General features: G+C 36.1%; 5 protein-coding genes and 1 pseudogene across 5 annotated transcripts; 4 read left to right on the top strand and 2 right to left on the bottom strand.

Moving 5' to 3' along the window:
• The first annotated feature begins 12,479 nt into the window (after positions 1-12,479).
• Positions 12,480-14,822, top strand: LOC122309170 (receptor like protein 21-like). Its single transcript, XM_043122546.1, has 6 exons — positions 12,480-12,981; positions 13,482-13,640; positions 13,759-13,833; positions 13,987-14,160; positions 14,313-14,470; positions 14,679-14,822. The coding sequence occupies exons 1-5, from the start codon at positions 12,561-12,563 to the stop codon at positions 14,417-14,419; spliced, it is 936 nt and encodes a 311-aa protein (XP_042978480.1). The 5' UTR covers positions 12,480-12,560; the 3' UTR covers positions 14,420-14,470; positions 14,679-14,822.
• On the top strand, positions 14,624-17,332 carry LOC122302875 (receptor-like protein 14). The gene is made up of 2 exons (XM_043114362.1): positions 14,624-14,825; positions 15,027-17,332. Exons 1-2 carry the CDS (start codon positions 14,624-14,626, stop codon positions 17,252-17,254), a joined length of 2,430 nt encoding a protein of 809 aa, XP_042970296.1. The 3' UTR covers positions 17,255-17,332.
• A 36,426-nt stretch (positions 17,333-53,758) lies between these two features.
• Positions 53,759-57,139, top strand: LOC122309162 (UDP-galactose/UDP-glucose transporter 2-like). The gene is made up of 7 exons (XM_043122539.1): positions 53,759-54,239; positions 54,684-54,712; positions 54,830-55,031; positions 55,485-55,727; positions 55,843-55,944; positions 56,028-56,135; positions 56,676-57,139. The coding sequence occupies exons 1-7, from the start codon at positions 54,114-54,116 to the stop codon at positions 56,943-56,945; spliced, it is 1,080 nt and encodes a 359-aa protein (XP_042978473.1). The 5' UTR covers positions 53,759-54,113; the 3' UTR covers positions 56,946-57,139.
• Positions 57,140-59,635: 2,496 nt separating this feature from the next.
• Positions 59,636-62,508, top strand: LOC122302793 (annotated as a pseudogene).
• On the bottom strand, positions 60,856-62,251 carry LOC122309154 (GATA transcription factor 5-like). Its single transcript, XM_043122525.1, has 2 exons — positions 61,387-62,251; positions 60,856-61,281 (listed from the first exon to the last, which is right to left on the bottom strand). Exons 1-2 carry the CDS (start codon positions 61,732-61,734, stop codon positions 61,192-61,194), a joined length of 438 nt encoding a protein of 145 aa, XP_042978459.1. The 5' UTR covers positions 61,735-62,251; the 3' UTR covers positions 60,856-61,191.
• A 538-nt stretch (positions 62,509-63,046) lies between the features above and the next one.
• On the bottom strand, positions 63,047-71,262 carry LOC122309144. The gene is made up of 16 exons (XM_043122517.1): positions 71,056-71,262; positions 70,826-70,916; positions 69,933-70,107; positions 69,742-69,847; positions 69,159-69,241; positions 67,888-67,914; positions 67,603-67,763; positions 67,337-67,450; positions 66,912-66,992; positions 66,643-66,707; positions 65,894-65,950; positions 65,601-65,672; positions 64,980-65,225; positions 63,914-64,029; positions 63,529-63,642; positions 63,047-63,325 (listed from the first exon to the last, which is right to left on the bottom strand). Exons 1-16 carry the CDS (start codon positions 71,107-71,109, stop codon positions 63,178-63,180), a joined length of 1,710 nt encoding a protein of 569 aa, XP_042978451.1. The 5' UTR covers positions 71,110-71,262; the 3' UTR covers positions 63,047-63,177.
• Between the last annotated feature and the right edge of the window lie 827 nt (positions 71,263-72,089).

Below are 72,089 nucleotides of genomic sequence, written 5' to 3'. Positions count from 1 at the left end.
TCCATCCCACCAGTAATTTTTCTTCAAGTCCCGATACATCTTTGTACTGCCGGGATGAACTGAATAAGGGGCCGCATGAGCTTCCGCCATGATCCGCTCTTTGAATTCTGAGTCCTTGGGAACCACTCTGCGATCTCGAAACCGAAGTATCCCATCGTTATCCATGCTATAATGCAACGACCCTCGAGATTTTCTGACTCTTTTTCTGATGTTCAGCAGCTTCGGATCCTTTCTTTGGAGAGTCTTCAATTCTTCAAAATCAGTTATCCGAATGTCAAGAACTGAAGATAAGATCTCTACTTGCTGCGAACTCTCTATAAGGAGCCTTCTCATCCCACAAAGCAACGAATCCAATTCTGACGGCTCAGCTTCATCTTCCAAGTGTGACTTCCGGCTCAAAGCATCAGCAACTATATTAGCCTTCCCCAGATGGTACTTGATCTCACACTGATAGTCACTGATTAGCTCCAGCCATCGCCTCTGCCTCATATTCAGATTTTTCTGGGAAAACAAATGCTTCAAGCTCTTGTGATCAGTAAATATCTCGCAAGCTTCCCCATACAAGAAGTGCCGCCAGATCTTGAGAGCAAAAACAATCGCAGCCAATTCTAGATCGTGCATCGGATAATTCTTCTCATGGTCCTTTAGCTGACGAGATGCATAGGCTACAACCCGTCCTTCCTGCATAAGGACACAACCCAAACCAAACTTAGACGCATTACTGAAGACTACGAATGGCTTATGCGGTTCTGGGAGCGCTAACACTGGTGCCGTCGTCAACCTGTTCTTTAATTCCTGGAAGCTTCTCTCACATTTATCTGACCAAACAAATTCTGTATTCTTCCGAGTCAAAGCTGTGAGAGGTCCGGATATGTGAGCAAAACCCTCTACAAATCTTTGGTAGTATCCGGCGAGCCCCAAGAAACTCCGGATCTCGCGCACTGTAGTCGGGCGCTGCCATGACAAAATGGCTTCTACCTTACTAGGATCAACAGCCACTCCGTCTCGGGAAATTACATGCCCAAGAAATTTAACTTCTTCCAACCAGAATTCACACTTGCTGAGCTGGCGTATAGCTGGTGTTCTCTCAATCTCTCAAGTACCAGACTAAGATGATACACATGCTCTTCAACATCTCAGGAATAAATTAGTATATCATCAATAAATACTACCACAAAGGAATCCAGATAAGGTCGAAACACTCGATTCATTAAATCCATGAAAGCAGCAGGGGCATTAGCTAACCCAAACGGCATCACCTTAAATTCATAATGCCCATACCTCGACCTGAAAGCAGTTTTGGGCACATCCTGGTCTCTGATTCTCAGCTGGTAGTATCCCGACCTCAGATCAATTTTAGAGAACACAGCTGCTCCTTGAAGCTGATCAAATAAATCATCTATCCGCGGGAGAGGATATTTATTTTTGATGGTCATCTTGTTCAATTCCCGATAATCAATGCACATACGGAGGGTTCCATCTTTCTTTTTAACAAATAAAACTGGTGCACCCCACGGCGACGTACTAGGCTGAATAAATCTCTTCTCTACCAGTTCTTGCAACTGAGTCTTCAACTCTTTTAATTCAGCCGGTGCCATGCGGTAAGGAGCTTTATGCACAAGAGCCGCTCCAGGTTCCAAGTCTATAACAAATTCCATCTCCCGCAGAGGGGGTAGTCCGGGCAAGTCATCCACAAACACATCGGGGAATTCTTCCACAACTGGAATGTCTGCCAAAGACTTCTTCTCAAACGGCGTGGACACCATCTGCACCAAGAATGCATCCGCTCCCCATGCAATCTCTCTTCTTGCTTGAATCGCCGATATAATCATCGGCTTTTCTTTTAATTTACTCCCCGCAAATTCCAGACAATCACCATCTGGAAGCTGAAAGCTAATTATCCGACTTCTGCAATTAATACTCGCAGAATATCGGTATAGCCAATCCATCCCGAGGATAACATCAAAACCCAACAGCTTGAACACCACCAAATCAGCATCCAAGAACCTTCCCTCAAAATTTAACGGGCATCCCAAAGCAACCTTGGAACACCACACCATCTCACCATAGGGTAGGGCCACTACCATAGACTTCGGCAACGGTTCCGTGACCAAATTACACACCCGAGCAAACGTGGAAGATACAAACGACTGTGAAGCACCGGAATCAAACAAAGTACAAGCATAAAACTCATACAAACGGACTCTTCCTGTGATTACTCCAGCATCATGGGTCGCTGGCGCCTCATCATCCACCTCTCCGGGTGTGACAGCATAAACCCGGGCTTGCACTGCTTGTCTCGGGTTGGTTCTTCCACCGTGTCTACCTCCACGGCTTCCTTGAACTCTGACGGGGCAATCCCGAGCAATATGTCCCACTTGGCCGCACCGGTAACACTGGGGTCCACTACTCATCCGACACTCGCCCTCATGAGCTCTATTACAAGCTCCACAAATAGGCACCCATCCTCCCATACGAACACTTGAGGACGTTTGAGGTCGAGTTCCGGTCCGCTGAACAAATTTCTGGGGCGAACCCGAGCTGCTTCCTTCACTAGAAAAACTCCACCTCTTATGCCCTGGAGGGGAGCCCACACTCAGATTATTTTCCCGCTCCACAAGGGTGGCCACATCCACTAACTCCTGAAAAGTGGATATCCGATGGCTGACCACCATACGGCGTATGTCATGGTGTAGCCCCTCCTGAAAACGATCTGCTCGCATCTCCTCAGTGGCGATAAGGTGAGGAGCAAATCGCCCAAGTTCTATGAATCTCCGGGCGTATTGTTCCACTGTCGCGCCCCCTTGGACCAGATTGGAGAACTCTCTTGCCTTTTGCTTCCTTACCGATGCGGGAAAGAAGCGGTCATTGAACTCCTTCTTGAAACGCTACCAGGTCACCGCAGCGAAAGATCCCAATTCAGATTCCAGCATCACCCTCTTGGTATCCCACCAATCAGAAGCGGTACCTTGCAAAAGATAGCTGGCGTAGAGTACTTGTTGTGCCTCAGTGCATCCACACACCTCAAAGGTTCTCTCCAGATCTTTGATCCATTTTCCAGCCTGAAGTGGATCCTCATCTCCAGTGAAGTGTGGAGTCCGATGTGCCAGGAAGCGCTCATAGGTGCATCCGGCTTGCACCATGCTACTGGACCCTCCTGGATACATCCAAGGCCCTCCCTGATATGGCCAAGGACCTCCTGGTTGTGGCCAAAACCCTCCTGGTGGTGGACAAGGCCCTCCTTGTGGTGGCCAGGGACCCCCTTGTTATGGCCAAGGTCCTTGTGGTGGCCAAGGCCCTGTCTGTTGAGGCCTCGCACTCTGCTGCATAAACTCCGTCATCTGCCGTATTGCTTCGGCTATGGAGTCATCCCTGGAGGTATTGTCCCGTGGCTCCTGAGTAGATTTCCTTGGTCTCCCCATTTCCTGCCACAACACCACTCTTGACCCTCCTTTAAGAAAACAAATAAAACCAACAAAAACAAAACCAACACCACACAGCAAGAAACAAAAGAAACCAGCATGCAAAAACATAACCAAATAAATAAAAACAAGCAAACAAGCTCAAACAAATAAAACAAATAAAACAACTGTACTTAACATAATTTTTAAAACACAACTTTAAAAAAAATATTCTGGTACTACCTACGGGACATGTGGTTTTACCCAGAGCCAAACCGCTCTGATACCACATGTGACGCCCCCAAATCCCCACGCCCGAACACGGGGAAATCGAGACGTCCGGATGGTGACAATCCGGGGTCACCATCCTATCGACGGGTGCCAAGTGTGTGCAAAGGCAACATATGTGCACAAAGAAACACGCAGCGGATAACGAAAGTCATTAACTAAGTACCAGAATTTTTCTTAACGAAATACAAGCTGTTTAAAACATACATAAATAAAATATTACAAAAACACAAATACAGTCTTAAACCAAATATAAAGCATAGCATCAGCAACCCGGCGGAGCCGCATCCTCGGGCTCAGCCTCCTCCTCTTCGTCCTCAAATTCTGCACCAAAAGCTACGGAACCAAAAATGGTACCGCAAGTAAGTAAAACCCAAACACTACCAGATAAAAACACATAGGACTCAAACAATATACATGAAACATGCCCAATGCACAAAGCCCATAAAACACGATTTTTCCACACACGCCAAAAATCCCATTTGGCCCAAAAACACATCCTTTCCGAAAAGCACGCCAAAAGTCACATTTGGCCTTTATCCGACTCAAACCAGAATCCATTTTATCCGTATGCACCATAACCTCCCCTAGGGGTCATCCGCACACCCTGGCTCTAGTGCCACACCGCAGAGTACCACTACGCATGTGACACCTAACGAGCGATGCCCAGTTCCACGCCCCGCGTGTTCGTAGCCAAGCATCCTCTAGCCCTCACCAGCAAAGGGCCACGGAGTCGGTGCGTAGAGCGATGCCCGGTTCCGCGCCCGACGCGTTCGTAGCCAAGCAACCCCTAGCCCCCGCTCCCGTCGTCTAGCGATGACCCAGGGGACATCACTCAGTTTATTCCGCTCCCGAGTGACCAGAGGAGCTCCACCGGGATAATACCTCATCCCGGCTTGGGGTCGTGATACACACGCACCCGTAAGACCACTTACACCAATACACAGGCCTTTCACACTTAAACACAACACACGTGCATGCACCATGCAATGCCATAACAATGCACAAAAATAATCCAACAACATAAATCAAATAAACAGGCAACTCCGTCCTCCATCCATCCGACCCCCGAACTCCTCGGACTCAGTCCGGAATCAACCAACCAGCAGTAATAAATTATTGAATGAGCAAAATATATTTAAATCTGAAAACAGGGTTTGGAAAATACTTACAGCGCTATATGGCAATTTTAGAAAACACGCGGCGTTGCAAACGGTGGAAGTGGAGATGGTTGTGAAAATTCACTATGGCCGTGGGTTGTGAAATACCCACTTTTGAATGGGGACAAACTAGGGCTTGGGATTGATTGGGAATGGTCTAGGGATGGTTGTGAAGCTATTGGAAGTGGTGGTTGGCCGTGGGTGGCGGCGAAATCGCCGGAAAGAGGCCGGATTTCCCAAAAAGGAAAGCTAGCTCGTAGGAGCTGTTCCGGTGGTCGTTGGAGGCCGAAAATAGGTGGGTTAGGACGGCAAGGGACCGGTGATGAAGTGGTGAAGAAATGGTGGCCGGAGGTGGAGCGACGGCGGCGGATCGGAGCAAAAGCCGTGCGGGCTTTAAAAAGGTTTTCCGGTCAAACGGCCGGCCGGATGGGGGTGGGTTTTGGTGGGAAGGTGCGCCGGAGGGAGGGGGGCCGAACGGTGCCGGCGGTGAGCCGCACGGTGGCCGGACGGCGGCAGATCAGGGAGTTGAAGGCTCCGGCGTGAGAGAGGGAGGAGAGAGAGAGGGACGGAGGTCGAGCGGGAAGGGAGAGGAAAAGAAAAAGAAGAGAAAAAAAGAAAAAGAAAGAAAAGGAAAGAAGAAAAAAAAAGAAAAGGAAAGAAGAAAAAAAAGAGAAAAAGGAAAAAGAAAAAGGAAAAAGGAAAAGAGGTGTAGGGAAAAAAGATGAGGTCTAATCCTCATTCCGGGAAAACAACACTAAACCGCCGCAACGAGATTAAAAACTGTAAACAACTAAAAGAAATAAAACACAACATCAAATAAATAAAAAAAAAACAATTTTAAAATGCAAATAAATTAAAATAATAAACTAATATATTAATTAAAATAAAAACAACCATTTCAGCGAAAATACACTCAAAAACGGGTCATCACATCAATATTAGTACACAGATTAGTATTCGATTATGTAACAAAACTCTTTATTGAAAGGATTAGCGTGTCCATCCCTCTATGCTCTTATTAAAAAAAATTGTAAAAAAAAAGTTAGCATACACCCACTAATAAATGTGGCATCAATTAAAGAATGTTTATGAAATTTTAATAATTAGTAAATTGTTGCCATTTCAAAATTTTAATGTTTTTACTCGAAAGTTCTCTCAATAATTAACGTGTAAAATTGATCATAATTTTCACAAAATCATGATCCCATTCGCTTAATTCAGATGGTCATTTTTTTGTTTTGAAATATTAAATTAGAGTGGACTCTTTCAAACAAAATATATACTCAAATAGAGTTGGTACATATATTATATTATATCATTTTTTTACTTTATTATTATATTTAAACTTTACACCTGTTGAATTAAGAAATATTAGGACTCCATGTACTATTGCATGAAAAACTTTTTAAAAATTGGTTACTAGAGTTGAGGCTAGCTAAAGTTAAGATATGTATTTTTCACATTAACTTAAACTAATTTAATCCATTACTTACGCATTATAGAGACCGACCAGTAACTTAATTTTTCCATTTATAAATTTGAATTGGTGTTATCAATTTCTACACTTTATTGACTTGAGATGCCTTCATTTTTAATTTTGTTAAAATTTAAAATTTTAAGTACTATTGACTTGAAACTTAACTTCAAAAAAGTAGAGTTTTAAGTGCTTTACTGGAAAATATATAGAGAAAAAATCTAATTGTAAATACAACTGCATACTAATATGTGTACTAATCTAATGTGATTGATCGTAAATTTTATTAAAAATAATGCTAATTTAAATTTTAAATATGAAAAAATCAATATTGATATACAAATTAATACGCGACTTTATTTATACATGACAAAACTCTATATATATAACTCATATAAGAAAAATTTAGTTACAATAGTTATAAATATATATCTATACTTATATATAAAGTGCAAATCGCTTATCTACAGTATTTTCGTCTAACTTTTTTTTTCCTATTTTACCCTTAATTTTATTTGGCAATTACGGTCGTCTGTATTTTACTTTCCTTTTACCGACAGTCATTTAGGAACACAGATTGCAAAAAAAACAAATTATTCTACAGATCTTAAAAATGCTAAGATAATATACATCAAATGCCGAATACCAAGAAAAAAAAATAGAAGAAATGAAGCATAAGGAAAAAAAAAAATTTCTACAGTCTGCAAGAACAAACGCAAGATTTAAAAAAAAAAATTGTGCGATAAAGAAAATAAATAGAAGAGACAAGAAGAACAAGATGAGAGAAGAGACACGGTGCAGACAGAAAATAATAAGAACAAAAACAAAAAAACCACAAAGAAAATAAAACAAAAACAAATCTATTTGATTTGTTCAGATCTGAAAGCAAAAATAAAAAAAAAATAAAAATTATCATTAATATTATCATTAATATAGAAATATAATAAAATTATCATTAATATTATGAAAAATTCTATTTGCAGTCCCCACTTAGAGAATGTATGTGTAGGCCCTCTATTAAATGAGAACAAACATCATTTTATGAGAGATATTTTTGTAATTTTAAAAAATTTTAAAGATAAAATTACCTAAGCCTGCATTGCAGTCCCCATTTAAAGACTGTATGTAGCATTGCTTTAATATTATTTCTAACTGGCACATGTGCACTGCACGTGTACAATTTTTATTGATGTTTCTTTTTTTTTTTTTTATTTATTTTCACACCTTCTTATTTACTATTTTATATTATTTTTATTTTTATTTTTTTATATTTATAATCTAGGTATATGTGCAGCACACGTTTTCCTTACTAATATATATATATATATATATATATATATAGCATCTCATTAACTGCCGTTGTTTTGATTGTAGGTAATCAATTGGAACGAGGTCGAATGGGGCATCGGCACTGATTGTAGGTAAGTTGGGACTGAATGTGCAGTAGGGGAAAATAGAAAAAAAAAATCATAAATAGGTTAAATTGAAATATAAAAGAAAATAAAAAATTTTATATAATAAATATTTTTATTATATTTTGTTTTTTTTATAATAAAAGTAGAAATAAGAAAATATGATAAAATTAAACTTTCGACCACATAATTGATTTACAATAAGTTGAATTGGAACATTGTTATCAAAACTATTTTTTTATTTTGAATGTCTTTGATTGATATGTATGTTGTATTTTTTTTATGTTATTATTATTTGCCTTTTTTTGGTTATTGATGTTACAGTTATTATTATTTCTAAAGAAAATATAAGGTTTATACAAGTTAATTACAAAATAAAAATAATGACCATTTTTGTAAGAACAAAATAATCATAAACTTTATATTTACACTTGTTTGACTAAATATCTTCAAGTATAACAGTTAAAATTTGTTGTGCAACAGTGGATTAACAATAAATTAAAGTTTTTTTCCACTATAAAATTTTCCCATGTTAATTCAATGTTATAAGTTTCTTGCGTATTATCGATCACTTTTTTATTGAGATTAAATAAAAATAATAGATCATGTTCACTGAGATTAAAAAAAACTAATTAATAAGGTGGCTGTTAACATGTTGGAACAAGAGAATCATATAAACAAATAAATTTGATAAAACTAATTATGACTTGAAATTTTATGATTTGTAAATTTGTGTATATAAGTCGAATATTTAGTCTTATTCTTTTCAAAACTTCTTCCAAAATTTTGAAAAATTTTATAAACAATTCTTGATTAATATAAACATTATAATGGAAAGTAAAAAACTAAAGTCATATTTTTTATATTCTTTATTTTTGACAATTTTTTTACAATCTTTTATTTACAAAAATGATAAGAAAGTTGTCTGAATTCTTATAATTAACTGTTTGTTTGGAATTAAATAGTAAAACATCATTTTACTTACTAATCACTTCAAATTTATGGTTATTGACTTTTTATACATAAATATAGTACTCAGTCTCTTTATCTTTTTTATTTATATTATTTGGCTATACATGCTATGCATATTGCCCTTAACATATATAGATAGATGAATAGAAAATAAATTATAACTAGGTGAAAAAAAATTTAAATTTTTAATTTTATTAAATTAATAATATAAATATTATCATCTTAGCTAGTGTTAGTTGTTGATAATATCTAGACAATTCTAGGTGTGGTTAGCCACTTTTAGTTATTGTTGATCAACTTTTAAATAAGTTTGGATTTTATTTTATCTATATTAATTTTTGCATCAACATTCAAAGAAGAGATTTTTGGACATATTATTTGATTGGAGCTTAATTGCTTGTACAAATAACCATATTATGATTAATTTGCTTGAGGTAATTTGGGTACATTTTGATCGTTTTGGAGATTGCTGGTCTATTATTTGTATGGATTAGTATAATTCATAAAGTTATTTCTGTGAAGATTTTATTTATGCTTTTATTTCTTTTATCGAAAATATCAGATTTGACATTTATGTTTTTTTGGTCCAACAAAAATTCTTAGATTTCTTTTTATTAATATTTATTTTATCAACATAGTGTCAAAGGTTATACAATTTTTTATTTTGATCATTTTCTTTGATTAACAACCAAACTTATACTCCAGTACTAGACAAACGTTCTAATTTTATTTTGTCAAAGCTTATAACAACATAAAGATTTATTTTACAGTCTGAATTATGCCCCGCACTATACAAACGTCCAAAGGACGTTGCCTTTACTAATATATATATATATATATATATATATATATATATCTTATATCTTATCTTCTATATATAAAAAGTGTGTATGTAACGAAAAATCTTATTTTAACGGTTTTTCTTGTTTTTCCGTTAAAGTTAACACCGTTTGTTTTAACGGTTTGGCACATAAAATGAAGACATAAATGTTGAGAGAGATAGCATTCAATGTTGTTTTATGATTTATTAATCTCAATAATTATAATACTTAATAGTTTATATAATAATAAGTAATTAAAAATTAGTTATTATATTTTTCTCTTTCTCCTTAACATATACACGTGTATTAGGTGCATAAGACGTGAATCCCTAAGTATAATATACGTGTATTATACGTTTCATTAACTCAGATTATTGAGTATTCCAAATTTAAAAATCTCATATAATATATAATACAAGTGTGTTTAATCAAAGTGTTTTTTTTTCCCCATGGTAGTAGCACGTAGCTTCCGCTAAATCATATTCCATACATGGGCTTGCTATGATAGGCACGTGACAAAGGCCGTGATCCTTGAGCTAATAAAGAAAGAGTAAATTCGGCCAACAATTTCAAAATATATTTTATGATTTATATATATGCTATATATAGAAAATATTATACCACAAATTTTATAAAAAGATTATATTTTAACTTTATGTTGTCCTTGATCGACTCAACCAACAGCAAAATAAGAATTTCAATGTTGTCTCTATTGATTGTCTACAGGATGACATAAAATTGATGAATTATAATACAAACATCAAACGACACATATTTTGAACTACCGTTTGTGTTAGACTTTTATTAAATTTTTCGTATACATCTTTGTTAAAATTATAGATGTTATAAACATGTATTGGATTATATGATACTTTGAACTAATTTTTTTATTTTCTCCAATATGCCTTAAATTATTAAGTGACATCAATAATTTTTATAAAATATATATTATTTTTTACAAATAATCATTTCATAAAATTAGACAAATATGCTTTGCACGTTACTCCCACCTAGTATATATAAAAAGTGTGTATGAAACGGAAAATCTTGTTTTAACGGTTTTTCTTGTTTTTCCGTTAAAGTTAACACCGTTTGTTTAAATACGTGTGAATGTAATCGGCATATAGAATGAAGACATAAATGTTGAGAGAGATAACATTCAATGTTGTTATATAATTTATTAATCACAATAATTACAATACTTAATAGTTTATATAATAATAAGTAATTAAATATTAGTTATTATATTTTTCTTTTTCTCCTTAACATATACATGTGTATTAGGTGCATAAGACATGAATTTCTAAGTACAATACATGTGTATTATACGTTTCATTAAATCAGATTATTGAGTATTCTAAATTTAAAAATCTCATATAATATATAATACAAGTGTGTTTAATCAAAGTGTTTTTTTTTTCCCATGGTAATAGGATGTAGCTTCCACTAACTTATATTCCACACGTGGGCTTGCTATGATGGGCACGTGACAAAGGTCGTGATCCTTGAGCTAATCAAGAAAAAGTAAATTCGGCCAACAATTTCAAAATATATTTTAGGATTTATATATATGCTATATATAAAAAATATTATACCACAATTTTATAAAAATATTATGTTTTAACTTTATGTTGATCCTGATCGATTCAACTAACAGCAAAATAAGAATTTTAATGTTGTCTCTATTGATCGTCTACAGGATTACATAAATTGATGAATTATAATACAAACATCAAACGACACATATTTTAAACTACCGTTTGTGTTAGACTTTTATTAAATTTTTCGTATACATCTTTGTTAAAATTATGGATGTTATAAATATGTATTAGATTATATGATATTTTGAACTAATTTTTTTATCTTCTTCAATATGCCTTAAATTATTAAGTGACGTCAATAATTTTTATAAAATATATATTATTTTTTACAAATAATCATTTCATAAAATTAGACAAATATACTTTACACGTTGTTCCCACTTAATCTATATACATGTACATAACTATTGTAACATCCAAGACCCACAAGTTTATTTTTTTTCTTTCTTTTGTTTCCCTTTTCTTTTGCCGCGAGTCACGTTTGTTTGAAATTTGTTTTCAGCGGGCCCCCCTTTTACTGTGCCAACCCAAATGTTTTCCTCTCTTTGACCCTTTAGCTCCCTTATCTTCGCCGTGTTTCCCGCATTTATTGTCTTCTGCCTTTTTGAAGCCATCTAGAATGGACCATCATCTTAGTCTCTGTCAATCAGCGCCAATTATTCAAAGCATTCTCGTTAGGGTTATGCTACACAATATCCCAACATCTTACTTTTTTTTTTAATTTTTATTATTTTATTTTTTATCAAATATTTAATATATAAATAATAAATAAAATAATTAAATTAATTTAAAAAAAATAAATTCAAAAAAAAATATTAAAAAAATATTAAAAAATAAAAAAATGTGGAATGTTGAGATGTTTGAAAGATTTATTCTTCTCATTAACTCCCCCCACCAATCACGCCATCCCCAACTTTCCAGTTTTCACACCAGAAATTAAGACCCACCCTATCCCCAACTTTCCAGTTTCCACACCAGAAATTAAAACCCACCTTGTACTTTAATGGTTTCTGCCACTTTGAAGCAATTATATATATATATATATATATATATATTTATATATTTTTATTTAAAACTTATATCTAATATTAACTCTTGAATATATTTAAATCTAACACCTATATTTTGTACCACCAATTCAATAATAAAAATTCAATAATTATTGAAGACTACGAATAATTGATCAAAACGGCCTTAGACTTTTAAATATAATTTTTTAATATTATTTTTATTTTAAAATTTTAAAAAATTAAATTATTTATTATATTTTATATAAAAATTTAAAAAAAATTATAATAATTATATAAGATGAGATGTGATAGTTTTTCAAAATTCAATATTCCCATTTCCCTTTTAAAATCTTTATATACATTGTGAAACCCACAATACTCCCATCACAGCCAAGCAAGCAAGTTTTAGATAGAAACAAAGATGGGAGTCTTACAATATTATTTCTCAATGAAAGTTTTGATGTGGGTTTTAGTAGTTTTTGTTCAAATTCGTGAGCATAACGGTTGCTTGGAGGAAGAGAGAATTGGTCTTCTTCAATTGAAGTCATTTCTTATGTCCAACCCTTACACTTCTTCAGAGCATCTTCTTCCTTCTTGGGTTGAAGATGACTCAAAGAGTGAGTGCTGCGGTTGGGAGCGGGTCACGTGCAACTCCACCACAAGACATGTGATAGAACTGTCCCTCGATAATTTAAAATCGTCCCTTGGCAATCCATATTACTACACACCAGAAACTGTTGCCGAGGTATGGTCACTAAATGTGTCTCTGTTGGAGCCTTTCAAGGAGTTAAGAAGTCTTGATTTATCCCTTAATGCGATTAATGGATGGATAGTAGATGAAGGTATGTTGTGAGGAATTAGCAGTTTCTATTGTTAAACTCTTACCCTTTGACCCTATTCTGATGTGTTGTTAATTGGTATCTCTCATCATAAATTTGGGGTTCAAGTAAAAGTTCTAAACCCCAAGTATATTTCTGTTTTGAATTCAAGTTTTATAAAAACTTCTTTAACAATTTTGTATTGATGGACTTGTGGTTTCAACCTACAAGATATTTAGCCAATTACTATTGTTAAAGCACGTTTTTAACTTCCCAAAAGCGATAAATGACAATTTATTGACTGCTATAGCCTTGCTGATAGAATTAGATAGAACAAGTTTGGGTTACCAATGTCACCGAATCCCAAGTAATGATAGAGACTTTTATTATTTCACAACCCTCATAAATGAGGGCATTCATAAATTATAAAAGGGGCATTCATTTAAAACAGAGTCGTGAAGTAATTCAAAGAGTCTAAAGCCACTCAGATATATAAAGTAATTTCTTGTTAAAATGCTTTGCAGGATTGGAAAACTTCTCAAGCTTGAGAAATCTGGAAAGTTTAAACCTTGGTTATAACTTCTTTAACAACCATAGTATACTACAATCTTTGGGTGCTATCACTTCGCTCAAGACCTTAAATCTTACTTGGAATGGGTTGGTTGGTTACTTTCCAGCCCAAGGTAAGTCTCTTATATCTTATTATCAAATGAGGGCATTTGCAATTTCATACTTTTCTAGTATATATTATTGGACATATATTTCCAACTTATTTTTCTATATCTTTAATTTGGAATTCAGCATTAGTTGGGTTGAGAAACTTGAACACGCTGGATATAAGCAACAATTGCTTCAATGGTACCCTGCCAAATCAAGGTAAGTGTTATTTTAGTTGGAAAAGGAAGATCAGGAGCCCTTTAGTCGTGGCTTAGAAACATAGATGCTAGAAGTGATAACTTTGAAGAGCAAATTCGAATAATTTTCTTGATAAAGTTGTATTTTGTGTGCTCTTCCTATATATTTCTTCAGGTTTCGAAAGGCTGGCGGTACTGAAAAACTTGCAGACATTAATCCTCGATGAAAATTGCTTTGAAAATTGCTTCGATGACAGCATCTTACCATCTCTGAGTAGGCTTACATCCCTTACGACACTGAGTCTTGCAAAGAATGTGGATTTGGGATTACGAGGAAATGGGGAAGGAGGTATGAATTGTTAAGTATTGGTGCATGTCCAAAGGTCTGAATCTTTCATGTGTTTCCTAAGCTCTAAAACATTAATAGTCTTCAATGCACATCATCGTACATATAATTGTTTTTCCTTCCTGTTACATAAAATAAAATAAAAATAAGCACAGGTTGGGAAAGCTTGTCAAGATTGGAGAATTTGGAGATATTAGATTTAGTTTCTGTTACCTCAACAAGAGCAGTATTTTACAGTCACTTGCTGCAATCAAATCCCTAAAGAATTTGAATCTTGCTGGGAATAAGTTCACAGGATCATTGCCAATAAATGGTACGTATGTCGATCTTTCATACAGGTTCATGATTTGGTTCATCCTATATATTATTCTTTGGGCTTTTAATTATGACGTTTTGGCACATGTCATTGCCAATCAAAACAGTGATAATTGGAAGGTGGAAAATAGAATCAACCCATCTTTATAATATGATCAGTCAGTATGCTGTGTCTAATGATATTCTTGACACAATATCTCTTGTAGATTTGGCAAATTTTAGCAAGTTGGAGATTTTGGATATCAGCGAAAATTTGTTCACAGGAAGTGTTTCTCCTTCTATTCGGGAACTATTTTCTCTCAAGGCCCTGTCACTATCTTCCAATGAACTCAACGGCACTCTACCTACTCGAGGTAATGATCAACTATATATAAAATCAAGCATTTTCACTTGTTAGCATTTCCCTAACCATCTATTGTTAGTAAGGAATATTAACACAAGTGAAGCAGAATGGTTAATTTTGAATATTTATTTATGACCTTGTTTTCAATCTCAAAGCACAACAATAGACCATTCATGTTTAGTAATGTTGATGATGCTCTTCCATTTGACAGAATTCTGCACATGGAAGAAGCTTGAGGAGTTAGATTTATCTCTTAATGGCTTTGAGGGGATCCTTCCTCCATGCATAAACAATATGACATCTCTTAGATTTTTAGATGTTTCTGAGAACCACTTCAAAGGAGATATTTCCTCTTATGTGGGAGCGAGCCAAACATCTCTCGAGTACATTGATTTTAGTTATAATCAATTTGAGGGGCTTTTCTCACTCAGCTTATTTGCCAATCACTCTAAGCTTGAGGTGATTAGATTCTTTAACGAAAACAACAAGCTTGAGATAGAAACTGAAAATCCCGCAGGTTGGGTTCCTTTGTTTCAGCTAAAGGTTCTTCAAATGACTAATTGTAGCTTGAACAAGCTTGCTAGCAATATTCCTACATTTCTCCTCGACCAGCATGAGTTGGAAGTAATTGATCTCTCTTATAATAAGTTGAAAGGAAGCTTCCCAAATTGGTTGGTTGAAAACAATACGAGATTAAAAGGCCTGGAACTTCGGGATAATTTCTTCATGGGTCATTTGCATTTCCAACTACAGCAGCACACTTATATGTCTCGGATGGATGTCTCAAATAATCAAATGGTGGGAAAACTTCAAGAAAACATTGGGAAGATGTATCCAAATTTAAACTATCTAAATCTTTCCCATAATCATTTTGAAGGTAATCTTCCTTCCTCAATTGGTGACATGACTATTTTGGAAGCCTTGCATTTGTCCTTCAATGAATTCTCGGGTGAAATCCCAAGAGAACTGGCTAGCAATGCGTCCCGGGATATGGATTTGAACCTTGCTTTTAACAACTTTCATGGCCAAATATTATTAGAGCAATTGAAGTTTGCATCGACTTTGCAAATGAGTGGAAATCAATTCACCAGTATTCTACCGATGGTTAATTCAACATATTCTTCCTTGAGCTATTTAGATATTAGCCAAAACGACATCTCAGGTGTGATCCCCAAAGGACTGGTCGGAAACATTACAAACTTGGGGACTCTTCTCATGGCTAACAATAGTTTTTATGGTCAAATCCCATGTGATCTAAGTGCGACAGGTACTTTAGACCTTTCTCATAACTTATTTATAGGATCTTTACCTGTTTGCTTGAATCTACCAAAGCTTGAACACCTATATTTGCAAGGGAACAAATTCACAGGATCAATACCAAAAGGTCTATTCAATTTCTCATCTCTTTTGACGTTGGACATGAGAGATAACAGCTTTTCAGGTAGCATCTCTATTGAAATCAAACAACTTCAAGACTTAAAAGTACTTTTGTTGAGTGGAAATCATTTCACTGGTATAATCCCGAATCAGTTGTGTTTGTTAAAGATGATAAGCATAATGGACCTTTCCAATAATGCTTTTTATGGGACCATACCGCAATGCTTTCACAATATATATTTTGGGAAGATAGGGGCTACTAATTTTGACTACTTTATTAGAGAAAGTAGTTTTATGAATCTACATAGGGTACCTTACACATATAAAGGTCTCCTAAAGAAGAGTGTCGAAATTTACCGTAGTTTTGAATATTATGATGCAGAAGTATCGATTGAGTTCGTAACCAAATATATGTCCCTCTCTTATAAGGGTTCTGTACTTGTGCATATGTCTGGATTGGATTTGTCATGCAATAACCTAACAGGGGGCATCCCATTGGAATTAGGGCAAATATCTTCAATCATTGCATTGAACTTATCTCATAATCAATTGGATGGTACTATTCCAAAGACATTCTCAAACTTGGCTCTCTTGGAAAGCTTAGATCTCTCCCATAATAGTTTGAGTGGAGAAATTCCTTCAGTATTGATTGATCTAAACTTTCTTGCGGTATTCAACGTGGCTCACAACAACTTATCAGGCAAACTTCCGGATATGAAAGCACAATTTGGAACATTTGAGAAAAGCAGCTATGAAGGAAACCTATTTCTTTGTGGACCACCACTAGATAAAAGTTGCACCAAAGTAAACGAGTCATTTCCAACACCAACCCAATCTTCAAATGCAGGTGACAAAAAATGGTATAAAGTAGATCCCCTGGTCTTCCGTACAAGTTTCTTGGTATCTTTCATCATTTTCTTTTTTACTGTTATGAGTCTTCTTTATATTAATCATTATTGGCTACAAAGATGCTACAACTTCATGGAAGATCTTATATACTCTTGTTATTATTTTGTTTTTGATACCTCAAAAAGGTTGTCAAATTGTCTATGTAATATTTAAGATACATTGATTTTCCTTTGAACTCGTTAATGATAGTAATAATGGTAAGTTATCTATGAAATGGATTTTGGATAGTTAGTTATTGGGCTCAAATATGAGAGAGGTGCTCACTAAAACTTTTATTCTATTTGATTATGGATATTGCATGTTTTTTGTGATTCGGAATGGTTTCTTCTTGCTACTGTATTAGATTGGATTAAATAAATTAAGTATAGATTAAAAAACAAAGAAGTTGTGCTCGAGTTGACGAGTCATATCCAACAACAACATAGTCTTTGGATGAAAGTAACACAAAATGGTATAAAATAAATCGAGGATTTTCCTTACAAGCATCTTGGTATCTAACATCATTTTCTTTTTAAGCGTTAATAGTCTACTTTATATTAGTCTTTATTGGAAAGTGCTCCAATTTAATTGAGAAACTTATATATATACTCTATTCTTATATTTTTCATTCTCTAAAAGAGTAGTCAAATTAACCATCTAAGTCATTAGATATATTGACTTTCCATTGAAATCTTGATGATTCTGATAACAGCTTGTTGTGTCTGAAATTGATTATGAATAATTAATTAGTTATTGTGATCAAATATGAAACTAGGTGTTCAGTTACATGACTTTTCTTTATAGCTAATCAAATATGAAACTAGGTGATCAAATATCGATGATGGATGGAGTTTTTTGTAAATCAAAATACTTTTCTTTATAGCTAATCATTTGAACCAACCTAATTAGTTTAGTATTGACTGATAAAATGGTGACTAAGCCTCTCACGATCGAGGTTAATCAAGGTTGACCTAACTAAGCCAAAATTTATAATATGCCAACCAGTTGATAGTGAGCCTAACCCTCAATCTCTTGGTTGAGATTGGCTCATTTTGCCAGTATTGTACATTATATTTAAAAGAGGAAGAAGAAATTGAAAGAAATCCCAAGTCAAAAGCTCCAAAGGTTTTTGGCATACAACAAAATTAGAAGACAATTTCTTAATTGTATAGCACTGTATGACACCTTATTCCCGTATTCATAACAAGCAATTAACAGCTAGTTTTGTTTATAAATATAACTAGCTTGTGGTAACATTTAGTAGGCCGGCTACTGGGCATAGCGGGCGGGTAGCAAGTCCACCTAGCCTTGGCCCTGACCTCGTCTTGCTTGGGAGGGTGCCCTATCCCGGATATTGGGAGGGAGTGGCCCATGGGCCGTCTTCTAACCATTGGTTCCAAAACTTGTTTTTGCATTTTTTGGCCCACAATATGTTTTTGGAGTGTTTTGGGCTAAATTTTGGACCTAGAACCTATTTATCACTTCAAATATTCTCAAAATAAATATAGAATATGAAAACCTACGATATATAAAATTAAATCTTATGCCCAAGTATAAATAAACCTTATAAAGTTGCTAACTATTAATTCTAAAATATTACAAAGTAGTCCAAGATTGTTACACATTAATCTAAAACTATTATCAATTAATTTAAAAATATTACAAATAGTTTGAATAACTTAAGAATAACAATGTTACATATTATAATACATAAAAAAATGGAAATAAATAAAAAAATAAGAAATTATTTGCTAAAGGCCCAAACTTAGTCCCTTCCAATTCCAAGTGACATCATAAAATCTAAAAATAAATAAATAAATAAATAAAACAAACAAGGATGAAAATGAGATGAATCACATGATGTCTAAGAAAGAAAAGAACATCAATTAGAAAAAATAATAACATAAGTATGAACCAAAAAAAAAAAAAATTAAATAACATACCAACGGTGTATCAGACTATCAATATGTGGCCAAAGATTGAGATGGCGCATCTTTTTTTGAAGTTGATCCTACAACAATTGATATTAAAATTAAGTTTATCAAATAAATATAATCTAATCTATATAATCTATATACCACATCTCGAACCTAAATTGGCTTTCCTTTGATTCGATTTTGATGCAAATCAAAGCTTCTATAGTGCTAGAAGACAATAAACTCCGAAATGGATCTAATATGCACCCTCATCAGTGCTAAATGCAGACTCTGAAGCTATGGTAGAAAGAGGGATGACCAGAAATACTATGTGCTATCTCTCCAATAATATGATACTTGACAGCATTTACCTTCCATAAACCTAAAACAACAAATTCCTCCACATATAGATGTAACTCCATTGACAAGTATCTTTCTAAGTCTGATTGGCAATTTAAACTCTTTCAAAGCTTATGGGTATTGCCAAACCTCATACCCCACTTTGGGAGGAGGCGACGCGGTCGATGGTGGAACCACTATATTAACCCCCCCTGAATGCATTCTATTGAGGGTGTCTTTAACCCTTAACACAACTTGCCAATCCCTTCCCGCTAGTGTTTTCCACCCATATGCCATTCCATCAAGTTTTTACTGTAGGTAAAAAACAATAGCAACGCATAGCAAAACATTGATCTTACTCAAATCTCCCGATTTTTCTCGTACTTGAGCCTCACGTTCAATACTATAATGCTTAAATTAGCAACACTTTCATACATTTCATCCAATTGCTCGTTCACTTGACAAACTTATTGACAATATTCATTGACTAATACATATAAAAACCCAAAAATGGTGCGTGACATCATAAAAACTACAAAAATTCTACAAAAACCTGGATATTTTCCCAATCCATACCGTTGGGCTACCTTGATCTCCATTCGTTATTGTCAAAGTAGTGAATATATTGCATGTCCTTATCTCCCAAGGCATCAAAGGCTATTCTATATTGTTCAGTCATTTCTAATATCAAAAAGGTTGAATTACATCTTGTAGGAACATCAAGACAGAGCATCTTCTTATATTCAAGAGCTGTATTATTAACAAGGGTCTTGAATTTCTTAAATCTAGTCGATGAAGATTTCATCAACCACATTGTATTTCTTAATCTTGCAACTGACTCATGAATATCTTTCAAACTGCCAGTCAAAATAAGATTGAAGACATGGGCACAACATCGAATGTGCAAAAACTCACCACCCAATATGGGCATATTTTCCTCTCTGACCATATTCTTCAAATACCCAAGTGTGGTACCATTAGACGAAACATTATCCACTACTATTGGCAATTAATAATTTCAACTTTGTGATTGGCAATTAAAAAAACTTAAGAATCTTTTGTGTAACCTCCAATCACTATCTACAAAATGAGCAAGCAAACACATGTAGTTTAAATCTAAGACCGATGTCCATGTATCAGTGGTAAGGCAAACTCGTTGACCCTTCAATAAATGTTTTAATAAATCCTTCTCAAGTCCATATATTTTAAGAACATTCTTCACCACCGTTTGGCATAAATGAATGTTAAACCTATGTTCCTAATCCTTAGAATAGGTTTGGAACCATTCACCCTCTATAAATCGAAATGGTAGCTCGTAAATTATGATCATAAGAGCTAAACTCTTTCAGCACCTCTCCAGGTCAAACCTTTCAACACCTTTCCAAGTTAAACAATTCACAAACCCTTTCAATATATCACCCCCACTACTCCAATCCCCAACTTCTTATGTCTTGTCTCTAATTTAGACTAATTCTTTTCAATTACTTTAAATCATACAAGATTCTTCTTGCATTGTTATTCTAAATGATTTTTGAGGTAGGAATTGTCATATCGTTTATAATGACAACTATAATAAACACCACAATATTATATTTTTCTAGTGATTCATTGGGGTCACCATCCTCTAATTTGGTAAAACGTTCCAGCACGATGGAAATGTTGGTGGACCCATGGGTGTAGGGTTAAGGGTAGGTGTAGGGAAGGTATAACTAGTGCTAGTATTTGGAGTTGGAATGGTATTATGATCACCCACACTAGCACAATCACCACTATCCATGGAACTTATCAAACAAGCAAACACCAAACATGATGCAAAGTATCAAAGATTTTAATTTTTTAAAACCACACAATCTTGTTAACGGTTTCAAATTCAATCTGAAACCTCAAACTAGATTGAAGCCTCATATTGAGAAACTAATCTAGTTTTAGGTTTCAACTGGAAACTCCAATCAAGTTTCAGGATTCAATTTCAAACCCCAAACTAGATTAGGGTCTCAGATAAATAGATTAAATTTAGTGTCTAAAATTAAGACTCTAAACTTATTTAGGTGTTCGATCCAAAAACCTAAATTAGTTTAGGGGTTCGAACTAAACCCTTAGATCATTTAGGGTCTCGAATTGAAGCCTTAAATCATCTTTCAAAATCAATCCAAAATCAAAAGGATAGAAAATTCACAATCAACAATCGAAATGGCAGCTCACAATCCAACTCCACATCAACCAAAACATAACTCATCCTCCATGGAACAAAATCCTAACCTATGTTCAACATATAAAACAATTTGGAATGTCCATGCATTTTATGTTTATGAGTTACTTACAAGATGAAATGGAGTGGACAATAGATGCAGTGAGGGCAACAAGAGATTATGACAGAGAGGAGAATTGAGATCGAGAGAGAGAGAGAGAGAGAGAGAGAGAGAGAGAGAGAGAGAGAGAGAGAGAGAGAGAGAGAGAGAGAGAGGGATGTGTGGAGGGGGGGGTTTACTCTAAAATGAAATGATGTCATTTCATTAAAATCTATTTTTTTAATATATGTAATACATGATATAAATATATATATATATATATATATATATATAAACCCATACCATTCCTAGCAGCACATTGCCACGTGTTTCACTCGAGTAAAGGGATTTCACATGTTGAGCAGGGTGGGATGTTTACACACCATTCCCCATGATAATGCAAGTGGAGAAAGTCTCATTGTTGATCAAGGGAAGCATTTCTAGTTTTGTTTGGGTGGAAATTTTTTCACATATTGATCAGATAAAGAGATTCCTATGTCAAATGGATGGTCCCCTTTTTGGTTTTGGTGAATGTGTTTCAAGTATTGGTAGGGTATTGAGATTCCCCATGCTAAATGGGTGGAGTTATTCTCTGTACATGGTGATAAGTGTGATGATTCCTATTTATCTTGTTTTGCTCAAAGGGTGATCCGTCGCCATACTTATAATATATGTTGTTTTATTTAGAGGGTGATTCCTCATCGTGCTTATGATATATGTGTTCTCAACCTTATTTACATGAAACTTGTTCATTTGTATTCATCGTCATTGTCTCTCTTTGTTACTGTTGTTAACTTAATAAGGTTTCGTTGAAATATCACTGTGGTAGTCCCCCTAAGGTTCCTTCCATTGAAACAATAGACCTTATTTTAGATGTAACTCAGGAGGGTTACCCCAAGAAAGAATGATCAATCTAGCCCGAGGAATAGTCATGGGGGCCTATCCCCATTTAGTTTAATATATTTGTGAATTATAAGATGTTTATTGTATTTAGGTGACGAGCAATTTATATTGTTTTATGTGTTAATGTAGGCGATGAACTAATGTTGGTATGTAACTATACTTGCGATGAAGAAACAATGACTTATGGATATTTTTATTCATACAATTCCTCTAGTACTACTAGCATTAGGTTTTGGGTAATATCATTTACTTATTCTACTGCGATTTCGATACATATGTGTGCCTAGAATACAAGCACACAAGACTCCCCATGATCGTGTGGGATGTGGCCATCCAACTCACATTCTAGGTACCACGGTTCCTCGACAAAACACAAATGGGGGCAAGTGGCGCCACACGCACTCCTCACTTCTTTCCCTAGAAGGGCACCTATCGTCTACTCGCCTAATGCAAACAAACTGCCTGACCAACCCCAGGTTGGCCAAGTGCGAGTACGCAACCCCCAGCCCAAACATTTTGACACTTGCTCTTTTAGCTAATATCAAGCACTTGTGTTTATGATTTCATGATGTAGAGCTCCGTCATATTCCTCGAGAAAGTACGTTTTATAGCCCATACTTTGGCTAGATTTTGTAAAAAAGGTGGAGGATACTAGGATTTGTTGGCATTCCATTCTAGAATTTGTCGAACAATCTGTTATCCTTGAAATGTCTATGTAATTGTAGTCTTTTAATACTTGTTTATTGAATGAATTTGTTTGAGTTAAAAAAAAAAAAGTTATTAAAATGTGTAACAACCCACCTGAAATTCAACTGATGAATTTCTTCAGGTTTTATGAATCTCGTGAAAACCCTGAAAAGTTATTGCATAACAATCAATCGTTTCGGTTTTAGTCTACCAGCATAGTCAAATTTACTACTCACTATGGTGCTAGAAACATGGTTATATATATATATATATATATATAAATTTGGGGTACTTAGGAGTGTGAGAATGAAAAATGGTCTATGTCATTAGTCTCAAATGAATATTTAGGATTTTATAGCACAATAAAACGATTTTCATTTTTTGGACAACAATTATTCAAAAACGCATTTTAAATTGTTTAAGGTATTTAGGAGTTGAGTTTCATGAAACGAAGTACGCTCTCAGTTTCTTATGAATATTTAGGATTTTATGGTACAAAGTTATTTTCACAATTTTTCGCAATGAATAGTGACCTAGTGTAAGCGCCAAGTAGCACTCAGCTTAGTGTTTTCAAAACCATAACATGGAATGTCCAAATAAGGTTAGAAAAGTTTTATTTGGGCACTTGATAAGATTTTAGCTATACTTGGTCACTTGGCACCAAGAGGAACCATGAGATGGAAATGTGAAGGTGATCAAACTTTGTGATCATGCCACCTAAGCAAAATACTATTCCATCAAATCATTCCATCAAATCATACATTTTTTGCCAAAGAAAATAGAGTTTCAACCTTAGAAAAACCTTAAAATCCAAATGAAATCCCAGAATCTTTGTGAAAACTGAAACCCTAAATGGTTTTCCTAAACTCCAAAAGTTGACTCCAAACCTTACTTTAACCCAGTTTTAACTTAGTGTTTAATCCCTTGATTAAATCACTTTCACATGCTATTAATCACTCATTTTCATGACATTATATCCTTATTTATTATTTTATATCTTGGTATATTATATTTATTATTGGATTTGGACTTCTTAGAAACCCAAACCTCATTGAAACCCCAAATTGAAGCCCATTCAGTTAAGACCATTAAGGCTCATGAATTTGCACCACCATGACAATGCTTGTGGAGGAAGTCTCCCCCTGCCATGATAGTCCTTTCATTGCCCAATTCATCCTTAAATATTGGTTGATGAGAAGGCCAAAAACCACCTCACCACCACCCTTCACAAGTAAGCTTCCTTGGCTAAAAACAATGTGCTATAGCACATCATATTACCCACAGTTTTGGCTGACACCACATCACCTAAAGTGTCTTACACACATATCTTTTCACCCATCCAGATGTATAAGCTTCATCCTTGTCCATTTCATGGTCATTTGATGGAGTTTAATCATGAAGAGGTTATTCTAGTCGATAAATTGGAGTGTGTGATTCTTTGATTTTTTTTTTCTTTTTATGGTGCTCTAGACAAGATCTTGGTTTGACCTTTTTATGGATTATACTTAACATACTAATATACAATTTTGATGAGATTCCTTGCATGTTATAAGTCTTTTATAGGAGTTTTGCAGAGATCTAAAAAGTTGAAAAATAGGTGGTTGAAAACAACTTATGGTTTGGATAAGATAAGGTCTTTTGTTGTGAAGCATGCTTCAATTGCTTTGATATTCACATATGATGTTCCTATGGATTTGATATGCATGTTAGGATTTTATTTTGAGAACTTGTGGTGTTGATTCTAAATATATGAATTTTTATACATGGAAGGGTCAGATAGGTCTTGTATTTGATGTTCTCGGATAGATCTATGTTTTTATGAAAACTTTTGCCATGCGATCTTAGGTTTGAAGCTTAGATCTATTCTAGCAATTGATTATTAAGCATATAAAGTTGTTCATTTATGATTTATTTCATAAAAGGTTTCGGATCTAATGGATTGATCAAAACCAAATCACATGACTTTCGGTTTTAGTGAAAGGATGAAAACCGAATCTGTTAAGTTAGACTATGTGGCTTTTTGTGGTTTTGGCATAATGATTCAAAGAATGATAGTTCTTAAAAATTTGTTATGAATGTATTGAGAGTATGTTATTAGACTTTTGGAATTCTTGGAGCTGTTTTAAAAAGAGATAAAACCTTAAACATCAATAATTGTGCTTAAGGTTATATACTTGAAGTTTTGTATTAAAGAAATTTGTGATTTTTATTATGAAATTTTTGTTGGTTGTTTTAGTATGTTATTTGAGCATAGGATATGCTTTTTGTATGTTGCATATTTCAATTTAAAAATGAGAAATGATGTTTGATAGAATTGCAACAAAAATCAAGAGATTTGGCCTATACATGTTTTGACCTATGCATGTTTTACTTAGTTGTAATGTGTTTTAAATTTTTATAATTAGATATTTGGATTTAGGAAAATGTAAATTTTGGTGAGTTTTGAAGTTATAAAAGCAAAATGGTCATTTTTCCACACGGAGAGAGGTAAAATGGTCATTTTATTCCAAGTCAATATTTTTATGTTTCTAAATTTATTAGTAAGGAGTTTCTAACATTTGGAAATATCTTCTTATAGTTTTCCATTAATTTGCACATTTTAATTCATCACACTATGCTCACTATAAATTAACTTATAACTTACTGTTAGAATATAGTGTAGGTGTGTTAGTAAGAATATAGTTGCTCATGTTCTTATGTTCTTATATACGTCATGGTTTGTCGTGTCACTACATGTATGTCTATTGCATATTTTATCAGGTCATAAAACGTATCTCTATTACACACTTTACTATGTCACGAAAGGTATATTTGTTATACATTATACATTATATTATGTCACAAAATGTATATCTATTACATATTATTATGCATGTTCATCCAGACCAAGTATGCCATGTTATGCCATGTCACTACATGTATGTTTGTCACATATTTTATCATGTCATGAAACATATCTCTGTTACACACTTTACTATGTCACAAAATGTATATCCATTATACATTATATTATGTCAAAAAATGTATATATGTTACACATTTTCTCGGCACGATCTAGAACCCAGATAACAGAGTTCAAGCTCGAAACAAATCTGGGCCAGTACTTACATAGAAAAACCCTAGTTTTTTTAAAAGTAGGCTCCTAGTGTCAAAATGTAACCAAAATGGCGTCTTTTTGACACTTAGGGTTAAGTCCCTATCCCCCGCATATGTCTCTTCTCTCTCTCTCTCTCTCTCTCTCTCTCTCTCTCTCTCTCTCTCTCTCTCTCTCTCTCATGCCAAAACCTTAGCCTCCAGTCACTCTTCCTACCAATCGAAGCTATGTTTTCTCGTGGCCATCATCTTCAACTCTTCATCACTTTTTCGCTTGATCATAGATGTCAAGAACCTAAGGTTTATTCTCTACATTTTATTTTGATTTGGGTCTGTTATTCTCAAATTTCTTGACTGAGTGAGCCGAATTGAAATGGGTTGTGTATAAGTGCTTCATGCAGAGTATAACACTTTTCCTAGCAATGACTAGCATTGTGTATGTATGATTGGCGTTTAGGCATTTTTCAAGCAATGACTGAGTTAGAAAACATTGCACGTGTTTGAGGAGATTAAGTCAAACTATGAATTTTTATTTTTTTATTATTTTTTTTTTATGGTTTTGTTAGGGTTCTTATCATAAAATAAGAAAACATTTTGTTTGTTCACATAGAATATGGTGTTATTCATTAACAAATCAGTAAAGAATTTTGGGTCATCATTGTTTATTTGTCACATTATCATCACGCACATTAACATATCCAACCTAGCTAGTCGAATAATGCACATATACTAGAAAGAGATCCTTGTCAGTAATTATTAATTAGTATATAGTTCTATACAAAAATGTCCATATGCTCTAAACAATCCATTTCAACCTTTACATGCTATGATTTGGAATGTATGACCTTTAAACAAGCATGCATGTCTTGTGTCCCTGCTATTGATTTTGTAACTCATTTATTGTAATTTTGTGTTTTGTAATTTAATGTAATGTATAAATACCAAATAATGTAATATGTTGTGGATTTTCTACATGTTATGTGATGAATATTGCATTTAGTTAAAAAGCTTATTAGTTGTTTCTAGCTTTAGTTATTTTCTACATAAAATTTAGTTTTTTATTTTTATATATTTTTATTATTATAAAGAATGTTCAATGCATTAGGAATATGCTTTTCAACATGACTTCTTAAAGTTCTTTTAATAAAATATAGGCTTTTATTAAAATAATATATATAATAAAATTTAGCTTTCTATTGGGACAACATTCCAAATAATAAAAATGGATTTAAAACTTAACCTATAGTTTTCTATTTATGTTTTTCATTGAAAAAAGATTATGATATAATAGGCTTTTCACATCGAAAAAGCCAAAAAAAAAAAAAAAAGGGGCCCGAGTCATAACCAGGATATATCTAGGCCAATACCATACCCGAGTTTTAAACCTGGTTCAGGGCCCAAGTACACTTGGGTACCCAACTTGGAAACTGATTGAACAGTCCTACACATTATACTACTTCACGAAATGTTTATTTGTTACATAGTATACTATATAACAGAATGCTTATCTGTTACACATTATACTATGTCACGAAATGTTCATCTGTTACATGTTATGTCATGTCATGAAATATTATCTATTACATGTTACTGCATGTCAGGAAATGTTCATCTGCTTGACGTTATGTCATTCATTTCACATACATGTTACGTTATGTAGATCGTATATATCTTATTTATATTAAAGAATATATTATATAATTTTTATTATATAATTGATTTACATATTATGTTCCCTAAGCAGATTATCTTGATCCGCGCATATATTGCGTAAGTCTTAAACTAAAAAAAAAGCCTATTTTGAAAACTAGTCAATGATGACCCTCCATGGATTCTATAGATTATTGATTGAAGTTATTTAGTACCCCAATATCAAAAACATATCCCTGTTTATAATTTTAAAAATTTAAAATCAGACTGCTTAGAATGCAGCATTTAAAATTCCAATGGATATCGTAACTAAGGCTTTTTTTTTTATGACTAACTAACTTCAATATGAGAGGGATAGGCATACAATGAAATTTAATCCAAATTAATGATTCGTTGAAACTAATTTTTTAAGTTTAAAACTTGTTTTGCAATTTTCAGAACACTCATTTTAAAAAATTATTATCAATATATATAATCCTTGTCCTTATATATACCTTATATCCCTCGTATAAAATATCCACCTAAATGCGACAAGAAGCTTTTATCAATGGATATTTTATACGAGAAATGTATAAATTTTGGTCATAAAAAAGATAATAAAAAGAAAAAAAGAATATTGAATTGCGGTAAAAACTATGTAGTTACATCAGGTCATCTATCCTTTCGTTTCATGTCACGTCATGTCTCAAATATAGAGTATCTCAAAAATAGTTTTTATATCATGTCATGTCTCGAGTATCTCCTTTGATAATTCATGCAAGATTTTTCTGGCGTAATCATTCTGATTTTTTGAATACCTCTACTCAAATGTTCATGACATAATCATTCTGATTGTTAGAGTATTATTAGGTACTCTTGGCGTAAGGTATCTCACTTAAAATACTTTTGGTTTAATCATTCTGATTGTATGGGTATCTCATTTAAAATACTCCTGGACTAATCGTTCTGATTGTCAGAGTTTCATGTTCAGTTTCAATTCAGTTCACATTCAATTTTAGTTTAGTTCATGTTCAGTTTCATTTCATATTTAGTTCAAGTTCAATTCATGTTCAGTTCAAGTTCAGCTTTATGTCATGTTTATCCCACGTCAGTTTAGTTCATTTCATGTCAGTTAAGTCATGTCAGTACATGTTATGCTATTTGTAAAGCCATGTCAAGGTTACTCATGTTCATATTTTGCATTCATACTTTTACCGTCATGCATGCATCTTTAAACTGTCAGTTTAAAGATGCATGCATGACGGTAAAAGTATGAATGCTCAGTTTAAGTTGTTTGTTAACTTGTTGAGATTTATAATCAAATTTTATTATGGTAGTCCCAACTATCATTTCGAGGGCAATGGTAGACCATGCCACTGGATCAGGAGGTGCAGAGGTTGATCAACTAGAGAAAGTTGATTAGATAGCGACATCATGATGCGGAGTTCATAACCTCAATGCTCTGATCTATCGTTAGTATTATGGCATCCTTAACTGTGTTGCACAAGCTACTCAATGGATTCGTCTAGTAGCTAGTTTAGTTCCTGCTTTTCAGACTCCAATACTCTTATGCAGTAATTTTGAACGTCTATCACATTCAATTTATGAATCTGTTTCAATGTTTTGGGGTTTATCTTTTTTGGTGCATAACATTTTTCAAAGAAAAAAATTATCCGTTGTGAATATTATATATTGCTAGGTGCATTGCATCTTTATTTATCATAAATGGGGGTAGATAACCTTGTGTTGCATATTCCAATGCTTAAGAGTTTATCCGATCCCAAACGGAATCTGGGGGCGTCACAAAATTTGTAAGGATCATGTATAACAAAAATAATGTAACCATATTTTATCTATTTTAGCTAGCTTTTAATCTCCTTTGGCATAATATAAGCCTAGTGGAAGGTCTATTCTATACATGTATCCTTTTGTCCCATGTTGGATCGAGGGTACTAAGCTATTCTTGTTCATTCTATGATTTGCTCTCAATATTCTTTTATTGCATAAAGATTTTAGGAAATAATCTATTAATCTTTCACATTGACATTCCAACATTTGATTGAGAGCTTAGAGTATTAATCAAACTACTAGCTAGGGTTCATGAGTTAAAGTAGGGTTTACCTAAAAATGTAAATGTGATTGGAATTCATAAGTGTTAGACGAGTAATGTGAGAACCATGACAAAGCAAGAAAAGAGACTCCTTCTTACCGTCAAGGTACAGTAGAAGATGAGGCAATGGGTCAAGAAAAGTGCAGCTAGTCCAAAGAAGGGTGAGTGGCACTATGTAGAAAGACCTAGCTAACACGATCCTACACTGGGTGATAAAAAACTTTTTACTCTGTGACCGACAAGCAAGAACTATGCTGATTGTTCTAGGGTGAGAACGTAGACCTGAAAAGGTTGGTAGTTCTAGAAAATGATTGTCCGAAGCAAAGAGATAAACTACAAGCAAGGGCGAGTAATGGTTAAGGGTAAGACTGATACGAGCATAAGGTCTATCCGAGATAATGAGGAGATTCTCGTAGGCGGCAGGTATCATACGCAAAGGCCCATACTCCATCTAAGATGTCATGTCTAGAGTAAGTATGCGGACAAAAATATTACAGACCTGCAAGCTATATCGTCTAATCTTAAAGTTATGATCCAACGCCATATGGGAGACCCTTATTTGGGGAAGGATTACGGAATTAGATCCAAGGCAAGCCGCAAGAACGTGCATACCTTGTCTCATTAGTCACTCGGCCTTTACAATTCTTCAAGTCCAGAGGACGAATGAACAAAGGTCTTATATTCAAGCATATCAAAAGTCAGAAAGATACTTAATTGTCCCACCCTATAAAAGGCATTGGATAATGAACAAAATCTCACTTTTGAATCGTAATGTGTTTTCCCTTTTTGGGAGTCGGAGTCTTCAAAGAAAGTAAATGGCTTTAAAGGGAGAGATGGGAGGAGCAACGCTAGCGCCACCATAGTATCATAGTTTTTTAAATACTGTTAAGGTAGGTTAGCTCCTAAGACTGTATTAGGAATACTAGATAAATGTTTGTAAGTATGTTGTAAGATTAGACTTTGAATATTCTGTAACTCTCTCCCTTTTCTACATGAAAATAATAAATCTTGTTCATTAAGTTTATGAACTATTTCATGCTATGATTTGAATATGATGAGATTGTGAGTATGTTTGTGATTTTCAAGCATGTGTGTGAGTCTTACTGTGATGATCATCATGGATGGGTTGAGGAGTCCCCATGCCATTCCTATGACACTTTGCCATGAGTTTCATACTGGTTGAGTTGTCGTGATGGTTAGGGTGGAATGTCTTTATATTAGCCACGATTGATGGGTAAGTGCGAGAAAGATCATCCCGTGACGAGGGAGATAGTGAAGTAGAAAGGGTGATTAGTCATATGAAGGATGTGTTACAATAGCAACACAAATTCTACCAACATCACATCATATGCAAATACAACGAGTGACTCGCCCTAAGGATGAACAACAAGAGTGCACGTATGAATGATTTTTGGCCTACCATTACCAAGGATTCTTTGGTGATAAATGACCAATGAAGGTGGAAAGATGGGTCATGTATATTGAGAGGACCTTTGAAGTATGTGGTTGCACAGAGGGTTAGAAGGATTTGTATGTGAGTTATTTGCTCCAAGGGGAAGCCGTGATATGGTGGAATGCCAAGAGGCACTTGCTTGTCATGGAATTGGGATCCATGGAGACAATTTCTTGGGAAAGGTATAAGAAATAGAAGGAATTCGCTAACTTGGTTCAGGGCAGCATGATGGTCGAACAATATTCCGCTAAGTTAATGGATTTGGGAAGGTTTTCCCCTCACATTATCTCTATAGAAGAAATGCGTACGAAGAATTTTCAGGATGGACTACGGCTATGTATATGGACGCAAGTAATTTGTCTCGAGATACGAGATTTTCAAAGGTTACTCAATGTGGCACTGTCGTGAAATGCAAGCATCATAGTTTAACCACCACTAGGACTGGCCAAAAGTAGAAGACATTTACGGGAGAGGGAAGAAATTTAGGTTCCCTCAGAAGTTTCTAATAAGGAGAGGGGCATGTCCACAAAACTACTCTCGAAGTACGTATAGGAGGCAGAGCACCGATCTGCAGTCATTGTCTTAGGTCTCACGAAAGAGAGTGCCTTAGGCCTCACACTTATGCTATAGGTGTGGATGGGCAATCACTACACCAAGATTGCCTCCAGGCAATTCCAAAGATAGGGAGGCCAAAGATAGGTTGTACTAGTGAGACTGTACAACTTAATGCTAGAAAAAGTTGACGAAGATGCCCCGATGACTCAAGAGGCAGGCATTATCACATGTAAGCTGGTCCTACGGAACCCCGACCTTAGTTCACTAGCTAGCAATTTTAGGAGCATAGTCTTAAGAATCATGTTTATTCGGTCGTTTCGGGGTGAGTTAGGATGTTCAAATACTACGCAAGTACTTTGTTTGAATCGGGTGCGTCCCAGTCATTCGTGTCTACTTGTTTGCTAAAATAAAAGGCCCTTGGGTAGAGAGAATGCAATAGAAAATCTCCGTAGTGCTACCAAACGGAGAAGTAGTATTATGCACTAAGATAGTTGCGAATTGTCCCTTAAAAATAGGAGAAGTCATCATAGAGGCAAACTTGATAGTGTTTAACCTATTTGGGTTTGATATTATCCTAGGTTTGGGTTGTTTTGACATTTTGTAAGTATTAATTGTTGACAACAAACATTAACATTCCAAGTCCCTGGGATGGAATGTAGACTATTCCAGGGCAGTAAATTACAGTCAATGCTAGGAATGATTACCTTGCTATAAGCTAAGAAAGATTTGGCAAGTGGAGCGGAAGCTTATTTAGTGCATTTAGTGGTTAAGAAGAATGTGTATAAGGAAGTATGAGGAATACCCATAGTGGACTAGTTCCCAAAAGTATTCAATGAATTAACATGATTACTGCCCACTAAAGAAGTTGAATTTTCGATCAAACTGGAACTTGGAATAGCTCTCGTACATAAGGCACCTTATAGGATGGCCCCATCAAAGCTGAAAGAACTAAAGGGTTGATTACAAGAACTGATGATGAAAGGATTTATTAGGCGAAGTACATTGCCTTGGAGAGCATCGTTACTGTTTGATAGGAAGAAAGTCGGGACCCTTAGAATGTGCATTGATTATTAGGAATTGAATAATGTAACCGTAAAGAATACATATCTCTTACCCATAATAGATTATTTGTTTGATTAGTTGCAAGGAGCTGCAACAGTTTTTAAGATTGATCTTAGGTCTTGTTATTATCAATTAAGAATCAAGGAAGGCGACATTCTGAAAACCGCATTTCTAACAAAGTATAGTGATTTCGAATTTACGTTGATGTCGTTTGGATTAACTAACACTCCAATGGCATTCATGGACATCATGAATAGGGTGTTTAGACCATTCTTGAATTTGTTTATAGTAGTATTCCTAGATGACATCCTAGTGTAATTCAAGAATTTCGGACCATAAAAACCATCTAAGGTTGGTACTAGGAAAACTTAGGGGACACAGATTGTTCGCCAAACACAACAAATGTGAGTTTCAGTCAAAATAAGTTAAGTTACTTGGTCTTGTGATATCCAGGGAAAGCATCATAGTAGACCCAGGTAAGATTGAAGTAGTCGTGGATTGGCAGTGTCCTACCACAATGCACAAAGCTAGGAGTTTATTGGAATTAGCTTATTACTACATGAGATTCTAGAAGGATTCTCTAGATTATCAAGCCCTCTCACATCGTTGACTAGGAAGAATACCAAGTTTATTTGTACCAAGATGTGTGAGCAAGCTTAGAAGAACTAAAAGAAGGTTGACCACAAGTATCCCTTTGTTGTCATTACTATAATCCCATAAACCATTCGAGGTATATATACACCAATGCATCAAGATTCAAAATATGGACTACGTTGCATTCTAATGCAAGAAGGAATGGCAGTGGCTTATGCGTTCTAATGCTGCATGCAGTTTGTAACGTCTGACAGAGGAAGATGTACGTGCATATATAGCAGCAGATGGCTGCTGGTGATCATGTAGGTGCAGTACTTAGCTGGCTAGCTACGCCAAAGCATACAAATTTTGGGTGGTGTTTAATAATTTGTTGGTCTGCACGTACACATATATTCTATAGGCCAGCCAGCTGATAACGGCTGTTTGTTTGGTGCTTGGATTTGACATGTACAGAGTCATTCTTCCAAAATATATATATTTATATAATTAAGAAGGACCACTGGCTACATATAGTATGAGAATACGTACGCCATTAGAAGCCATTTGTTTTTGGTTTTTTTATTCGAGTTCAGATCGAGATTATTACAAAGAGGTTTTCGTGCTAGCTGTACGTCCACTACTAAACAACAAAATAAGCTATCCTATTTGTTGTTTCATAAGTTCTCTTTTAATTGGTCTCTTTACGTAATCTAATATGGATTCGTTCTCTTTCTCGTTTTCTTCTTGATCTCTATGGAGTTTTCTCTTATAATCATTTCTCTTAATTTCCCTATTATTTGAGGTGCACACTTTTTTTATTGCAAAAGGTTCAAAAGATTTATCGCAAAATAAATAAATAAAAATTATTTTAAATAATTGTATTGGCCAGCCTTCGAAAAATAATTATTTTTAAAATTTTTTTTAAAGATTTATCATTTATCGCAAAATAAAAATAAAAAAAAAATATTCTCGAGGGTTACTTATTATATTCACTGTCATTTTCCTGCATTTTGATTTTTTTCAGAGATATAACTTATTGAAATTTTCTCAAAATTTTTGCTGTAGTTTACTACGATTTCTGATTCTGATGCAGCTATAAGAAAAGAGATTGATTACGAGCAAGAGGATCTGGTGCAATCGGAGGATTGGTAGGGGGCTGTCCCCGTTTTGGGCTTTTATCTTTATGTAATAAATATGCAAACTATTGTAGAAATGTGACATGGATAATTTGATATACGTGTTAAATTAGTTTCTCTGATACTAATATTTTTGGTATAGACATATATATCGACTCATTCTATTGCGACTACTTTTACCCACGTGTGCAAAGCATACAAGTACACAATATTTCACAGAATGAAAGGGGTGCCTTTTGCCAAATCACAAGCGGGGGCAAGAACATCATACAGTGGCGGAGCTAGGAATTTACTTCAGTGGGGCTAAACAAAATTAGAACAATATACATAACATAATTTTTGTTCTACTTTTATACAATTCTTTTTTACGATATAATAAAATTCTTCATAATCTCATATGAAGAGTTATAATAAAATTAAAATAAGTTTAATACAACTTATGTATTAAAAAAGTATTTGATATGTCAAAAACAATATATCATTGAAATAATATAAAGACATTCATACAACTATATTAAACAAAAATTGAAACATATAAAATAAAGTTAGAAACTTAGATAAACTTTATAGATATTTTAATAAGTAATAATAAGGTCTCAAATTAAAATCAAACAATCTAAAATTGAAAATCAAACAATTTATTAATACACATAATGCTATAAAAAAAACAATTTAAATCGGTACATACAACCATACACAATTAATATATGTAATATATATATATATATAATATGATTAATACCAATATAAAATTTTTATAAAGAAAAAAAACATACCCACATACAGATAAAAGAGTAAGGCGTAAGGAAATGGTGCTCCGTGGGATCGTGAGATGAGAACTGGCAGGGGCTATCAAATACGTCTATTAATCTACTAAAAAATAAAATGTTAGTTATATAGAAAAAAATTATTAATCTACTAAATAAATAAAATTATTAATCTACTAAAAATATTAATCTATTAAATAAATAAATAATATTATGAAATTTGTTACTTTGTGAGACGTGAGGATCTACTGCCGAGGATTAGAAAAGAAAAAAAAAAATAGATTAGAAAAAAGCATGTCGAGACAAAAGGGGCCAAGTTCCATATTTGACTATTTGACTATCTCATGATCTCATCAATCTGAAAGCTTCAAAAATAAAAAGGCCGAACCTTTTCGCGGGGAAATGCGATAGAGCGAGTCTATGAGAGCGAGAGCAATTGAGGGAGGTTGCCAACTTGCGAGAGAGAGAGAGAGAGATGCGATTATGCGTCGATGCAAGGAGATGAGATAATTTTTGGTCCTGGAAACTGGAAATGGTTAGTCAGCAATTGCCGCGTCGAGCCTCATAGTCGAGCAGCAGTGCAGGTAAAATCTTCTGCTTCCTTTCTTCTTCATTTTGATGTTGAAAAATGGAAAAAATAAAATGTGAAGGACGAAATGTGTTTTGATGTTAGAAAAAAGAAAAAACAAAATGTGAAGGATGAGATGTGAAAGTATAGTGTTGTGCCATGTGAAAAGAAAATGTAGTCTGTAAAAGGCAGTCTGGCATATTGCCGTAAGCCATAACTTGGAGATTGAAATGCTTTAGAAAATGGAAAGAGGCTAGAAATACTACTAGTTATTGTTAGATTTTTTTTTATTTATAATAAAAATATGTATTTTATTTTATATGAAATGTGTTTTATTTATTTCATTTTTATATTAGATTAAATTTTATGAAGTGGCCAAAATAATATTTAGAGGAGGGGCTAACACATGATAAATTAATATTATTTTATTAAATTAAAAAAATTAACATATATATTTATTTATTTATTTATTTTCAAATTTATGGGGCAGGGCCACATTGGGGCCAAACACTCGCACGTAATCACTTGATACAGTTTTAGTTAACTATTTTTTGAGTATTTTTTAGAAGAAGATCGAGGATATAAGAACTCGATGTCAACCATATCAAATGACATCAGAACTACTATAGGATCGAGCACCATTATTGCCATTTGAATCAACTATACAAGCATACCTCTTCATGTCAATTCTTTCCTTATATAAAATTTTGCAACTTCACATGACAACAAGGATATTGCGCATTTATGACGAATTATACATGACAAAAATTATTATTTGTAATAAGGATAGACTCATTTTGATAAGAAATAATCATTTTAAAATGAAATAACTGACAGTAAATAAACAGTTTTCTTATAACAACGATATTAGTTATAGAAGTATCAAATGCACACTTGAATTAAAATAATGATTTTCTATAATATTCTAATTACAACCGCTCTGGATAATTAAAAAGAGATCATATAGGTAAGATAAATGATAAACTAACCACTGATTTACAATTAGTACTTGACAACCATCTAATAAAATATTAGTTTTTATAAATGTTCTTTTTACTTTTGTCTTAATTTGTTGGATTTGAAATTCAAAATAATATTATTTTATGATGAAGTTGTAAATAAATTACGTAGTGGTTGGTGTATCAATCCTATAAAGGTAACATGTGAACCCAGCAGTACAGAAAGATTTTTTTATTTAAAAAAAAAAAAAAAGTGTGAGCTTTTTTAGTAGAAGAAAAAGGCATGTAATTATAAATCAATAAATAAATGTTATTTGTGGTGTTAATGCATAAATAAAGATATTTGAGTTATTCTTCGCTGGAATGTAGGAGCTTCAAATTTCAACCAATTACGTGCAAAAGAAATAACCCTTATGGATTATCTCAAATGGCAAAAGATTAGGTCTTGGTGGTGTAGTCCCTTCAGCTCTAATGTTTGAATTCTCTTAAGTACGAGCAATTTATAGGGATTATCAGACTTGGAGAACTTTCTCTTGAATTATTTAATGTATACTTGTGAAAAACTCTTTAGCTAAAATCTGTGCACCTTCAAGATTAGTGTAGACTTACATAAATAGTTATTAATCGAGACGTTCTGTAATTTATTTCTAACGGGTAGGGTTTAGTTTAGACCTTTTCTTTTTCTGAGTAGGCCGGGGTTGGTATGGATTTGCTTTAGTAATCTACTGAAACCAACCCTCTAGTGACAGTAGTCTCATAGATAGGACGAATATAAGTTCTAAGGATTACGCTATTTTCCTTTTTTCTTTCTTTTTTTCTTTTTAAGAATTTTCTAGATAATGGTTTGTATATAAAATATAAATTTTTCTTTTATATAATTAATATATATATAGAGAGAGAGAGAGAGTTTTGCTATATATAAATTGGTGTGTTAACATACTATTTATTAGGGGTGGGCAGCGGGCCGCTGCCACCCCGCCCCGCCCCCGTGTGGCGGAGCGGATTACACCGCCTGGCAACACGGGGGCAGGGTTTACCCCGCTCGTATGTAGGGCCCTGGGTGGGGCCAGGGGCGGGATGGGGTGGACCCCTGCCCCGCCCCGGCAATATATATATAATTAATAATTATATATATTATATAAAAAAAAAATCCCTTCAAGATCAAATTTCCAAATGTTATGATTATGTTAATTTATAATTAGTTGTAATGTTAATTATTAATGGTACAATTTGTAGTATTTATTATTTTTATGTCTTTGTAATTTTGTAATTGTTTATTAGTTGACATGATTTTGTAATTTCTATCATTGTAATTTTGTAATAGCTTAGTGCATGCCTTAGTTAGTTAATAATTAATAGGCTAATAGTATAAGACTATAAGGTTGATCGTTGAAGTTTTTGAACTTGGAATTTAGTAATTAATATTTGTATTTGTATTCTTATTTTTTTAAAGCTTTTTTTAATATAGAAATATAGTTGTAGTTAAATTTTTCGTCTATAAACAAATTTGGATTGTGTTTCTGGGTTATTTTGAGCCCAAAAAACTTATTTGGGCTCAAAATGGCCCAAAATATTTCAATGGGCCAAGGGCCCATCACCAAAGCCGGGGGCCAGACAGGGGGAGGGGCTCCCCCGCACCCCCGCTATCGGACGGGGTACCCCACCCCGTCCATGCGGGGGCCAGGGAAAAAAAAGCCCACCCCCCCCCCCCCCGGCGCGCATGGGCGGGGGCGGGAGGTGGGATGGGGATGGCCCCGCCCCGGGGGGGCCCGGATAGCACCCCTACTATTTATAGTAAAAATCATTATAGTTTTATAAAATTTAAAATACTAATTATTTTTTAACATATTTGATCGATGTGGAAAGCTTTCACACCCAATAGTCGAATAGTGAGCTTGAGAATCCACATGGCAATTCGACAGAGCCACTTGCATATACGAGACAGGGATGGGTGGCAAGAAAAGGGACCCCCAAGAGAGGGTGGGTGGTGGGATGCCTGCCCGTCAATCCACATACCTAATTTTCAATCAACCAATACAATCATACCACTGTATCAAAAATAAATTTAAATATAACAAAACTACTCTCCTTTACACTTTTATTGTAGAGTTATAAATAATTGTAACCAAACATTTTCCTCTTTAATTGTGGAATAATTACTTATCATAAATAACAACCTCAATAGCCCAAATTGGGTGCACAAACCCTCACTTTATATGATCCCGTCTGGCCAATCATTGTGCATAATTTGATGCAACCAATATTTTAAGATTTTGTTTTTGGAAGAGAACGGTACCCCAATTTTATTAAATGCCCTCACTTATGATGAAGGAATATCATGGTAACAAGAAGGACACTTGGTATTTACAAAAAATCAGGAAAAAAAAAAACACTTCATAATAATCAGCCTATACTTTCAACTAAACAAATAGGCTGTGCAAACAAAACCAAACAAATACGACACAGATGGCAAAATAAAATCGTGAACAAAGCAATAAACACAAAATGACCAGAAAAACAACTACTTAACTCGAATTGTAGGAAGCCCCAACTTATCCAATCTGACGATGCCTCTCAATAGTCTTGGTAAGGTATCCTCCATTCCATAATTACAAACATAGCTAGCTTCACCTCGTCTAGCAAGAAAACCAACTACCTGATTGCTTTCCCGAAATTGATGAACTGCTTGATAGGTCAAGACTTCCAGCTCTTTAAGCAGATCATCCCAAAAATCCCGTAAGTACCATAAATTACAACACGGAGCACTAAGCCAGTCCATGATTACCTTTGAATCATATTCCAAAATAACTCGTCGATCACCCATTCACTTGGAAAGCTTCACACCCCCTGTAGTAAAACACGCAACTCTACCTCAATATTGGTGCCAACGCCAAAATTTCATAAAAATGCTCCAAGTAGCAATCCTCAATGGTCACGCACTACTCCACCACCACAATTACCTGGGTTCCCCCTATAGCTATTGTCAACATTGAGTTTCCACCACCCAGTAGGTGGCTTCGTCCATGCAACTACTTGGACCCGCTTGATGAGACGATGACGAAAACAAATGTCCATGATTTTGATCAACAAGGGCCAAGGAATCTTTTATGCAATTTCATTGACTATTGTACCACGCCAAGTTCAGATAGCTCTCCAAACGCCTACCATAGTCTCCTGAATCCCTTCCATCTGAGCTTTGCATCTTCTTCTCCACAGATACCAAGTTAGAACACTTAGTAGCAAACCAATGAGTAATCCCTTCTTTGTGGATTTCTTAGTACATGACAACCATTTTGTCACTCTATGCCACCATGAGTTCGATGAGCTCAACTGGGAGCGGAAGACGCTGAGAGATGTCTTCGTCACGAGAGGCTAGGGCCCAATATGCACATTGAGAGGAAAGATTTACCCCTCAATGGTTTGAGAGTTTTACATTGGGATGGCCACCATGCCTAACGATGCCTCATCCCATACCCTCACTGTATGCAGTATACAATTTGAGTTCTCAGCGGATGTTATCGCCAAGTTACTCCAGATTCCGCGTATACTACCTGAGGCAACAGCTGCTCAAGCTGGTGACATAGTAGCTGCATTTACTCCTAGCACATTTGAGGTAGATCCAGCCACTTCTGCTTCATCTATGGGCCCTATTAACACTATGCCCAGTGAACAGGGAGATCGGCTCAAGGGCGAGGATATTTGTGACGCCCCCAAATCCCCACGCACGGACACGAGGAAATCGAGACGTTCGGATGATGACATCACGGGTCACCACCCTAACGACGTGTGCTAAAAGTGTGCAAAAGCAACAAATGTGCACGAAGAGACACGCAGCGGATAGCAAAGGCATATAACTAAGTACCAGAATTTGTCTTAACGTAATACAAGTTGTTTGAAACATACATAAATAAAATATTACAAAACACTAATATAGTTTTAAACCAAACTATAAAGCATAACATCAGCAACCCGGCGGAGCCGCATCCTCGGGCTCAGCCTCCTCCTCCTCATCCTCAAAACCTGCACCAAAAGCTACGGAACCAAAAATGGTACCGCAGGTAAGTAAAACCCAAACACCACTAGATAAAAAGACATAGAACTCAAACAAAATGCATGAAGCATGCCCAATGCACAAAACCCAAAAACATAATTTTCCACACACGCCAAAAATCTCATTTGGCCCAAAACACATCTTTTCCAAAAACCATGCCAAAAGTCACATTTAGCCTCTATAACCCTCTCAAACCAAAATCCATTTTATCCGTATGCGCCATGACCTCCCCTAAGGGTCATCCGCACACCCTGGCTCCAGTGCCACACCGCAGAGTACCACCACGCATGTGACACCTAACGAGCGATGCCCAGTTCCACGCCCCGCGTGTTCGTAGCCAAGCATCCTCTAGCCCTCACCAGCGAAAGGCCACGGAGTCGGTGCGTAGGGCGATGCCCGGTTCCGCGCCCGGCGCGTTCGTAGCCAAGCAACCCCTAGCCCCTGCTCCCGTCGTCGCCCAGCGACGACCCAGGGGACATCACTCACTTTATTCCGCTCCCGAGTGACCAGAGGAGCTCCATCGAGATAATACCTCATCTCGGCTTGGGGTCGTGATACACACGCACCCGTAAGTCCACTTACGCCAATACACAGGCTTTTCACACTTAAACAAAAACACACGTGCATGCACCATGTAATGCCATATCAATGCACAAAAATAACCAACCAACATATATCAATAAAACAAGCAACTCCATCCTCCGTCCTCCATCCATCCGACCCCCGAACTCCTCGGACTCAGTCCGGAATCAACCAACCAGTAGATAAAATTATTGAAAGAGTAATATATATTTAAATCTGAAAATAGGGTTTGAAAAATACTTACAGCGCTATACGGTATTTTTTGAAAGCTCACGGCGTTGCAAACGGCGGAAGAAAAGCAACGTAACAGTGTAATTTACACTGTGGTCGTGGGTAATAAATTACCCATTTTCGAACGGGGACAAACCAAAGCTCGGGATTGATAGGGAATGGCCTTGAGATATTTATGAAGCTAAGGGAAATGAGTTTTGGCCGTGGGTGGTGGTGGAAATGGCGGTCAAAGGCCAAAAAGGGGCTGAACGGAGTTAAGCTCGTGGGAGCTGCTCCGGCAACGGATCCAGGTCGGAAATGGGTGGTTTAGGTCGGCAAGAGGTAGGGGAAGAAGCTGTGAAAAGATGGAGGCCGGAGGTGGAGCGACGGCGCCGAAAACAGTGAAAAACCGTATGGCTTGAAGGAGCTCGTGGCAGCTAACGGTGGCTCGGATGGAGGTGAAACTTGGTGGGGATGTTCACCGGTGAGAGGGGAAGAAAACTGGGTGGGTGGTGTAGGCCACGCCGCCGGCGAACGGCGGTTCTGGGCTGCGAAAGCAACCGGCGACATGGGCAAAAATAGAGCAGGTGCAGTGACTTCCGGCGGCTCTCGAAGGCTAACAGCTGGTCCGATGGCTCTAAAAATTGGTGGGGATGATCTCTGGTGGAAGGGGAAGAGAATGGTGGTGGCGGTGCACTAAACAGTGGCCGGACGGCGGAGAACTGGGCGGTCAAAGTGGAGGCGACGGGAAGGAGAAAAGAGAGGAGTGCTGCGCAGGGAGAGAGAAACCAGGAAGGAAAGAGGAAGAAAAAAAGAAGAAAAGAAGAAAAAGAAAAAGGAAAAGGAAAAAAGAAAAAGAGAAAAGAAAATAAATGAGGTTCAATCCTTACTCCGGAAACCAAAAACAAATCCGCCGAAAACGATATTAAAAACCGTAAAACGACTAAAATAAATTAAACACAACCTCAAATAAATTAAAAACCAATTAAAACACATTAATTTAAAATAAATAAACCAATATATTATTCAAATTAAAAACAACCCTTCAGTGAAAATATACGTAAAAACGGGGTATCACAATATTGCTCCTAAGGTTGGTGATGACGAGAGGGATCAGGATTTCTACATCCTCATTGGCAAAGACCGCACGAAACTCGATAGGCCGAACTCTTTCAGCCAGAATCAGCTACTGCCTTTCTTTTGCATGTTGCAAATTTTTGTTGCAACAAATGTAGACCCTGTGGCACATAAGACCACATTCAGTCAGGCTCACGTACAGTTCCCGATTCACTTGGCACGTGGAGAGCCCATTGACTTGCCACTCGTTATATTTGAGCGGATCCATTACGATGCCAATATTGTTACAATGGACAATCTCTCCTACGGAGTCATCATCAGCCACTTATTATTAGCCCAGGGAGTGCCACTCCTGGCGAAGGAGATGATGCTAAACCAAATGAGCCCCACCGACATGACCACACACCGTCGGAGCATTGGACAGGGGAGAGGCTCAGCTCAGCATCAATCTAGTCCTATATCAGATCTTGTTCCTCTGACAGAGTCTGGGAAAAGTGTTGATCGCCTGTTTGGGAGTACTAGTCAGCAGCCAGCGGTTGCATTTGTAGGGGATGTGCGACCTGCTTGGATTGATGCAGTGATGACAGATATGAAGGCGCATATAGACTAACAGATCGATAGACAGATTGCGTATATAGATCAAGCTGTCGCACATCTTGCACATCATGTAGATGTGCTAAATAATAAGGTTGAGACGTTGACTGAGGAGTTTCGATCTTTTGTAAACCAGCAGTTCTGAATGTCATTTGTAAAAATTAATTATATTTTTTTTTTCTATTTTCAACATATGTAATGGACAATATTATTTAATGTATGTATTGTAGCTTAATTTATACTCTCAATTTTCTTTAATATTAGTTTATGCAACCTTAATATTAAACAAATATATATTATGATTAATTTCTGCAAATTAACATATAACGTTCGAACTTTACAACTTTATGTTCGAACTTTGGCGCTAATAATTGTTACGTTCGCACGTAAGTACATATAACGTTCGAATGTTGGCGCTAAAAATTTTTACGTTCGCACGTAAATATACATAACGTTCAAACGTTAAGGTAAAATTTAGTTATCCATCTTATCTAATAAAATTTAAGAATAATACTATTTGATAGTACTTGACTATAATTGGAGAGTGCAATTTAGTTAGAGTAGAGTGAAAATTTTATATTATCAAGAAAATATGAAAGAATCCTATAATTAATTATGTTTTGAATTTCAAATTTTTTGAGCTGAGGATTTTTTGAGTTTCCACCACCCAGTAGGTGGCTTCGTCCATGCAACTACTTGGACCCGCTTGACAAGACGATGACGAAAACAAATGTCCATGATTTTGATCAACAAGGGCCAAGGAATCTTTTATGCAATTTCATTGACTATTGCACCACGCCAGGTTCGGATAGCTCTCCAAACGCCTACCATAGTCTCCTGAATCCCTTCCAGCTGAGCTTTGCATCTTCTCCTCCACAGATACCAAGTTAGAACACTTAGTAGCAAACCAATGAGTAATCCCTTCTTTGTGGATTTCTTAGCACATGACAACCATTTTGTCACTCTATGCCACCATGACCCAGTATGCATACACGAGACACCCAGGGCCACCGCAGCCATTCTCCACACCTATTGAGCCACCGCGCCAGTTCCAAGAACATGATCCATGGACTCCATACTTGGCAAACTACAACAATCACACTTAGAGGCCATCAAGACCCCATGGGACTATAGACGATCATCAATAGATAAGCAATGAAAATGCGCTCTCCTTATGCACACTAAAGTTTTACTTGGCAAATGAGTGTCCCAAATCCAATCCATCCATGAACAGCGCTCTCCCTTAATGCATATCAATTCCCACGCACTAGCGGAAGTAAACTGTCCATCCAGTGTCAACTTCTAGATCAAAATATCATTGCCTATTCTACCAGCGCAAATTTTCCTGCAAACCTTAATAGCAAGCTTTTCTCCCACCAATTGCACAAATAGATCAAAATTCCATTGATCACCCAGACATCACTAATCTTTAAATGAGGTTATGCTACTGTATGAACCATCTCACACAGGGGTCCATCCATAATCCATCTACCAAACCAAAATGATGCCTGACCCTCCCTCACCTTTACTTTTGAATACTCACAAACTTATGGGATAACAGCTACCAACGATCTCCATAGTCAAGTGCTAGTGCTCCGAGAAATCATCAAGGATAAATGAAATCCTCTCTCATATTTGGACAACACAAAACGTGACCGTAAAGATTCCGTAGACAAGAGACACCATGCCAATTTCATATCCATTGCGAGTTGCATCTCCAAGAAATTCCTCAACCCCAACCCCTCTTCATTAGTTAGCTTGCTAATCCAAGACCATGCACACCATTTAGTCTTAGCTTTACCACTGTACTCTCCCAAAAAAAAAAAAAAATTCGACAAAATGGTATTTAGTTTGGTGAGAACCACCTTTGGCACATTCATAACAGCAAGCAAATGAGATACCATGCTAGAGAGAACATGCTTTAATAAGATAAGTTTCACCGCTTGTGACAATAATTTTGTCTTCCAACTTGCTACTTTAGCTCTAACTTTGGCAACCAATGGCTCCAAATGACTTGCTTTCAACCTCCCATTAGCCAACGAAACCCCAAAATAAGTCACTGGAAAATGGCCTTCCATAAAACCAGTAGTTCTAACTAAACCACGATGTCTTACTGCACTTATAAAGGGAGCTGTAAAAAGCGTCAATTTAGCTTTACTAATCCGTTGCCTCGACCACTTTTCATAAAATAGAAAGCATGTTTACAAGTCTTTGCATATATCTCTTCATACCATTCAAAAAAATCAGAATATCATCCACGTATAACAAATACAAAACCAGTAGAGCTCCTCTCAGATGATAAAATTTTCCAATGCAACTAGTTTGAAATTGGTGATGAAGGAATCGGGATAAAACCTCTTGCATCAAAATAAACAAATATGGTGAGAGAGGATCACCTTGGCTAAGTCCTCTACTCGGCTTGAAAAAACCCTTTATAAAAGCCATTCATCATCACCAAATACCAAGGAGAAGTCACACACATACTAACCAGCTTGCCAAAATTTGTGTGAAAAACCATACCCAGCAAGAACTTGGAATCAAAAGTCTCAATTTTCTCTATCATATGCTTTAGCCATGTCAATTTCAATATAGCATTTCCTCCCTGATTTTTCTTTTTAAGGCTATGCACCATCTCTTGGGTGAGAGAGATATTTTCAAAAAATACTGCGCCATGGAATGAAAGCCCCTTGTTCAGGAGAAATTAGCCTCGGCAAAAGACTAGTCAAATGGGATACAATAATTTTTGAAAAAATCTTGTATGCAACTGAACAAAGGTTGATAGGCCGGAATTTCTCAAATGTTTTGGGATCTGGAACCTTAGGAATTAGAACAATATAAGAAGAAGCATAAAAAATGGGTAATTCGGCTCCACTAAAAAACTCCCTTGCCGCCACAACATCATCTTTTATTGTATTCCAACAAGAAATATAAAAAGAGGAACCAAATACATCCAGTCCTAGACTACTTTGCAGTAGTATAAAGAGCACCGCGGCCTTTACTTCCTCTTCTGTTGGTGATCGACATAACTCAAAATTCTCATCCATCATCACTTCCGAACTCAAAAGAGTTGTCAAGTGTACCTGCTCAATTGTCGGCTCTTCAGCTAGAAATTTCGAAAGAAATGCACAACTCCTAAGTGAATCAATTCTGGAGAATTCAACAAGGTCCCCAAGGTCTCATCCTTAAGGCGCATTTGAGTAATAACCGAGCTACTCCTTCTATGATTATCTACCGCATAAAAAAGTTTCAAGTTCTTATCCCCTTCCTTAAATCACTTATTCTTTTCTATTTGGTAGCGAAATTTCAAGTCTGGCCTCCTCTCTCTTTTCCCAAACATCATGCTCCAACTTGGTAACAAGATAATCATTTTCAATGTCCTCAAAATAATCCTCTAGAAGTTGAGACTCCAAGAGTTCCAGTCTATCTTCCAACTCTTTAATATTCTGATCAACCTGTCCAAACACAAAATTGTTCCAACCTCTTAGTTCAATCTTAGTATGCTTCAATTTTGCCGCCAACTTAATTAAACCCAAGCCATACACAGGTCTATACCAAACCTCCTTTACAAAATTTTGAAAGGATTCATGCATATACCACATCTTTTGAAACATGAAAGGAGAGGGACCACACCTGGGAGCACGTTGAGATAAAGTCACTACCAAGGGGCTATGGTCTGAGGTCTTGCGTTTAATATATTCGAAATTTTCCAACGGAAAACTTGCCGAGAAAGCCATGCTAATGAGAGCCCTATCCAACTGAGCCCATTTTCTGGCAATTCTCTCTTGATCATTATACCATGACAAGTGATTCCCATGATAATTCAACTCAACAAGGCCACAAGCATCGATACATATATTAAAGTCATTCATCGCTTGAATAGCTGGAGGGCACCCTCCAACCCTTTCCCTATCCTCCCTGATGATACTAAAATTGCTCAGGAGAAACCATGGATGATCCACTAGACGATTATCCACTAATTCCTCCCATAAATCTCGATGCTAGGCCTGAGTACATTTAGCATAAATAAAAGTCACCAGTGTCTTTTTGGCCTCCAACATGAACCATCCTGTCACCATCTGATTAGAAACACAAACTACTTCAAACTCATACGGTTGTTTTCATAAAATCCAAAATTTCCCCCCACATCCTCATTACAGTAATACCCATCAAAACTCAAACCACGAGTAAGCTGTTGCAACTTATCATGTCTCGCAAAAGGTTCGAAAAGTGCAACAATGGAAACATTATAATTCTGAATCAAATGTCTTAAAGTATGTCTAGACCTACCCAACCCCCTAATATTCCATGCAATGATGGGTTCCGTCATAAATTCAATTTTGCAGTATGGGTAGACGCCCGCTGTGATTGATGCACAGGCAATTTTTTTTTTTTAATTTTGAATTACTAGTAGAACCGTGCACATTATTAGAATCATATCCCTTTTGCTTAGCTAGACTTGTGACATGATCCTCATCCTTTGCATCTGAACCATAAAGACTAAGAGCACTATGCTCAGCCACAAGCCAATAAAATCTTGCGCGGGTTCCACATGAACTGATGCCCCTGTACCGGATCCTTTCCCTGTGCGCTGATGCCCCTTTTTTGGATTGAAGGCAACTCTTAAATATTTTTCTCACATTCTGGTTCTTCTACTATCAGAAAGTTTGTACATAATTAGAGGAACGAGGTTCCATTACATCTCAGAATGTTAAATAATAATAATTTTATAAATTACTAACTAAAACTGCATCATTTTCTTCTCAAATAATTTCCATTTGAATTGTTTTTATGAATTTCCATTTAAAAGAATCGTGCTATTTAAATGTAGATTAAATTAATTTTATTTGTATCTGCTTTGAAGTAACGTGGTCTATTAATCTTGATTTCTTATCTACTTTGTTACACTATAGCTCAAGTCTTTTAATTTTTATAATTACTATTGAGTTATCAAATTACATTGTGCCTAGACTTAAAAAGTGGGGATGCTTCTCTCCTTCCAACTTGGATATAGATCTCTTAAACTTCTAGATTGAAACTTGAGAATAAGAGGGAAACACAGATAGATGCATAAAGTGAGTCTTAAAATATTTGTTGAATATTTAATATGACTAAAAATATTTACTAGAGTAGATATTTTTGGAATTGTTGCTTGATTTCCAATTGAAAACACCATTCCAAAGACTTGGCTTGACTGTAGCTCAACCCTGGCTCAACTATTGCTCGACTTTGGCTCAGTAAACTTTGGCTCAACCCTGACTCAACCTTAGCTTGAGCAAACTTCAAATAGATTGTTCGCTCGATGGTATGCTAGAGCAAACCCCAGTTAGATTGTTCACTCAATACCTATCTAAAGTGAATGCTTGTAAACCCTAGTCTTTGCGCCGTTAAGTATAAAAACACATATTTTCATAGGGATTGTACAGTGTTGCAGCCAAAACAGTGAGAAAAAAAAAAAAAGAGAGAACTCCTTTTGTGAGATTTTGAAAGCTCATTGGGTGTATTGAGGCTTTTGGGATTGAAGAATGATTTGTGATTTATCTCTTGTACTTTTTTTTTCTAATAGTGAATTCCTTGAAATCGACTTCACTAGTGGACATAGGCTTGTTCAAGCCGAACCACGTAAATTTTGATGTTTTTTGTGTGATTCTCATTTTTTTTTTTTTGTTTGCTTCCGCTATTATACTTCAAATTAGCCGTTAGATATCTAGTTAATCCCAACAAACTAGTATCTGAGCACCTAGAAGATCTTGAGGGATGGCTATGACAAAGATTGAAGTAGAGAAGTTCGATGGTCAAAATAGTTTTGTATATAACGCATCAAGATGGAGGCTATATTTGTTGGCAAAGGTGTTGGATGAGAAGGTGTCAGATGAATCTTCTACACTGACAAATGAAGATAAACAGAAAGTGCATAGTGTTATGTTGTTGTCTCTCTTTGATGGAGTATTGCAAGAGGTCACTAATAAGAGACTGCCTCTGATCTTTGGAAGAAACTCGAGAGGCTATACATGAAGAAGTCGCTCATCAACCGTTTGTATTTGAAACAACAATTATACACTCCCAAGATGAGGGAAGGTACTCCTAGTTTTGAACATCTAGATGAATTAATAAAATCATTATGGATCTCAAGAATATTGATATTAAGTTTGATGATAAAGATCAAGCCTTAATTGCATTGTGTTCATTGTTGGTTTCATTTGATAATTTTGTAAATTCAATGGTATATGGTAAAGATACTATCTCCTTGGCAAATGTAAACTTTGGTTTGAATTCTAAAGAGTTGGGAACAAAATTGGGTGTACAAGGTACAGATAATCAAACCAATAGCTTGTTTGTGAAATGTTCTTCTGGTGGAAGGTTTGGGGAAAGATGTTCGAAAAAGAGCATGGGTAATTCCAATAATAGTTCAAAATTTAACAAGAAAAATGTTAAATGTCACTACTGTCATATGTTTGGTCATTATAAGAACGAGTGTCCCAAATTGAAGAACAAGGAGGAATATAAAAGCTCTTCCAATGTTGTTAGCATTGAAGAATAGTCTAACAGCTCTAATATTATCCTAGCAATCAGCGACTCTAACAACCATTTTGGTGACAAGTGAATCATGGATTCAACTTGTACGTTCCATATAAGTCTCAGGAGAGATTGGTTCAGTACCTATGAATTAGTCAACTATGATTCTGTTTTGGTTGAGAATGATATGGCTTGTGATATTGTTAGAATTGATTCAATCGAGATTAAGATGTATGAAGGAACCATTAGAACTTTTTCTAACATTCGGCATATTCCATCTTTGAAGAAAAATCTTATATCTTTGGACATTCTTGACTCATTTGGTTATTAAAATTCAGCTGAAAGTGGAGTCAATTGAGCCTACAAGGGCTCTACGGTGGTAATGACAGGGAAGAAGACAAATGGTCTTTATTTTCTTCTTGGTAAGATAGTGATTGGTGGAGCTACATCTTCAGACATTCCAGATTTTGGTTTACTCGTTTATAGCACATGCGATTGGGCCATATAGGTGAACGAGCGTGGTCATTTGTGAGTGGGCAGCTTTTGCTTTGTGTGATCAGAAGACAAAGAAGCTTGATTCTTTGTGTTGTCATTGTATTCTTGTGAAACAGTGCAAAATCATATTTATTGTAGTTTATTTGTTCTAGTTTTTTAGGTACATCTTGTGCAAGGTGGTGCCTTGTTTGTACTCATGTTTGTTTATGACCATTTCAGAAAAAGTCTAGTTTTTTTTTTTTTGAGTGACGTGTTTGATATTTTATAATATTCAAATATTGGAAGGCTTTGGTTAAGAATCCAACAAGCAAGAAGGTAAAGTTACTTTGCACTGACATTTGCTATGGATTTTGATATTGTCAAGTACCGTACAGTTGGGTCCACTCTAGAGAAATAGGGTAGCTAAACGAAATGAATCAAAATCTTGTGTAAGAGCCCTTTTTGGTATGCTAGGCTTGTCTAAAGATTGGATGAAGTAGTCAACACAACTTGTTATTGGGTGAACCCTTCTCCTTCCACAGCTTTTCAATTGTTGTTTCTATTATAAATGAGAGCATGGCTATGACAAGAAGGTGGAGTTATTGGGAGAACTTCACAAAAGGAGTGCATGTAGCACTCTAGATCATGCTATAGGAAATGAGCATGATTTTAATTTTTGGCATTGGTACATAGTGAAAGTAAGTCTACAGTTTTATCTGATATATAGAGGAGACAGTTTGGCCACCTTCAAGATATCTCATGCAGACTTTGTGGTGTACTTACTGTAGTAGAGAATATTAAATATTAGCATTCCGCACGCATGTATTTAGAAGTCGTTGTTCAAGTAAACAATCTATATAATGGTGTGTTGCTTTTGTGTGAAGAGGTTGAATCTCTTCATTAGAACCAAGCTTGTAATTTGGTCAAATTGTCTATAGAAATGAAGACTTTTGGGTGGAAATGGATTTTCAAGAAATAGTCGTTGTGTGTCCCGTTTGGGAGTTGTGGAGGAGTTTTGTTTTTCAATTTTTAATGGGCATCTTTGATGATTTTTCATTGAAAATGTCATTCCAGAGACTTGGCATGACTGTGACTCTACCTTGGCTCGAGCGAACTTTGGCTCAAACCTGACTCGACTTTTGCTCAAGCAAACTTCAGACAGATTGTTCACTTGACATCCGTTAGAGGGAAACCCAAACAGATTGTTTATTCGACATTCGCTTAAGTATAAAAACACATATTTTTATAGGGAGAGAAAAGAGAGCAAACTCCTTGTGTGAGATCTTGAGAGCTCATTGGGTGTATTGGGGATTTTGAGATTGATGAATGATTTGTGATTTTTCTCTTATACTCCATTTTTGTGATAATGAATTCCTTGAGACCAACTACGCTAGTAGACGTAGGTTTGTTCAAGTCAAACCACAAAAATCTTGGTATTATTTGCATGATTATCGAATTTTCTTTTATTGCTTCCTCTATTTTACTTCAAATTAGTTGCTAGATATAGAAGAGGAGAGGAATTGGAATGAGGCTCTAATCCGTGAGATTTTTGTGGAAGCTGAAGTGGAGCAGATTCTCAGTCTCCCTTTGAGCAAGATGGGTAGTGATGATAAAATGGTATGGGGTCCTTCACGAAAATGGCTCTTCTCTGTGAGAAGTGCTTATTATTTAGAGATGGAAAGAAGGAGGAATAAAGGGGAGTCTTCAACAGAATTTAACAGAGATTCAAGCTGGGATAACATTTGGAAACTGAATGTTCCAGAAAAAGCAAAACTCTTCCTATGGAAAGCTGGGAATAATTACATAGCTACTAAGAGCAATTTGTTGGCAAAAAAAGTAATGGGAAATGATCTATGCCCAGTTTGCAAATTACACAATGAGTCAGTCATGCATATCCTATGGCAGTGTGTGGCATCCTCTGATGTTTGGATTGAATCCAGTGCTAGAATTCAGAAATGGAGGATATCAGAAGATAACTTTCTGGATTTGATAGAGAAGATGGCTCAAATTCTGTCTAAAGAAGAAATGGAAGAAGTAGCCATGGTAATGAGAAGCATTTGGCTAAGGAGGAATCAACTTGTGTTTGATAACAAATTCATTCCACCTAGGCAGCTTATTAACTCAGCGAGGGAGCAGCTCAGAGAATTTCAGAGGGCCAAATCAGTAACAGTACACACAAATTCCAACAGAAGGCTTATGAAACAAGAAGGATGGAATAAACCTACAGCAGGGAGTGTGAAAGTCAATTGGGATGCAGCCCTTGATCAAAAAAGAGGAATAGCTGGTTTAGGGATAGTCATAAGGGATGAAATGGGAGAGGTTCTCACTGCCTGTTGTGATCAGAGACTACATATTCAACTTCCAGCCATGGCCGAATGATTAGCACTCTGGAAAGCTTTGGAATTATGCAGAGATCTTGGCTTCTGCCGAGTCTTATTTGAGAGTGATGCTCAGGTAATAATCAAAGCTGTTAATGAGGAAAACTCAGACTATCCTTTATATGGTAGCATTGTGCTGGATGTGAAGGAAATGCTTATGCATCAAAAGGGATGGAAGATTCAGTATGTACAAAGGAGCTCAAATGGTGTGGCACACAAATTAGCTAAGGAAGCCTTACACATAGATACAGAGATTATATGGATGGAAGAGTCACCATCGTGTATAGCTGAGTGCATAGAGAAGGATAAAAGATGTAATTCAGATAACGTTCATTGATGAATACATATTTGTTTACTTCAAAAAAAAAAATTAGTTGCTAGATATCTAGTTAATCCCGATAGTTATAAATTATGTCTTGTCCATATCATGTGTCTATATCTCTCACAGTAAATCATACAATTTAGGTAAAAATTCTAATAAAAACCAAATCCACCCAACTTGAATAAGATTTGAGACGGAAAAGTCTCCATCACGAGCAAGTTTTCGGATTTTGGATTTTACGTTTTTTATTTTCTATTTTCTTTAAGAAGTTTTTCATATTTCAAATAGTTTAAGACTTTTAATACTTGGGGTTTTTTAATTATAATTTTAATAGATCAATAATCAATCTTTAGGGGGAACCATACACACGACTTGCAATTGAGTATAGCCCACAACTTTCCAAATATTACCATAGAATTTCCCCCCGTTCATTGTACACAAAATCTCTCCTTTAAATTCTCTCAACTGCAAAGCTAATAACGAGAGTTTGAGAACGGAAATTCTCACTCTCCAAAAGGAAACAATTTTTGTCTATAAATCTTCCATATTGCTGATGACTTTCACGTGGTTAGTATAACCAAACGGACGACTTTTGCCATGTTATGAAATCTCTCCGTCGCTGTTTCTGTCTATCTTTTCCATGCAAATGCATCCAAAGCCGAGTTGGTATTCTTACCTCCTTTAACCGAACTCTGCAACCAAAGGTTTGATTGACTTGACCACTTTGATAGATACCCAAATCAAATACGAGAGGAAAGAGTCTGCAAGTAATTCTTAAAAACGAAAGGGAAGTGATGAAGAACGAGGAGCAAGCACGGTCTTTGTTTGGGATTTCCCTCACTGTCAGACCCAGATGGCAACAGTTCCTCATCTGCTCTGCTGGGTTCTTCTTTGGCTATATAGTCAATGGTATCTGCGAGGTATTCTCTCTCTCTCTCTCTCTCTCTCTCTCTCTCTCTCTCTCTCTCTCTCTCTCCACTGTTTGGCCGTTGAGAAAACTGACAAACGGAAAAAAGAAATAAAGCGAAGTTTACTTGATTCTTTTAGCATTTGTTCTTATAGTTATCTGTTTTTTCTTCCTTCTTGTACTCCACTGCACAGAAAACAATCGTTGGTTGCACCTTTAGTTTCCGAGAATAATTTATTTGATGGACGAGTTTTAAGGTTTTTACTGTTTTACTGCCTTGGTTTTGGTTCTTGAGAAAACAGAGGGACAAGAAATCGATATGAAACTTCGACCCCATTGTTGTTTATATTGAAAGACTTTTAAAACGCTAGAAAACTATCCATATCTCCTTTGTTCAAGAATCAAGATTCTTTTCTAAATTCTAACGTCACTCTTAATCTTTTTCCTAATTTTTCAGGAATATGTGTACAACAGGCTCCAATTCAGGCAATTTTAGTTTATTGATACTGTTTGATTGAGCATCCCTGATCTAAGATTTGATATTTTTTTATTTTTTTAATTCATGATGGATTTGGATGAGTTTTTCTTTTTTTTTTTCCCCAGCTATGGTTGGTATTTCACATTTGTTCAAGGATTCGTCTACCTGTTTCTGCTTTATCTTCAAGGCTTCACCCCCAAGCAGATGGTGAACCCATGGAAGACTTATGTGAAACTCTCTGCTGTACTTATGGGTTCCCATGGACTTACAAGAGGGTCTCTGGCTTTCCTTAACTACCCTGCACAACTCATGTTCAAATCCACAAAGGTAACAAGAAATTCCTTGTGCATTTATTTAGTTGAATATCAACTGTTAAAAAAATTGCTAAATGTTTAACATGGTAAGCTGGGTTGGATATGTAGTCTAACATCTGTCTCTTCTAGTTGTACATTTGATGAAATTGATTACTTATAAATGCACCCATGGCCTCACCCTCTGATGTGAGAGAACAAAATATTGTTTGAGTCTGAGGCAATTGGCCCTAAAGTCCCAATGAGATATAAATTGAAGTATTTTAATTTACAAAAATGTTTACTTTCTGAAATGGCTGAGGCTTTTTAGTATATCGAAACTCTTATTTGATTGCTTTTAATGAACCAGATCCCTTCTTCACAAAATATTGACTATAGTCACACCATCAGCTTCGGTTGACACATTGAGATGAGTACATGTCCTGGTCCTTCAATATATTTTCTCAATTCTATGATTTTGGTGTTTCAGGTTCTACCTGTCATGATAATGGGTGCATTCATACCCGGTCTCAGGCGGAAATACCCACCTCACGAATACATATCCGCGATACTTTTGGTTGTGGGTTTGATCCTCTTCACCTTAGCTGATGCACAAACCTCCCCAAACTTCAGTGTAATTGGTGTTATAATGGTATCCGGTGCTCTAATCATGGATTCCTTTTTGGGTAATTTGCAAGAAGCAATCTTTAACATGAATCCTGAAACTACCCAGGTGATTTTCATGTCCTATTAATCCCTGTGTGTGTGTTAAAATGTGAAAAAATAACAAAGGCATTCATGAAGAAAGTGTGACATCCACATTTAATTTGTTACTTATGCGCATGCAGGCTGAGATGCTGTTTTGCTCAACTGTTGTTGGCTTGCCTTTTTTGATCCCACCAATGCTTGTAACTGGAGAATTATTCAAAGCATGGGCTTCATGCTCAAAGGTAACAGTCGAAAATGTTTTCTTTTCCCCCCCTCAAAACTGCTCTGTTCTTGTTCTAAAAGATCCTGCTGATTTTTCATGCAGCATCCATACGTTTATGGCGTGCTGGTGTTTGAAGCCATGGCCACGTTTATTGGCCAAGTTTCAGTCCTCTCCCTCGTTGCCCTCTTTGGTGCTGCCACCACCGCCATGGTACTTACGTTATTCTCACAAGCTTTTTCCTTGTTCCATTTATATCAATTTATTTCAGAATGAGATCTTATGTGGCTTAATAAATTCCATTCATTTTGCTGTGCCATTAAAATCTTCCATCAATGTGTTATGCAATTAAGTGTCATTGGTTGTGCTGTTTTTCCTTTCGCTTGCAACTTTTTTACTTCAGGAGCAAGTGCCCTTTTTTCAAGGTACCCCCCTTTTAGCAAACTTGACTTTTTTTTCTAGAACAAGTCATATTTTTCGTTGTTGATCCATAAAGTCACTTAAAATATGCATCATCAACTGGCATGACTAAAGATAATGAAAAATGGAATGAAGTACTACATTACTGAATGTTAGTCATGTTGTACTTTACTCCTCCGGGGTGGCAACAGGCCGCAAGACACTATAATTTGACTTTAGTTTCACGATTAATGGTTGGAAAGATGTGAGTATTGTAATCGAGAAAATTGAAACTAATCTTATTTAAGAAATTTTTAACATAAAATTCTTGGAAAATAAAAAATTGATTCACAGGTGACAACAGCAAGAAAGGCAGTGACATTGTTACTTTCATACATGATATTTACCAAGCCATTGACAGAGCAACATGGGACTGGGCTTCTGTTGATAGCCATGGGAATCACAATGAAGCTCTTGCCTGATAACAAACCAAACAAGAGGGTCACCTCCAGTACCTCCTCTGCCAGTGCCAAGAATCTTGCGAAGCCTTCTAGCACTGATCATGACGAGATAATCGAAATAGAAAATGTAGGACAAGATGAAGAAAAGAGGCCCCTAGTCTGATCCTATATTATTATTCTCCATGCTGTTCCCCTTTTATCCAATATTCTTATAAATTAATTCTGGCAAGTGTACGTGGGGAATAAGCCTTAGAAATTTAAGTACAAGAAGTTGGCTAATGGGCCAGGGTCCCACCCTAGCATGTAGTCCTTGTCCTCAAAACGTGATTTATATAAATTGAATAATGCTTCAATCAAGTTTATTGCCTGTTCGATCCATATTAATGGCTCCCCACACTCTTGGTATTTTGTCATTGATGACTTTGGCTCCTCTCTATGAACCATATATGCTCAAGTACTGTTAATTTGACCTATGCAAAAATAAACATATTATTTTTAGGAGAGAGTTGTGTAAATGAAACCAGCTCCTTGTTTTTCTCTTTGGCCTTTGAATATTTTTTATTCTTTACTTCCAACTCTTTGGTAGAATGTTTGTGCTATCCGTTGATTTCTATTTCAACTTTTTTCACATATTCATCTTTTAAAAAGTCGGCCTTGATTCACAACATGTCACAAACAACAACAAAAAATAATTATAAGGATAATAGCATTCTCAATGGCTTATGTATTATACAAGAAATATAAATTTTTTTAGGAATTGCTCAAAAATAGGAGTTCCATCCGATTATATAAAAGGAAATTTAAATTATAATTTGCAATTGCTACATATAGAAGGTACTATTCATCCTGTAAATATTTTTTTATTATTTATATTTTACTTACTCTCACATTTTTTTACTTTCATTTTCACCATGTACTCAAGTTCTTTTTATTTTTCAGTATTTAAAACACATCTATTTCATTTTCTTCAAAAAAATATCTTGGAAATATTTTTTATCTAATTTTTCCATATTTTGATTTTATTTTTAATTTTTATTTGGTATATATATTTTTATTTTGTGTGTATAGGACTGAATTATATTATATTGTATATAAAAATATATTGAAAATATAAAAAAATATATAGATTTTGCAAATTCGTTGATAGAAAGGAAATATTTAAAAAGTGAAAAGAATAACATTTAAATGATATGAAAAAATAGATAAATTGATATATAATATATTGTAACAGTTAATATGTTAAATAGAAAAAATGAGATTTGGTTATGTATTCTAAAAAATAAGATAAATGAACCATTGTAAAAGCTCAGGCTTTATACACAAAAAGGAAAACACCTCTCTCTCTCTCTCTCTCTCTCTCTCTCTCTCTCTCTCTCTCTCTCTCTCTCTCTCTCTCTCTCTCTCTCTCTCTCTCTCTCTCTCTCTCTCTCTCTCTCTCCAGAGGCATTATTTTCTCTCTACCAAAGGATGGGGTAAAGCTTCGGCTCCTTCCCCCTCTAGCCTACACCAGAACTATCCATAAGTTTTTTTTTCTCAATTTTCTTTACTTTTTCGTCCACAGCACTAAGATGTGCCAATCTCCTACCTACTGCCTCCTAAAACTACCACATGCCCCATTATCATATTCTCTAGCCGTCGATCTATCGAGCAATAGAAGAAAATCGATCAAAAGAGCAACGAGTATGTCTCATGCACCATTGCACCATGGTGAGTCTGACGACACCACACGTAGCACCATTGGGACCAGTGGCTTCGAATCTCTGCAATCCGATATTTACCTTCTTTTCAAGAGTGGTGCATGAACTACACAAGCCTCTACTGCTAATAATGGTCGTTTGCTGGTGAATCAACCCATCTTTCAATTGCTACTTCTCACTTTCCCTAACTAAGGATCAAGATGATATGATTGTGAAAATCTCCTTCAGTCAGGTCAGACCAGCAAAATGTAGCGTACAACAATCTACTGCGACTTGTAGTCAAAGTGTTATAATCTACTTATCAGACTATGTTAAAACCACTCTATGCGGCCTCTCCTTTGTGAAAAATGGGTGGAGTCAAATTTTTTGTTCCAAATCTCTCTTTTTCATTTTTCTTGTGTTGCTTTTATTTATTTTGGGATAACTGTTTGGGGATTCCACCCTATTAGATCTAGTATCTTATGTTGCTTTTATCTATGAAATGGTTGCTAAACAAAAAGAAAAAACAAACAAACAAAATGGGAAAAAATAAAAATAAATGAGTACAGCACCATGAAACGTGTTGGCTAAGTCGCATGCATGGTGGCATCGTGACCCACTGTCTTTTTTTTTCACCGTCTTTAAACTGATTTCGATGGATAGTCTATGTCTTTCAACCATCAAACCGTGAAAAGATTTTGGATCAAAGACAGTAAAATTATTAACAAGTTACAGATTTTTTTTAGAAAAGAAAAAGAATATGGATCAGAAGAATAGTGTCGGCGCTGCTACCAGTACTACTACTCAGCTACGTGATGAAGAGGGAGATGATAGAGAGATCAGGCCAAGAGAGACATTAAAGGGAGAGTTTGTGAAGAGCATTGTGTATGCAGGCCGACCTTGATGCCATTGTCACTTCCTTCTCTCTCTTTCATCCATCCCTGCTACCCATCGTTCCTCCGGTACCAAATTTTTTGGGTGATGATCTTGTTATATATTCAGTCAGGATTAGGATGTTCTAAATGTGCAGGAGAAGTTTAGAATTAATCCAAACCATCATTTTTAACTAAATAATTCAGATTTAGTCTTCTTCTATTTATCATAAATATATAAAAGATATCAAAAGCTTTTTAATATCAGCATCGATCCGCAAAGTTCTTGGTTTCCATTAATATTTATGGATGCAGATGATGTGTCGGTGCTTGGATTTGCAACTAGTGGCGGATGGCATCTCAATGGGGTTTGGGGATTTTGCGTCAAGCGGCACCGAGAAGGATGTTGCCGCCAAAGAAAGAGCAGTGACCGAGTGGTAGGCCTGCACATTGGCCCGCCCAACTACTGTTTTGACCCGACCCAACTTTGCCCGCAAGGAGCGTCCCTAAAAACTAAACCGACCCGACCCGAAACATTCGGATCGGGTCAAAACTAACGAGTTTTTTTATTTTTTTTTATTTTTGAATGAAACCCACTTTTCAAAAAACAAAACAACTGGAAGAAGAAATCATCCAAGGCCTTTCTGGAGAAGAGATGGACGGAGCTAATCTTCCGGAGCATGCGCCACTGGGGGCCATAGGGGGCAAAGTACACGAGGTTCTGGTAATTGTAAGCAATATACCTGGCACTGAGTTAGGCGGTCAGCTCGAGAAATTTTGGTCATGGGTCTTCAAGAACTGGGAGGCAACGGATGCTGACACCGCGACGACGACATCAACGAAGCTGAGACGGAGGTGTATGAGGGGATCGTAGTTGCGGGCTAGGGCGGCGAGGGAGTGGTGAGGCACGACGCCCATGTGGGGCAAGTTTCCGATGATCGGCCATGGCTTTGGGCCGGGAGGGAAGGGAAGGCCGTGGCAGCAGCGGCGAGTGGTAAGCTTGAGGAGATAAAAGAGGAAGATAGTAAAGAAAATGGTGGCGAGAATGAGAGATGAAGGAGACATGGCGAGATTTTTGTCTGTGCTGTGAAGCTATGGGCACAGAGATCCTGAAGTTAAAGGGGCAGGGGAGGGGAAGATATATGGCCTAAGAAACTTAAGAAGCAACTTGTCCTACGCTGCTTGAAATAGCTCTTCAACCTTCTTCTCCTCTTTGTTTTTAATTATGTCCTCTTAACTCCTCTGTCTTTCTTCCTTCTGTTGGGTGATCAAGAAATATTAGGAATAAAATTGTGTTTAGTCGGTTTCGACGGGTTCGACTTTGTTTCAACCCGATATCTATATTTTGATCCCATGACCCGTGAAAGACGGGTTGAGCAGGGGCGGGTTGTTCGGATGAATCGGGCCTAAGCCCTATATGCACAGGCCTACCGAGTGGGATGTCTCCAACCATGGCGGCACTGAGGAGCTTGAGTTGCTTAGAAAATACAAAAATGCTATGGACAACCGTGGTTGCGTCCACGTGTAAAAAGAAAACGAAATCGTTTTGCTCATTTCTCATTTTTTTCCCATTTGCTTCCTTTCCCCCTTTCTCGCAGCTGAGAACAAAAGTGAAAAGCTCCATGTTTTGGACCGTGTTGGCGAAGATAAGACAAGGTGTCGAAGAAAACCCAGGAGAAGATGCTGAAGATGGTGAAGGTGACTCAGAGAGCGGGGACCCAAGCCAAACGCGATTAGTTACTCTGGGCCGTTTGCTTCTGGCTTTAGACGGAACCGGGGAGGGAAAACCTGAAGGTTTTGTTGATGGCGACCTTGGTCTAGTCTCCGGTTCTAACTAGTTCATTATACGAGTCTCGGTTTTCTATTTCCCGGCAGCGTACGAAAGAGAGAAATCCAGTAGAGAATCGTTCACGATGCGAGAAACCCATTCTATCTCCACCAAATCATCATCCTGTAAAACCCGAAAAAAAGCTATTAATTTCTAAATTCTATGGGATTTTTTAAGACAAAAAAAAAAACAAGCAAAACAATTATCGTTTTCTACTAAGAAACTTACCGGAACGACAAGCTCGTTGGCAAGATGAGACTCAAACTCAACTGTGCCGGAGAAATTTGTAGAATTGGAACTATCCTCATCGGCCTGGTCTTGAGAGGAACAACCCAAAAGAGAACCTTTCTCCACTTCTTCCTCTTCCTCTTCTTGTTCCACGACGTACCCATCTTCAAACTCGGCATTCGACAAGTCCAGAAGGTCGTCGATGGAGAAATCTTCACTAGGAACCCCGCTAGCACCCAAGCAGTCCTCCAACGTCACCTGCTGCGTCGACTTCATGGCCAATTCTCCAAGTAAACTTGATTTGAACGCTCTCACTTCGACGCAGTACTCCATTTCTACGTCCAGCATATATTAACCCAACAAAGCATATTAAAAGCCAGCCCCCACCAAAAAACAAAGTCACCCATAACCCAAAAATTTTGTCGTATTCCTATTCTCATTCTATTGTTTCAAAAAAATTTCATCGAAAGTTTACTTGAAAAGATGAAAAGAATGAGGCTAACTTTCGATAGGTAAGAGCTTGTTGGCTGGTTCGTGGGCGAAACTGGTGCTCAAGTTATTAGTGGGGAAAGGAAAGAAAGGGGAGGAAATGAGGAAGAGCAAAACAATGTTGTTTTCTTTTTACATGTGGACGCGAGGCTGTGGCAACCACAGTTGTCTGTAGCATTTCTAATAACTTTAAGAATTCATTGGGATGTCAATCTTTGAAGGTCCATAAAAGCTAATATAATTACTTGGTCAAGGTTGTGAACATATTTGCAAAATACAAGGAGATAGTGGTGGACGAGAAGACGATGCCGCAGAACGGAATGCTACCGCCGGACCAAGCAGACAAGCCCTGGAAGCATGGTCTCGTTACCTTTGTGGCCTTCCTTTTATTTGGGAGTGTTCCTCTTCTATTTTTCATCATCCTTATCCCTTTCACCCACAACGACATCGTCAAGTTTGTGGGTGCATGTATCCTTACTGCATTCGCACTCGTCGAGTGCTACTCGGCCTAGCAAAGGCCAAGATTGCAGGACAGAATTATGCATTCTTTATGGTTGTTACTCTCTTCAATGGCGCCATTGCTGCAGCTGCTGCCTGGGCTCCCTGCTCACCAACGTGGCCGGCCTGGAGTAAACGGCGGTAAGGAAAAATGGTGTGGGATGCCAATTTTAATTTGTATGTGACTATGTGCAACCAAAAACTCTAGCATGCATGTACACCAAAGACTATAAAGAAGAAAGTGACATGCATTTTGGTCCGGGTACTCGAATTGTGAGGGAACAAAGTCCATGTTTGTTTGTGCTGACATGCTAATATATCTTGAGAAAATAATATCTGTAATCCTCAAATTTTCATTCATTTGATATGATGGCATGCCCAGAGATAGGATGAATAATACCTATCAAAATATTATAACTTAAGACTTCTCTATCAGCACGAGTAAAGAAGCTACTTGGTTGAATGAGAACAAAGATTATTTGATATCAAAGTTAATATTAATTACTGAATAATTGTAAAATTCAGTTGGGCTCTCAGATAAATAACTATGCAACCTGAGAACCAACCTAACCATTATAGTCAAGGACGGAGCCAAACGGCCAACTCAATGGTTCGTTTGGTTAAGGTCTTTAGGTAACAATTTTGAATCCTTACCACAAGGCACATCCACTGAAAATCTGATAAAAATGGCTGGGTTTTATAGAGAAATGGAAAAGAAGAGCAACTTCTGATGCTTATTTATAAAAATAGATTTACCAACAATGTAACTCCCGTACTGACATGATCTATAGAACTTCATAACATTCAGTTTCCTTCCCTCAGAGCTAATTGCAAGGCATGCTCTGCTTCCTTCAGAAATAACCGGGTCAATTGCTTTTGCCCTCGTCGATATACAATACTGGAGAACCTGTTTCTACTCAACTTCTGTTGCATTTGGCCATCTATCTCTTGGCTGCAGACAAGCAAAAACAAAACAGATATCAAAGATCCATTTTAAACTTCTCCTGAAGATTTTGCAGTTAAATTGCCAGATAGAAATGAGAGATTAGCTGAGTCATATCTTAAGCTTATACCAGCAATGGTTAGTTTTTTCCCCTTAAATTGAATCATACAGTTTTGACTTGGAAGACATTCATCACAGCAAAAAAATGCTACCTCAAGCTTTCCTTGTAAATTATTTGTTGCTCCTGGCATTCAGTAGTGTGGACTCCTTTTAGCAGTTCAGTATCACATTCCTCTGTTCCAGAATTCTCTTCAAGATCCATCATCCTTGCATTCACAGATATCACTGTGTTAGGCAAAGTTGGGAGAAGTATTCTTCTTTGCCTTTTCTTTTCTGCGGATGGCTAAGTGACATAAGTTTTTTTTTTTTTTTTTTCTAATGTATGCAACCCTTTAAAGTTGTTCAACCTTTGTCAGTTTCCAAGAAAGCTCGTATTGAAATTGCAAGTAAAGCAAGCAGATTGATAAAGGGTACTAATATTTATAACTCAATAGTATCAGCATATCAAAATTCAATGGCATATATTGCAGTGGATACTTTGTCTGAAGAAGATCAACAAGCAATTGCAAAGCTCCAGAATCACCACAGGCCTCCCATACTGCTGCTTGGACTTCTGTATCAGATGGTTGCCGTTCCCCTTCAGGCCCAACAAGCTTTAAGAAAAACAAAGATTCAATTAGGGGTCAAGAATCGGAGAAAAAGAATTTCAACCAGAGGTAGCTTCCTTCCTATGGCATGAAAAAAAAATCTCTATCAATATGAATATATCCCAACCATTTGTAAGTAAAAATATCACAAAAAGCATGAATAAAGCTAGCATCCAAGTTTGCAAATTATCTTTCCTTGAGTAGTTGAGTCGATCCATCATATTCATATCTGGACTTTTTCAAACAATAGTCAACAGTACATAAACAATTACATTATGATCACGAAATGCCTGTCCACATCAGTTTTTCTTTAATGCACAGCATCAAGATCTTAGCAGCGGCCAAGGTCTCACTTCTTCCAAATCATGTTCAAAATCAGTGGTGCATGGTTGGTTAAGCAAGTTCTAATTTCTAACGTTTAGTGTCATTAGGAGTCAATGATATATATATACACATATATATTATTGGCACCAGGTGTCCAGGAACAACGTCCCGACTAATCCCAGGGGTGCACAGGTCCTCAGCAAGGAATTTCCCGCAAGTGCATGTTGGGTAATTCAAGGAGAAAATCCCTTAGTCTGATGGCCCCTAGAGATTGTTTACACCCAAGGGTATTTGAACCTTAGACCCTGAGGGAGCATACCTCCAAGCCTAAGGCCTTTACCACTTGAGCCAACCCCTAGGGGTTAGGAGTCAATGATATTTGACCAGGGAAAGGAAGGATCGTGCAGTCCTGATACTACCTCAGTTTAGAAATACAACTTTCGAAAGCTAACCACTCAGCCAAATATTTTGCCTCAATGTGACCTATAAAATGTATAGCCTTTGATTATAGATCTATTAGTTGCATTCATTTAATATCAATTATTGAAGACACTCAACAAGGTGGATCTGTGAGAAACTATGGATATGCCTGGTATACAGTGGAAGAAAAGATGATGATAGAGAAACTAAACCTCTTCCAGCATTGATGAAACCAGAAAAATCTGCTCCTCCAGCAAGGCTATGGTCCTCAAGCCAGTTAAAAAACTTTCCGGAAAAACCAGCTTGTTTAAGTAAGAGGGCAACTTGCGCTGACCACTCCAACTATAATTGCAAACTCTTCCCTCCCACTTATCAGTTCTTTCACTTTTTTCTGTGCTTTCTGAAAAAAAGCCATGATCCAGCAAAGTTCTAGGTAATAGACACCTCAATTCAGCCTTCTGTACGCACAAACAAAATTTGTTGATAAAGTAAATTTTATAGAATTCAGCCTTATGAGAGCACAAATCGAATTCTATTTTGGAAGGCAAGTACTTATAAAAGAAAATTGGAAGGTTTTTTTTTTTTTTTTTTTGGATAGATAGGAAAGTAAAGCAGTATAGTAACTCTGTTTAGGCCTAGATCCTTTTTTAATTGGCAACACCTTGGTTTCTCACTAAGAGATCCAAGGATCGAATCCCCCCTTCCCATGTAACACGAAAAAAAAAAAAAAAAACACTTTAGATGATGCATCCACCGAAAAATGGACGAGCCATACAAGTGATATATCACCATGAAACCACATACCATAAACTTAATAACAGATGATACCCGACCTGTGCTTCAAGAAGCTGGACCTTTGAGTCAGAAAAGGGAACATTCTGGATTGCCTCCATGGGATAATGGACCTGTGTAGTCATCAAACCACTTATGATCCATGTGCCTTATCTTGATAGCCCACAATAATTAATACTGTATATATGGCCCTAAATAGAGTGAAAGGGCAGGAGGATCAACATAGACAAACACCAAATGGTGGTCTTCTTCCAGTTGAGTTTGAAAGTATGTCACCATCACAAACTATAATAACTTTATTCAAAAGCTACGTATTTTCTCTAGATGGAGTTACCATGAGATAGTCATCTGGATTATTATCAATGACAAACCCATACAAATAAAGTAGTTCCTGCATCAAATACAAAAGGGAATGAAATTGTTACAAGCTCAAATAATTGGAGCTTATGTTTATAAAAGTGCATTTCTAAACAGACTTCTACCAAATGCATAAAAAATAAAATGGTAGAAAGCAAGAAAATGAAATTTCAATGAGACTTTGGCCTTTTCCAGAGAAGAATGCACTACATGTGGAATTCAAGATACCATCATGAACGTGGACCCAAGTAGAGGAATGAATTAAACGATTCCATTCTTTAAATTTAAACAGGATATATGGACCCAGATAGAATGGAACAGCAGAAACAAGATTGGCGTGGCATAGCACAAATATTTGAAATAAGGCTTTCTTCAATGGAGTAAATTGGTAAAAAGTAGTTGTCATAAATGATCATGCAAAGGCCAAGTCAAAACAAAGTGAAATATGCAAAAACCTCATGAAATATGGTAAAATGACGCAATCAGACAGGTTTCTTGCAAGGTAGCATTTGGTGGATTTTTACACAAGTTCCTAGAATACAGTGAAATTGACTCTAACTCCATACCATTGGTATACACATTGACAATGCAGATAATTCATCAAGGGATAATCAATTCACTGGTGGAACCAGCAATGGTTAATATATATACACATCGAACACAAAGTAAGAAAAGGTAACTTTGGTATCAGAAGGAAGATATCCCCTGTGAGGCAAAATGAAGCACCTCATTTCCTTTGTTACCATAGCTGATGGAAATCTCTCTCTCAATCGCAAAGGGACTTTGTTGAGCTGTTAAATCAGGAAAAAACAAAATGACGACTAGTCAGATATCCCAGGTGCTTCAAACAGAAGCAAAGTAAAGGGAAAAAAACAGTGAAGATTGACTTTGGTAACTCCGGTAGCTGCAAGAAACTAACATTTAAGGCACAATATTTAAACCTGACACCCATATGAATGAAAATACCTACTAAAAGGTCAGAGAGGGGATACTACCAGAAAGAAGGTACATGGAGAAAGGAACTCCTGTAATTGATCCTGTTCCATCAACTTCCCATGTTGCTGCTGCCTTTAAATCTGAGCAGTCATTTTCTCAGCCAGTAAGTTACAAATCAATATAAGACGTCTACAAGAAAATCCAGATTATAGAAGTAAACTGGGCAAGAAAATTCAAGCAAAATATTATTTTCTCGTTATTGGATGGGTAACTGTTTTTTTTATTCTGTTGGATATTGTCTCAAAGCTTGCAATTTCATAACACACATTTAAGTTTCCAGGTTCAGAGGGTTTAAGAAATTATAAAATTGAAAAGCAAAAAGAAGGTAACCATCAATGTTGGAAAAGCACTGCCGCCAAAAGAAAGGGATTGAAAATAACCAGCAGCAAATCAAAGAATTTCAGAATTGTAATTATTGTCATACCATGGTTGCAAAAGTCAATGCCAGGCACAAGACCTTCCACCCAAATAGTCTCCCCTTGTATTGATGCGGACGTCACTCCATTGATTTGGCTACTAACATCCTGAACCCTACAACCTGATATGAAAAGGTACGGATGTTGGCGCATCTCGTTGGATGTGGAGATTAGTTTGATGGGAACATTTTACACCCAAGATATACCAGATCTGATTCCCAGCATATTGTTTAATTATGTCATATGCAATGGTTAGAGGACATCATACACTTACCTTTTTCATCCTTTCCAATGAACAAATCTCCACTGTATTTAGTGGAATCTTCAGAATCTTTGCTAACAGCAAAGTTACTGTCCCTTTCTTGAGTTTTTGGAAACACATAAGAATGTGGCAGAGGAATGTTCAAAGCACGAGTCCAAAATATGGAATTTGCCCTAGCACCAAGATAATTGTGCAACATCAATCTACAAAGTTTAAAACACAATGAACCACAAATCAAGGACAGGATTCCTGTTATGACAAAAGATCATAAGAGTATTTTGAGAAAAAGGTACATACCAAAGGAAATCTTCAAAGGACACCTCACTGAAAAAAGAAGCAAAAAGAATTGTATATGTTTTAGTATTTAGCTAAAGTAATCACTGGAAAAAGAAGTGACAAGAACTGTATATTTTAGTATTTAGCAATAGCAATGAAATTCAGAAACATGTATGTAAATGATGATGATAAATGGCTTCATTATTTCTAGAGCAAATTAAATAGATTACAGGCAATAAAGAAAAAGCTGGAGAATGCCCAAGCAAACCAAGTGAGTCAAACCATAATGGATCATGATCTAAGAGAGGGTATTTTACAACTCAGTATAAAATCTATATTTATGTAGTTTACAGGATTTGCAGACCATCATTGCTTCGGTTTCCAAACCTTTGAAATCTATAAAGCAAACTCAACTCAAGACATATTCATATAAAATTATTGGAAGATTAGTAAGTAATTAGTCCCTGGGCTTAGGCCTACTATAAAATGGGAACCAGATTTCCAAAAATATTGTTAGGTTATGGCTGACAAGGCCTTATGCACATCATGCCACATGCAAAAATCTATGCATGGCATGCAACAAGTCAACTAATGAATTTTATTAGTAAATAAGAATTTTATCAGTAAATAAGAATTTTATTGATGATAAATACGCATAGTCCAAGTACATGGAACATATACAAGAGCAACACCTAGGCATGATTGACTAGAGATACAAGGAATTCGTGAACAATTAGACCCTTGAAATCTATTACATCGCCCAGTGGAGTAAAATGTTAAATAAGAGAATGCTAAGCTCATCCACTGACCACTCACAATCTTCGAAATATAATAAACATATTTAAAGAGTAAAAATAAAGATAAAACTGTAAAATAAGCAAAAATTAAAACATAAAAAAAAAATATACATAAAAGAAAAATATTTTAAAAAATACATAAAAATCAAGACCAATGACTTCACAACAATGGGTATAGCAAGCTAGAAAGAGTTCTATAATTCTGCCGATGGATAAATTTACCAAACACATAAATACCTATTAAAAAAATGTTCAAACATTCAATATTGATTGTGAGTCATCAAAATATGAAACTCTTCCAGCAGACAGATCAAAATATAATTAGTTTATAAATAACTCAAGATGTGTCATATTAAGAAAATAGAATAAAAAAACTCAGTGTGCATCCAATCTAGAATAAAAACATATATAGGTTGGCACACTTCTGATAAACCAGTAACACTTAACTGAATAAACCCTATTAATATAGTTTCAATGCTATAAGAGGCCACACACCTTTCTGAATCCCCTTCAAGTGTTAAAAGTTTCTTCACCAATCCCTTCACTTGATTATCGTATAAAGACTGCAGCCTTTTCTTCTGCAGTTAAACCGGTCTTTGGTCACATATGCTGTACATGAAAGTTTAGAAAGCCTACTTAATCCAAATGTATGTTCAAATAGGTATGCACACACATAAAAGTGCTAGAGGTGACACATAGAAACCATATCAAGATGCATATGGATCTTTAGCTGATATGGATAGACAAACTATATATATATATATATCAACTCCACTGTGAAAATCAACCCCATTATACCATTTTAGCTTTTAAACAAGCTGCTTCTGCAAGTTCCATAACAGCTTTCACAACCTATACCCGGTATATCGAAATTCAGCCTAATGCATATACACCAGTATAAACATTAAAGGGATGTCCCAGAGTAATATAAAAGAGAGATGAATCCCTTTATTTACAGTGGTAACTGCATCAACACAGACACCCTTTTTAATGGAATTCCACCAAACGTCACATTAGAAAAAAGAATTAGCCATTAATTGCCCATCTGAAATGGAAATGCGTCCAAAATTCATTTTACCTGCAGTTCAGTGGCCCGATAAAGTGTCGTTCCCTTCAGCTCCAACAGCTCATCATCAGTAAAACAAAGTGGGTTTCCGAAAGTGAGTGGAAGCATATCAAAATACCTGATACAATTAGCTCACCTCAATGATTCCCACCACCTGTAAATATCATCAATTGGGACTACAACAAAGAAAATATTATACATACGGCTTCCATGAAGAACTTTTACGAAGGCGCTCCACAGTTAGGAACAGTATCATCAGGAACCTGTCATCTACTTCTCCCTCTTCAAACATTGCTCTACATTCTGGTCCAAGAAGAGGATCTTGCAACACTCTCATAGGAGTTATTGCCAAATCTAGTGGAACAACTAATAGAACACCTGAAATTTTCTTCAAAATCAATTTAAAAAAAGAAGCTATTTTCCTCCGTTTATGAACAGCTGAAGAGAAGAGTTGATAGAAACAGTTCCCAGTAATGTTTACACTGGTTTATCAAAAAAATTGGCTAACAAAGTCCTGGAAAATTTTTCGAGAAACTTCTTATACTAAAACTAATGAAGCTACAATCCTGAATTGGACGATTCATCTCAAATTAGTTGGTCCATTATGCCACAGACTTGTGTTAGGTTTCATATCCCAAAACTTCAGCCGTTACTTTTTCTGCTCTTCCTAATATATCTAGCAGACAAATAGGAGCCCACATAAGAACCTTGTCCGACGGGGGGAAAAGAAAAGAAAGTAGCTCTCACAAATTCATCCCACTCCCCCCAAATTTGGTCACTCTTAAACTGAGAAAAAGATACGCCAATTGTACCTTTCTTGCTTCTACAGTCAAATCAAGGAAAATTTAGACTCAAAAGAAGTCCACGACTCCCAACCAATTTTGCACCGATCTCCTCAGTTTCATTTTTCTGGGTCCCAGTAAATCAGAATTTTCACATTATAAAACCACTTGTATTATTTACTATTTTCAAATATTTCCTCAGCTAGCAAAACGAACGGAGATGTAATTTAAACAAAGTACCCGTTTGGACAGTATATATCGTATATGTATGTATATTCTGTGAATGTACAAGGTGATTAGAAGATATGAATTACCATCAGAAGTTCCACTAGCTGAGAAAATACCAAACCCTTTGTTGGAATGACAGTATTTGATCTTACAACCCCGTAGTTCAACTTTGTTCACCTGAAATCCAGTCCAAGTTATTCGAGGAAAAAAAACACGCAAAAGATAAAATCTTTCTAGATGTCTTTCTTCTTTGTGGCTGGTGGTCACGGTTCTTCTGATTTATCGGGAACAAAACGTGGAAAGAGGAAATGGAAACCTGTAACCACTGGAGGAATCGTTCGAGCTTCGCTTCATCTTCTAGGTTCGCCATTGCTGAGCCAGTCTCCGCTTTGATTGCTTTTGATGTGTGTGTGTGTGTCTCTGTGTGTGTGTGTGTGTGTGTGTGTGAGAGAGAGAGAGAGAGGTTTAGCCGTAGAAAGAGTGGGTTCTGCTGTAAACAAGGTTTAGAATGAAGCTCTAACGATATGTTAAGAAAATGAAAAACTAATCAAAAGAAGAAAGAAAATGCAAAGGTCAACAAAACGTCCCTCAGAACGCACCATGCCAAGTTTTGCTATGTGAGGGTGAATTTACGAACCGATTTACGTGTTAATAATACTGTTATTTTCAAAGAAATTAAAAGAGAAATAATATTATAAGAGAGATAATATTGTAAGAGAAAAAATTGTTATTCAAATATAAAACTTGATGATATACAAATGAATAATACTCATATATATAGGAATATAAAGGAGTAGGTATCGTTCAATAGTTTTAATTGATGGCTTCAATGGTCTTAATTAATGGATATGTATGGACATATAAATAAGTTCATACATAATACTCCCCCTTTGGATGACCATACATAAAAAATATGCTTCGTTAAAACTTTGTTAAGGAAAAATTCAGTGGGAAAAAACCAATGACAAAGAAAAAAGAGTACAATATTCATGTATATCTCTAAGTATTTTAAGATTGCCTCATTAAAACCTTGCAAAGGAAAACCCAGTGGGATAAAACCTTAGCGAAGGAAAAAGAGTGCAATCAGCACAAGTCTTGAAGACATTACTCCCCCTGAAAAGTGCATGATAATAGGTCTTCAAGTCTCCGTATTCCAATGTTCTGCACAATCTTCTTAAATGTTGCAGTTGGTAATGCTTTTGTGAATAAATATGCCAGATTATCACTTGATCGTATCTGCTTGACATTAATTTCACATTTCTCCTGAAGTTCATGAGTATAAAATAATTTAGGTGAAATATGTTTGGTTTTATCATCTTTGATATATCCTCCTCTAATTTGAGTAATACA

Source organism: Carya illinoinensis, chromosome 1, assembly GCF_018687715.1.
Source record: "Carya illinoinensis cultivar Pawnee chromosome 1, C.illinoinensisPawnee_v1, whole genome shotgun sequence".
Classification (NCBI taxonomy): domain Eukaryota; kingdom Viridiplantae; phylum Streptophyta; class Magnoliopsida; order Fagales; family Juglandaceae; genus Carya; species Carya illinoinensis.
This window is presented reverse-complemented; position numbering and strand designations above follow the sequence as displayed.

Bases quoted from the DNA above. Each gene is read 5' to 3' on its own strand.
- LOC122302875 (XM_043114362.1), top strand. From the start codon at position 14,624: ATGATCAGTCAGTATGCTGTGTCTAATGATATTCTTGACACAATATCT. The intron at 14,826-15,026 runs GTAATGATCAAC...TCCATTTGACAG, and splicing joins CGGCACTCTACCTACTCGAG to AATTCTGCACATGGAAGAAG.
- LOC122309144 (XM_043122517.1), bottom strand. From the start codon at position 71,109: ATGGCGAACCTAGAAGATGAAGCGAAGCTCGAACGATTCCTCCAGTGG. The intron at 67,915-69,158 runs GTGTGTGGCCTC...TTCTTTTTTCAG, and splicing joins CTTGAAGGGGATTCAGAAAG to TGAGGTGTCCTTTGAAGATT. The intron at 64,030-64,979 runs GTTTAGTTTCTC...TTTTTCTTAAAG, and splicing joins TTTCATCAATGCTGGAAGAG to CTTGTTGGGCCTGAAGGGGA.
- LOC122309170 (XM_043122546.1), top strand. From the start codon at position 12,561: ATGGGAGTCTTACAATATTATTTCTCAATGAAAGTTTTGATGTGGGTT. The intron at 13,641-13,758 runs GTAAGTCTCTTA...TTTGGAATTCAG, and splicing joins TGGTTACTTTCCAGCCCAAG to CATTAGTTGGGTTGAGAAAC. The intron at 13,834-13,986 runs GTAAGTGTTATT...ATATTTCTTCAG, and splicing joins TGGTACCCTGCCAAATCAAG to GTTTCGAAAGGCTGGCGGTA.
- LOC122309154 (XM_043122525.1), bottom strand. From the start codon at position 61,734: ATGCTGGACGTAGAAATGGAGTACTGCGTCGAAGTGAGAGCGTTCAAA. The intron at 61,282-61,386 runs GTAAGTTTCTTA...CGGGTTTTACAG, and splicing joins CCAACGAGCTTGTCGTTCCG to GATGATGATTTGGTGGAGAT.
- LOC122309162 (XM_043122539.1), top strand. From the start codon at position 54,114: ATGAAGAACGAGGAGCAAGCACGGTCTTTGTTTGGGATTTCCCTCACT. The intron at 54,713-54,829 runs GCAATTTTAGTT...TTTTTTCCCCAG, and splicing joins TACAACAGGCTCCAATTCAG to CTATGGTTGGTATTTCACAT. The intron at 55,728-55,842 runs GTGATTTTCATG...ATGCGCATGCAG, and splicing joins TGAATCCTGAAACTACCCAG to GCTGAGATGCTGTTTTGCTC.